General features: G+C 38.3%; 1 protein-coding gene across 5 annotated transcripts in view; it reads left to right on the forward strand.

Annotated features, from left to right (window-relative positions):
- znf536 (zinc finger protein 536) overlaps positions 1–1,609 on the forward strand; it is a 181,342-nt gene extending 179,733 nt beyond the window's left edge. For all 5 annotated transcript variants that reach the window (XM_047819988.1, XM_047819994.1, XM_047819991.1 and 2 more), the window contains one exon: positions 1–1,609. This exon is cut by the window's left edge and continues 1,582 nt beyond it. The gene's annotated coding sequence lies outside the window, so the exon portion shown is untranslated.
- Positions 1,610–72,089: the final 70,480 nt, after the last annotated feature.

Below are 72,089 nucleotides of genomic sequence, written 5' to 3' on the forward strand. Positions count from 1 at the left end.
AACTCATTTTCTTCATACTTTTTATGCAGTTCTGTTTTGAATGTTCTTCTATTTAAAAAAAAAAAAAAAAAAAAAAAAAAACAAGATTAATGACACATGGACAAAATCAAGCCTCTTAGAGAGTAAAATAAAGTGGATCAACTTTCATCCTACTTCCTTTTGTTAAAGCCGAGCAGGGGTAAAGGAGTTAAATAGAACGTGGGGCTTTTTTATTGCTTGGGCACAAACTGGAGGGATAGAAGGGAGGGATATTAATGTTTTGTGATAAAGAGAAATGATCCCGACTTTAAGAAAGTCGATATCTTCCCGCTCTACGAGGGAACTCTCGACACTTAAACCCCTGGGCCTTAAGACTGCCTCACATCTGCCGAAAGGAGTTTACTAAAGTCGCAAATACAACACACTCTGTGGTAATCAGCAGACAAAACCGAAACCCAGACCAGGCGCCAGAGGAGTTTCATCTTTGGCTAAGATGAAAAAAAGAGAGAGAGAGAAAAAGAGGGACAGTAAAGAAAAGGAAGAGTAAGCGTTTCTGTAATGACGGAGTAGAGATTGAGTAAATCTATCTGTAACTGTTCCCTACAGACATTCTCTAATTAACATCTTTTGGCCATTAAGAAACAAACATACTTTCTAGGATAGTTCTCACTGCTTTACTTATATCAAGTTGATCATTTAAAAGCGACTGTTTATATAAGCTCTATCCAGGGCAATGTGTTTTCCATAAAATAAATACTTTATCAACATAGTGAGCTTTAGAAGTTTTAGTGCACTACTGTTTTTTTTTTTTTTTTCCTTTGGTGATCGTGTCAGTCGCTCGTTCTTGTTCTCTCTCTCTTTTTTGTTTTTGGTGTGCATGTGTGTCTGTGTTTACATGTGTGCGCTCGCCATATAATTGCAATACATAAAACATAAACTTTACAAAAGCAGGGGGGAACAAATAGCAGAAACGTAAAAAAAAAAAAAAAAACATTAAAAAACATTACATTCCTAGTCCCCCCCCTTTTTTTTCTCTGTTTCGTGTCTTTTGGATTAGAGACAGGCAATAATATTGTATGTGACACTGGAAGATCATTTTCTCTCTATAGTGTTTGTCCACTCTGTATAGTCAGGTGCTAACCTTTCCTCCATCCCCTCAGACACATGATCATTCTTTCCCATCTTCCCTCAGACTATATAACTGGTTTTCAACAAGTCCAACCAACACAGCCACATATTTAAAATCTATTAAAAAAATAATTAAATAAAAGATTATGTGCTTCTTGGGACATCATTTTCTTTCCTCTTTACTGTTCTATAGTATCTGGTCATTATTCTGTCCAACATTCCTAAATGAAGAATATTTCTATATCCAAGGAGGACATGAAGAGTGTAGAGGATTTTGTTGCTGTTATTTACTCATAATACGTAGATGAGTTCGTATTTAAGGATTACTCTCGGTTACTATTTATTATCACGGATCGGAAAGAAGTCAAGCTACGATGAAGTATTGGGTTTTTATTTCAGCTATGACTGTTTTCTGTCTGCTGTTCTTTAGAGGTTTTAATGTCTTTGAAGCAGTATAGTTTTATCCAGTGTTTTACGCAATAAAACCTCTACCTCTGTAAAATTACAGCCTTGCTTGATTTTTATATCTTGTCTTATTGGCTCTTTATGAGAAAACACACACACACACACACACACACACACACACACACACACACACACACACACACACACACACACACACACACACACACACACACACACACACACCACCACTATCACCAACACCACCATGTAAGCATCCACGCAATATAGTGCTTACAGTGGAGAAAGTGAATGAGTGTTGCTGCTATATGCAACCATTATTTGTGCCAAAACCTTTAATTATCATTCCATCCTCGTACCGTGCAATTACAAAAGAACATGTGCCGAGTATAAACACGTGGCCGCACACTTTATGAGAATAATCCTCATTCTCCTGAGTAAATTAAACATTACCTATGCACAGGAGCGCACTCACTTATTACCTTTGCTCAAATTCCGTCAATGCCACAGAAGTTCTTCGGTAGCTGCCGTCGACATAACCCCATAAGGTTTGCAGGCACTGAAACTGAAAAATAGTCTGGTGACGTGTGGCACCAAAGTGGGCCGTGAACACGACTAAATGAAATCAAATGGCTTTCATAAACAGTAACGAGCGCCACCTGTAACACTAAGCCCTGCAAAGTCATCAGCGCACGGCCGCATGCAAAATTATGATCGTTAAAGTTTAAAGCTCATATACAGCTAATGCATAACCCCCCATCCCCACACACACCTCACACAAACACACACACACACCCGGAAAGAGACAAGAACATCCTGCCTGCTCATTTCTGTATTCTACGCTTGCTGAAATCTGTAGGACAAAGAAAGGGAGAGAACTGATGAAAAAGGAGAAATGAAATGATCCGAAAGTCTACAGTGCAAGCTCTTTCTACTACTGATGGAGAAATACAGTGTGTGGCATCTTTAATGGCCTTTATTTCTATTATACAACGCTGAATAATTAACTCAGAGGCAGAGTGTCACCTAGATTTATCTTTTAATTAAAATAGTACGGTTCACACATATTTGAGTGGTGGTCCAAATAAACGCAATATCCAAATTTATGTTTTGTTTATCTTCCTGTTAATTATCGAGAGATTGTTCGCTGAATAACCCTTCATATTTTTCTCCACTCCCTTTCCAAACTTGGGAGGTCTGTATCAGAGATAATAAAGCCATGTAGTCAGATTTTATTAATTTATGGGCAATTATGATAACAGGGGGAAAATAAGATCCCTATTGTGATCTCAATTTCTTGATAAACATTGAAGCATATACATTAATCATCGCATTTCCACAGGTGATGGTTTCCTTCTGTCTTTATGAATCTTTATAAAACAATTTCTTCCTGAATTCTAATTGCGTGGATCAAACCAATAATAAAAAATAAAACAGCCGTTTACAAGCTGCTATGTGAAGAGGATTTAACAGTACAGTACTTTTTTATTCAGATATTCAACTTGTGGAACTGAAAAGATGTTGAAGGTCACTTGTGAAGAGAATTTAAAGAAAAATGTAAACATGATTACAATCATTAATGCAGCATAAAATAACTGACGTGAACATCTACTTTTTATTACAATTTCTTTGCGTTTTTTTGTAATTCTAAACATTTTATTATTTATTATTAATTCACTGTTCAATGTATAAGATAGAAGTTAGTTTGTACTATTAATACTTTAAACAGCTCAACCTCAACCCCTTAGTTTTAATTAAAGCACTTACAATTGTCCTACATGTACAGTATGTGCTGGATAATAAGACAAACTCCACATATTTATAAATGGGATCATTCTGAATTAAAATGGGTTTGTGCTATTTATAGTACCGATAGTACGTATGAGGTTAAAAAAGTATTTAAAATCATTGAAAGGTGTCATTCCTACTGTACTTTTTTATTGTTGTAGCACATTATTTTGTGATAGACACTGATAATATAATTAGAATTACACACTGCCAACCTTTCTGTTTAGTTAACTTAGTTTCTCTGGGAAAAATCTGAATTTGATTCACGTTACTTGACTGCTCTGATCCGGTACGGATGTTCAGACAACAGTTCGCCGTCGTCTCCTGCAGAGGCCACACGCTACTAATTACGCCTATTTTGTCACGACTTGGCAAAGGCCATCATTTGAGCCTGCGGTTGCCCAATTATAATCTTTTTTTTTCCTAAATCACAAACGTAGACGGCCATTTTCTGAAGCCGTATTTCCTCGTCATTATTGAAAGTCCCTCGGCAGGAGAGGGTTCTGTTACCACAGTGTTTAATTACCGCTAGCATTCATTAAAAACCCTTAGACTTAAAGGTAGATTTTCAGCAGCACAGCCTTAATTAGTGCCAGTGTGGCTGTGAGTGTTATGAGGGGTTTGTTTTAGTAACAGTAGCACACATCACATATACAGTAAGCCTGCTGCTGGTGTAATGCTGGAGTTTGTCAAATCACGCTAAAGTCATTTTGACATTCATTAACTGCAGGATTTTGAGAAAAGTGTCTGTTGGTGCATTCCAAAATCAGTGTGTGTGTGTGTGTGTGTGTGTGTGTGTTGAGACGGATGCTCTGCTACTGTCATCTGGACCGTTTGACAGATTCAAATATTTCCACAACAGCAGGATAAAGAGGCCTGTTACTGTTTTATTCTCACATATAACACCTGTATGTGTTTTAGAGAAATCCACTGAGACACAGGGCTGGAGTTTGTGTATGCTGAAGAAAGGAGATAAAATGCTGATAGCTAAAACATTCAGCAATATAAACATGCACTCATGACTGCAGATCTGTGTGTGTGTGTGTGTGTGTGTGTGTGTGTGTGTGTGTGTGTGTGTGTGTGTGTGTGTGTGTGTGTGTGTGTGTGTGTGTGTGTGTGTGTGTGTGTGTGTGTGTGTGTGTGTGTGTGTGTGTGTTTAAATGAATGGTTTGTAGGTTGCAAGGCTCGGTTTAAAGAGGGATATAAGAGGATGCCATACTATTATATCTCATTACTCATGTAGTTAAAACAATGTTAACATCTCTGCCATTGCAAAGTTCTCTTTGCATTAATGGTTATGCTGTGTACAAGGAGTTTGTAGTGGTGTTGGGATCAAATCAATCAATTCATAAAATATACAATCATTCACAGTAAATATCAATGACTGTAACGTGACATTCAGCTGTTAAAATGTCACTCCAATTAAATGTAAGCAGTGCAGTTCAATGTAAATGTATTTCTGAATAAAACTTTATTTTTAATGAGTCATTTTTTTTACTTAAAATGCAGTCATGTAGTATTAATGTAGAGCTTGCTGTTTTGGGGGCTTAAGGACATGTATATACCTTTGTTAATTTTTAGAAGTAACAAATCTTGAAAACAAACAAACAAACAAACAAACAAACAAACAAACAAACAAACAAATAAATAAATAAATAAATAAATAAATAAATAAATAAATAAATAAATGTGTAAATTAATATCTAGAACAATAAGATGCGCTTAGACGTTTTGTTTGTGATATATTCCCTAACCTTTTTTTTTTTTTGGATGCTTTGGATTCTTGTCTTTTAGTGCTTTTCACCGACATTTGAATTTCAACCTCAATTTTTTTTTTTAAGATTTTTTTTTCCACCCACAAACACAAGGTGCAAAAAAATGGTGGGTGCAAAACCTTTGCACTGAACCTTAGCTTTGCAGCATTTAAAACAAATGACCATATAGTCTAATATAGTCTTATAGTACCTGTACACATCTTTATTACTCCTGCCCAAGTGCTAAAGCAGCAATAAAACATCAGGAGTCACTGAAGTGACAAATCTGAAGTAGGAAGTCTTTTTCTCTTCCACAGCCCATTGGCTGGTGCATATAGAGTTAAATCTGCCAGATGAAATATCAGATCCGTTTGGCCCGCAGATATCCATTAAAGTGCAGAATGCTGCTTTCTCTCACAGCTTAGATGCCAGATGTTCCTCCCCCCATCTCTAATCATTGCAGATGTAATGGGGTAGAATGCTGCAGTTTGTGACTTTGCTGGCATGCACACTGTATATTGCACAGGGGAACAGCACAGTCTGAGCTATATAATTATACTCCATTAATACGCCAGCATTCCACGCTAGCTGAAGAAACAAAGCTCAATAAAGACAGCATCCATCCAATCCCATGTGCCTGACTGTCCCAGCGCCGGTGACAAGCATGCATCAGGGTGGATGTTTGGATTAAGAAGTAACTATTGTTGTCAGAATATCCAGCAGAAAGTGAAGGAAGTATGCTGATAGTGTTGCTGTATTGTTAACACCCTGCTCTTTTTTCTTTTCCTCCATCGACCAGCGTGCCTGAGACTGTGCAGGTGTCCATCGTTAAGGCTCTGCTCAGTGTGTGTGTGGACAATGCTGAAGGGCTGCAATCACTTTAAGAGTCAACAGACAATTCCACCTGTCATCTGTCTGATGGGATATTGACCAGAGAGCGAGCGCGAGAGGCAGAAAGAGAGAGAGAATTGGAGAGATGAAGGTATTTTTCAGCCATTTGACAAACACTGGCTGATGGTTTGTATAAAGATCAATTACTCCTGTTCTGTCACGTAAGTTTGATTTCCTTTTATGTATGAATATGGAGTATGTGTTTGCATTTCTTTAACCAGATGTGAACTTAGAACTAACTTCTAATATTAATAAATACATTTTATATAACCTCTAAATCTCAGACCTTGGGATACACACACACATTGATTTGTTATCTTTGTAAAAAGCATCCACTGACTCTCTCTCTCTCTCTCTCTCTCTCTCTCTCTCTCTCTCTCTCTCTCTCTCTCTCTCTCTCTCTCTCTCTTTCTCTCTCTCTAGCTCTCTCTCCCCTTCTTTGTCTCTTTGTATATATAAGGCTAAATTCTAAGGAGAAAACTGCACGACATGCTGCTATAAGAAAACGTTCAGCGACGTTGAAATGTGATGAACCCCAACACAAAACAGAACAAGCCTTACTAAACCCGAAGACGTTTATTTTGTCCATGAGTACAATTTTTAATTAATAATTGAATGTCTTTCTTTTTACCCATTTACCAGACAATAAATGATAGCTCAGATCAGTTGGACTACTGATTGGAAGGTCGTGAGTTCGAATCTCCAGGCCACCAAGCTGCCACTCCTGGGCCCCTGAGTAAGGCTCTTAACCCTTAATTGCTCAGCTGTATAAATGAGATAAATGTAATTCGCTCTGGATAAAATTGTCTTCCAAATGTTATAAATGTAGACAAGTCGGTTCCTCATCACTTACAAACCAGTGGTACACAGATGTTCTCTATTGTAAAGTTATAGATATCAAATCAACCAATATGTAAAATGTAGCTTGTCAGGTTACAGAAAAACCAGAAAGAGCAAAATCCTTTGACTGAAAGTTTTTCTGAGGTCAAAAACGTACAGAATTCGGAAGTACCGTCACTGGAAATGTCTTCCATAAATATTCTTACACAATGTTTTTGTGAAGACCTGTATTTATTTATTTATTTATTTATTTATTTGTTTGTTTGTTTATTTATTTATTTATTTTTATCAGACTTGGATGATGTCAAGAATTCACTATACAATCACTGTGAACAAGTTGTTACTACAGAAACAATAACGTATTAGAACGATGACATAAACCTGATTTTAATTACAGTGAAAATTAACTGTCAGAGTTTTTAGCTGGTCAATAAAACGAATCACGCTTCTGACCAATCACTTTTGAGAATGTGACAAAGCCGAGTTGTAATAACCAGCAAATATGAAATGAAGTTACGAGCATGGATTGATTGAACGTTTAAAAAATGTGTTCAAGGTGCTCTAGCACTCACCCAGACCTTTTACTGGGCCTGTGGGTAAACAAGCCGCGGTGCTGATTTATACAAGGCTGACTTTAACAGTGCAGGGTCCTGACTTTCTCCAGCGAGTCTCCACACTGCTAAGAATTTCAAATGTGCTTTTAGTACATCCTCTTTTTATTGATGTGTAGCTGCAAAGCTGTCTTTTAACTGTGCATATGGGTGTAAATGCTGGACCGATTTTTTTTTTTTTTTTTTGGTTTGACGTGAATTTTCTCATCATTTATCCAGTCAGGGATGTCATAGGAAACGATGGTAGTTTTTTCACGTTCTGGTGAATTGTGAGTAAGCTTTGGTGGTGGTTAGATTGATCTGAGCCCTGCTATAGATTGTGCTAAGGGCCCGCTCTTGTCCTCGCACACTAATATGGAATTTGATTAATGTCACAAATGTGTAAATAAAACTATCCAAACAGCCTCTTTGAGAAAGTAGGAGATGGAATCTCAGTTTGTACAGTATGAGTAATGAGTTCCAAATTCTTACAAATTTTTTCTCTAAATGTTAAATGCTTCAAAGATGACATGAGATCTCCATTTTAATTCGTACCGAGAGGGGACAAGACCATTTTATATCATCATTTCATATTTTTTTTTTGTTTTAGAAAAATAGAATATAATAGGCTAATCTTGAAATCTAATTAAATTTCAAACGTGATTCTTTTTTTCTCAGGTGCTTTGTGAACACAGTCTTTTCACAGGTATTTCTTAAATCACATGATTCATGCTTTCACAAGATTTTTTTTTACATGATTTATTTTCTTATCATTTTTACACATGATTCATTTGTTCTGCATATGATTTTTTCTCCGTGATTCACGTGATTTTTCACACGATTCATTCATTTTCACATATGATTCTCACAGATGATTCATATTTTCACATACATTCATTCATTCATTCATTTTCTACCGCTTATCCGAACTTCTCAGGTCAAGGGGAGCCTGTACCTATCTCAGGCGTCATCGAGCATCGAGGCAGGATACACCCTGGACAGAGTGCCAACCGATCGCAGTGCACACACACACTCTCATTCACTCACGCAATCACACGCTACGGACAATTTTCCAGAGATGCCAATCAACCTACCATGCATGTCTTTGGACCGGGGGAGGAAACCGGAGTACCCGGAGGAAACCCCTGAGGCACGGGGAGAGCATGCAAACTCCACACACACAAGGATGGAGGCGGGAATCGAACCCCCAACCCTTGAGGTGTGAGGCAAACGTGCTAACCACTAAGCCCCCTTATTCTCAGATACATTTTTACATTATTTATATTGTCCTACATGTAATCCTGGAATTTCTCACTGTTTCTACACAGTTCATTTAAACATGATTTTTTTTTCAGATGTCACGATTCATTTGTTTTCACATGACACTTTATGACACTTGATTTCTTTTCATGTGATTATTATATTTTTATTTATTTTCACAGCATTTCTACAAGATTAATTAGTCTTCACATGTCATTTTTGTACACAATACATGTCATTCGTGATGTCATTTTCATGTGTTCACGTGTCATTTCAGGTCATAAAGTTCAGTGATGTCATTACATATTACTTACACATTAAGAATCATCTGTAAGAAGGATGCACAACAGGTGGAAAACCTTATATGTGAAATATGTTTGTTTTTTCTTGAGTTTGTGTTACTGTGATAGTGACAAAGCACTATAGAGCATTTACTGAGCTCCAAGTGTGGGAGATAAAAATTTGCCATGAACAGAGCAACTTCCTATAAGAAGAGCAGGCCTCTTATTGACATGACATTTCACTGCATGTGATCGGTAAAACTAGAAATAGTAGACTGATCGGAAAATGAACAGAACGCGCAGAAAAACTAAAGAAAAAAATTCAGACAACCTTTATCATGTTATGAATTTAACCATTTTGGAATTACAGTTCTCTCACTCACGAAAATATAAGAAAAGTCAATAAACAAAAATGCACCAGTTTTTTGCGGATTTAAAGATTTTACTTTTGGATCTTGGGAGGCAGCTTGCTTTATTTTTCTGCCATAAGATTATCTTATAATGTTGAAAAAAACATATTGCCTGTGCTTGATATTAGCTAGAAGCAAAGCGCTCTGGAATGAGCTTTCTTGTGAATTTCAGTTATCACAGACTTCATTTAGCTTCACATTAAACACTCACTTTAAAAAAAAAAAAAAAAAAAAAAAAAAAGAAGAGAAAAGCTCTGGTTTCCAATTTGCATACAGTGTGAAGCAAGTGCGCTATCATGTGATTACCCAGGGTAATTAAAACAGATGTAACATGAACACTTCCTTAAGTACCAATAATTAATATGTAATTATGCACACATTTATACACAAGTTAACACATCTAGTAGAAGCAGACGTTTCCGGTTCAAATTACTGTCATTAACAGAAAAAACACTTCTCAATTGAGGTATCAAAACAAAGATTCTCAGAAAGGATGAAAAAAAAAAAAATCCAGTTGTTGTTTGGTTAGAGTTTAATGAATCTTTAAGCTAAAGCATGCCAGAAGAACAGTTAAATAGTGCAATTTCTTTCTCAAAGGACTGATTCAATTCCCTTCCTTCCTTTCTTCTTTACTCTCATCATCCTGATTTGGTGTAATCTATGCAGGGAGGTTGCACATGTCATGATGCAAGAGTGAGAGTAGAGGTTTACCTTGGTTTGATTTGAACCATTCATCACTCTTTCATTAGAATGTGGTATCAGGAAGGCAATTAAACCTCAGGAAGATAATAAGCATCCAATAACTCAATTAACAAACCCTAAGTAGTGATACTCATCTTCCTGCCGATATGACAAGAGGCTGACCTTCATTCTCAATACACTCCACTTCCTCCTGCTCATTCTGACAATACAGTCTGATTTTGCGTGGCATAACAAGATCACCTGAGTAACCGTCTCCTTTCTCAAGAGCCAAACAACTCTCCATGTGCTCCTGCTCTCCCTTTCTTTCTCTCTTCATTGGCCTCATATCGGAATGGCATTGTTAGCCCAAACCCCCACAGTGCAGCTGGATACACAGAGGCTCTGGTGCTAGCGCCTCAGCGGGCGTCTTTCACTCATAAAACAAGAGATCACCTTGGGTAGCCGCATCAGCGTGCTCGTTCATCGTTAGCGTCGACGTGAGTGTGATCAGCAGCTGAGCTGACGTCTCTATTCAGCTGCCACCTGCTAGCTGTCAATCAAAGCCAGGCAGCTGGGCGTCCTGGGGCTATTGACAAAACTGTCGGCACAGAGCTGAACCGTGCCCATCACATCGCTGACTTGTTTCCTTTCCCCTTCTTTTCTTTCACACTCTTTGCTGCTTTTCTGGGCTTGTGCCATCCCTCCATCATCATAGTCACCTGCCAGGGAACAAACTTGTTCAGAGTCATAGTGGCAGCTGGGAACATTTCTTTTATTTATTCATTATGACTAGTTTTTGTGTGCACAGGTTGTTGTTTTTTTTTTAGAAGGCCTTATGGTTTGTGTATCAACATCCATCAATATGGCTGCATGCATGCTCCTTGTCACTCAAACAGTACAATGTGAGTGAATGTTGATGACAGGTTTCCCATGAGGCAGCACTGAATAAAGGAACCAAATGTTCGAGGAACCAAATGTTTACTGGATATCAGTAGTTACTGAAAAACTCAATCCAGCCGGTCTGGTGAAAAATCACATCTGTTCACTTTGATATCATGTTCCTTTAAAGTACATAAATAGACCATAAGTAGTTTCTAGGCTAAAGATGTAGTGGTACTCCTTGCCCCTCTCAACATGCTACTGTACTCTCTAAAGAAAAATACATACTAAAGATACAAAAGGCATGCTCTTGATGGTATCAATTCAGTGGAAAAAATATAGGGTACTACTGTACACATTGTTTCTGAGAGTGTTTATAAAAGTGAATAATCAAAAACACCATGTCTGTAAAAAGAGCGGTCACTTTTGCTCATCCAGCAAGTTAAAAGCCACTGCTGACCTAAAAGAACAAAAGCTCATCTCATATTTGCCTAAAACATCCCAGATTAATCCCAGGACTTTTGGACTGATCCCAGCGGACTGATGAAACAAAAGTTTAACTTTTAAGAAGGAATATTTGGAAGATATATAATATACATCTGGCATAAAACTAACACAGCATTTCATAAAAAAACATCATACCAACAGTCAAACATAGTTGTGGTATTGTGACCTTCTGGTGCTTGCCATAACTGATGGAATCATGAATTCTCTGCTCTACCAAAATATCCTGAAGTAGAATCTCCAGCCTTCAGTTTATGACCTCAAGCTTAAGTGTACTTGGGTTTTGCAGCAGTACAATGATGCCTAACACACCACTTCTGAATGGTTCACAACAACATCAAGGCTTTGGAGTGGCCTAGTCAAAGACCAGACTTTAATCTGATTGAGGTGCTGAGGCATTAAACAGGCCGTTCATGCTCAAAAAACCCTCCAATGAATTAAAATATGTGAAATACTGTATGTTTCTGCAAAGAGTGATGTGCCAAAATCTCCCCACAGTGATGTCAATAACTCATTGGCACAACTAGGTTAGTTTTAGGGGCAATTACTTTTTCACAAAGGGCCAGGTATTTTATTATTTATTTATTTTTTGGTCACAAACAAATATGGCAAAAAGAAAGTGGGCAAATCTGTTTATTATTACATTATGTGGAGTGTCTGTGATGCAATATACAAATTATTTTTTAGGTTTGTTCCTATAATTCATTCATTCGTTCATTTTCTACCGCTTATCCGAACTACCTCGGGTCACAGGGAGCCTGTGCCTATCTCAGGCGTCATCGGGCACCAAGGCAGGATATTCCCTGAACGGAGTGCCAACCCATCGCAGGGCACACACACACTTTCATTCACTCACACACTACGGACAATTTTCCAAAGATGCCAATCAACCTACCATGCATGTCTTTGGACCGGGGGAGGAAACCGAAGTACCTGGAGGAAACCCCTGAGGCACGGGGAGAACATGCAAACTCCACACACACAAGGCGGAGGCGGGACTCGTACCGCCAACCGTGGAGGTGTGAGGCGAACGTGCTAACCACTAAGCCACCGTGCCCCCCCCTAATAATGATTATATATTAGAATGAGTATATAAAATGAATGCTGATTTGTGGAAAAAAATAAGATATGTGAATTGTGGTATAAAACAATGTTGTGGTATACATAATTTAAAAAAAAAACACACACACATTATAAATGACTACATTTTGTCATTATTTGATATTGTTATAAATTACTACATTGTGTAGTTATATCAAAAGATAATGAGTTATGATGTTACCACTATTTTTGTTTCTCTGTTAGACCACTGGGGTGAAGCTAAAGAAACAAAGCTGTTTTTTTTTTTTTTAAATAGAGCTTTTCTTCCTTTCGCCATTATGATTTGACACACAAGCAGAGACACGGCCACCTTAATCACCCACTGTTTTAATAGCTCTTTAATAATGCAGGGGCTCAAAACAGAACACCTGTTGCTAAGATGTGCTGATGCAAATATCAAGGGGATTAATTAAAAGTCAATTATATTAATTTGGCTTTTGAAGGGTGATGGTGCGCGATAACGTGTGATTCTGTGAACACTGATACCCGAGCTCTCGATTTTTAATGTGGTTTTATCAGAGTCCATTAAAACGGCTCACCCGCACACCCCACGCTGTTTGGATGCCATTCTATGTAAATTTAATGAGCATTTGAGTTTCATCTTTTTAATGTGCATATCTGTGTCTTATGCATAATTGAAAAAATGCAAATAACTAAATTGTTTGTGTTCCCTGGCTCCTGTTCATGACAGGATATTGTATAAACCTGATACACAATTTTGTGTGTTAAAAGTCTGGTTGTTTTTTTAGTTTTGAGTGTAAAGATGTTGGATCACTGGATATATCTTTAAGTGCTTGTTTTCTTGAACATGGATTTAAGTGAACGCATAAATAAGTAAGAACAGTTTTCATTACATAAGGGTTCATGACTCTCAGCGTTAAGTATTTAACCTTTAAGCAATTTTTCTTCTACTGAACGCAGTATGAGAATTAGATGAGAAAAACAGGACAGTTATAATGAAAATGATCAAGATCATAATGGAAAAATCTGAGCAATGTAGCTACATGTACTGTACACTCAATGAGACTTAGTTTTAATGTTAATTCTATTCTATCCACCTTGATTTTGTAGTTCTGCTCAGCATGGCTGTCTAATACTATTTGCACATTTGACTGACAGATCCTAAAAAGCTATTTTCTATTTAGCATTACTACATATTTGTCCTTTAAATAGTCTGCTCTAATTACAGGAGCTTTTAGCAAAAATCCTGCTTGACTAAGTGAGGTGAAATTATCTATAATCTTGGAATAAATGGACATCGGAGGAGTATTTAGTCATTTCAAAGATATAATTTGCATTCAGGGACCCAATTTGCTGTTCACCACGATTTTTTTTGAGCAGTACATTTGCTCAGCTGGTGCACTGCTAGAGACAGGCACTACTCCAGGTTATCAAAAATGTCAAAGAAACATTCAGATTAAATTAGCATCTGCACTGCTTTACATGTAATCTCAAACTGTCTCACATAGAAATGTGACGCTTATCCCCCAGTCCCTAGAATATACTCTATAATGTGGTGTCTTACTATGGCTAGTTAGCTAAACTACAAAATAACTGTACCTTTCCTGAAGCTACATCCAGAAGTGATGTTACATCTGCTTATTATTCATAATCTGGGATTAAATGAAGCTGTCTGGAAAACAATTTGCTCTTCTAAACCTCAGTAACCTCCTCCTGCAACTCACTTATTGGTAATTAAACTAGATAGCTACCAGCTTGGCTAGTGATTCCCCTGCCTAAAAGTGTACACATTTAGAATTCTAAAGTCTTCTTTGGCTTGTCCCTCTGGGGACAGGTGGAAATAAAGTGTTCCAGGAAGAACCGTTTTTAAAAGCTAGACAACTTGGCTAAATTTTGTCTGCTGTCTACTTATTTTTAAATGAGCAGTTATAGATACATGAAGTTCATCCTGTGTGATTCAGTTTAAACAGAGAGATCGTAGATGTGTACGTGGTGCTGCGTAGTAAATGTTAGGGTGGATTGGGGTGGAGTTGGAGGTAGCACAGTTTGGCTGTGAAACAGTATTTAAGGAGAACTTTGCCCTCTGTGAAACAGCCGCAGTGGGATGTTTGACCTCAGAACTGCCAACGGAGAGCTGGCACATTTGCTGTTCAATCCCACAAGGCTCTGCAGTAAGCTTTCCACTGCCAGCTCAATCCTCCATGGACCTGGAGTCCTTCTCAGCTCTCTCTCTCTCTCTCTCTCTCTCTCTCTCTCTCTCTCTCTCTCTCTCTCTCTCTCTCTCTCTCTCTCTCTCTCTGTCCTCTTTCCTAAACTGACCTGCTTCTGTTTCTGTTTGACCTGCTCTCTGTAGAAGTAGTAAATCTAATATAGTACACACATCTGCTTGGAGGACACTAACACATTCACACACATACAATAACACATCAAAGCAAACAGATATTATTGATATAATATCAAAGCAAAAGAATGATGATAACATGGGAAAATTAATACATAAACCCACATACACATGCTCATGTAGTCAAAACATTCATTCATTCATTTTCTACCGCTTATCCAAACTACCTCGGGTAACGGGGAGCCTGTGCCTATCTCAGGTGTCATCCCGCATCAAGGCAGGATACACCCTGGACGGAGTGCCAACTCATCGCAGGGCACACACACACACACACACACACACACACACACACACACACACACACACACACACACACACACACACACACACACTGTCATTCACTCATGCAATCACATAGTATGGACAATTTTCCAGAGATGCCAATCAACCTGGACCCCCAACCCCGGAGGTGTGAGGCAAACGTGTTAACCACTAAGCCACCGTGCCCCTGTAGTCAAAACAATCATGTGTAAAATAAATGCCCATGTACTGCCAAATCACATGTAAAAAAATATTTTTGTAAATATCCTGTGAAAAGATTTAGATAATGCAAAAAATAACACTTGGAAATGAATTGTGCAACAAGACCAAAAAAAATCACATGAATACAAGTCCATGTGTGAAGTGTCTAAAAAATTACATGCTGATCATGTGATCGTTCACTTTTCAGAATTTTCGGTAAGCGTAGACTGGAAAACTGCAGGCTATTTAGCGAACTAAAGAAGAAAAAATCAGGCCGGCTTCAAATAAAATTGCCTAATCAACTACTTTCTTTTCATTTTGCTCTATGGCATTTGTGGTGTAGACTGATAGGCTTTAATGCCGGATACACCTGGATATTAACATCTGTGGAAGCCGGTTGTACAGCTGTGAAGCTTGTTGATTAGCATGCTGCTCCTTGCCAAACACCTTCTGTAACCTTTTGTTTGTTAGATGATAGATGATCAGATTACTGACAAAACTTCTGGTAGTAATTTCATTTCATTGTGATGTCTGATTGTTGTGTGCTGTGTTGTGCTACCAGCGTTACGGGTTAAAACTCAATTATTCCTCAAAGGAAGTCCAACATATAATCACAAAAATCTGACTATTCACCATTAATTAATAGTTTAGTACAGCAGGAACTTAACTCTGTCAGCTACCTTATTATTTATTAAACATTACACCTACGATGCTGTATGAGGTTATATTCTTTAAGTGCTTATTTTTCTCAGAAGGCCTGAAGGCCCTTAGAGTGGCACAGAGCAGTAATAAATGTGTCCAAGTACTATGTTACATGTTCTACTTTATATATAAATGTGCGTACGTGTGTATATATATATATATATATATATATATATATATATATATATATATATATATATATATATATATTAATATATACTATAAATATATACTATAAACTATGCTTTCTATAGTAATTGCTTAATCACATGGACTTGTATGACGAACAAGTCATATAATCTAAGACATTAATGTCTTAAAGACAAATATGTCCTTATTTAACGTAATTATATATGGTGAAGTTTTCTGTAGGGAGGAATGTAAGTTTATCTTATGTTTAAGGAGTCAGTGATATGTAAACATTTGTAAGTTTTTTTTATTAGGGCAAAGTCTTTAGGACTTCAGTTCTTTCTGACAAACTTTATTTGTGTGTCTTGATAACTTGATGAGAGAGACAGAAAAGAAGACTGGTGAAAGAATAATTCTTTATAGCTGCAGTAAAGAAAACAGGAACCGTTGTTTTATTAGTAAATGATGTGCAATTCATTAGTATGTTTAAATGTATAGTTGTTGGCAAACTGCTGTGGTGTAAGAGAAATAAAACACTGAGATGTGCGATACGAACATAATCACTTCCACACCTGATGTGTTGCATTCCTTATAATTCCTTCCTATATATAAAACTCCATTACAGACTGTCACCTGATTCATCACATGACCCATATCCTGTTCACAGTAAATAATCATTACTAAATTACTAATCATAAACATCTGTTTCCAATCACACTAATCCCTTTAAATAACCCAGACATTGTTCTGTTCAATACGGAATCTCCCATTGCCATCTGCCATCAATCTGGCACTGATGATGTCAGGACTTTAGTGGTTTTTTGTATTTTTGTTTTGCCATAGTCTAGTGTATGATCATTCCTGACTGCCTGACCATCCCCTCTTTTTACTTTAAGTTTGGTGAAGCATCTGCCTCCAAAACCCTTCTGGACATAAAGTATGTGTTGTATGTGTTATATGCTGTTAATAATCGCAGTTGATAATATTTACTACTTCTGCTACTTAATCAGTTTTACTTTACATCACAAAGCCTAATATTGTGTAATTCCCTTTTGTTCTGCCAAAACAGTTCTGACCCGTCAAGACAACGACTCTACAAGACGGTGTAAAAGAAGAAGACGGTGTGCTGTGGTATCTGGCACCAAGATGTTTGCAGCAGATCCTTTAAGTCCTCTAAGTTGTGAGGTGATGGCTCCATGGATCAGACTTGTTTGTACATCACATCCCACAGATGCTTGATAGGATTGAATTTGGAATTCAATTTGAAGACCAAGTCAACACCTTAAAGTCTTTGTCATGTTGGGTGTTCATGAACTTGTCACTGGTTCACAGTTTATTCTTCCTTGGAGCACTTTTGACCTAACCTTTTTTAAATACTCTGTCATCTAGCCATCACAATTTGACCATGGTCAAAGTCACTCAGATCCTTATGCTTGCCCATTTTATCTGCTTCTAACACATTAACATTAAGAACTGATTGTTTACTTGCTATGTAATATATATCACCCCTTGACAGGTGTCATTATAACAGGATAATCACTGTTATTCACTTCACCTGTCAGTGGTTTTAATGTTATAGCTTATTGGTGCATAATAAAATGAAAATTATATCTATGCCTGATGTGCTAAATAGCATGGGTTGCTCTGATCTCTCCAGCAGTGGTGGTGAGATAATGGGCTGAAGGAGGGCTGTGATTATGACAGGGGAGTGGCCAGGAAAACACTTCCTCCAGCAGAGACATTATTTTTATTATCACCGCCCATCAGAGGTCCTTGAGAAACATGTACTCTCTGCCCAGGCAATCACTCATCTGGAGTCCCTACTCATGGATACAGAGAGAGAGAGAGAGAGAGAGAGAGAGAGAGAGAGAGAGAGAGAGAGAGAGAGAGAGAGAGAGAGAGAGAGAGAGAGATGGAATAGAATATCAACTGATACCCTTCAGCAGTAAGAAGAAGTGGAGTAGGGAATAAGGCTCATGAATGGAGGCTAACACACATGCTGCGGTATAGGAAAAAATATTATCTAAGATAGTTCCACAACCTTTGACAACACCTTCTTCTTTAAAACCAGCCAATCCCCATTTTCACACCAAACAAATCCGTTTATTAAAATCTTTGAAAATCCACCACATGCATTTGCAAAAGAAAATGCATAAGATTTTAACATAAAAAAAGCTACATGAAACAGATGGCCGACATGATGGCTGCTTGTCTTCGTCTCAGTCATCTTAGAGACCATCTGAGAGCACTCAAGCCTCTCTCTCTTCTCTGGCTCGCTCCGTCACTCCCAGCGCTTAATGAACACATTGTGGTAAAGCTCATAGCTCTCGTTTTCTCGCAGGTGATCATCAGCTCAGCACTGAATCGTCACAGCAACAGACAGTCTGATTGAGAGTGTTGCTATTAGCGCCACTGATTTAACAGATGTGCAAGTGGACAGGTGAAGAACAAGGGGGGGGAAAAAGAAATAGAACAGTATTGCGTTCGCTTGACATTAGGTTTAAGTGATATTTTTAGGATATACAAAGGCTTTTTTTTCACACATTGCACTGCAGTGGAAAGCTTAAAATGGAGCTCTAAACTGTAATGACATAATTAACATAAAATGAGGCCTGAAGATGTGTCATTATTGCTAAGGGCCTGATGTGAACCGTGCTCTATATAATGATGTGGGTTCTCAGTGTGATGGGTATCAGCGAGCTCAGTGCCAGTTGAAGCCCTGCTGGAGGTCAGTGTGATTGTTAATCTGATCCTGATCCCAGACCTGCCTGTCTCTTTCACACCAGACAGCTTATTGTCATGATCTTGATGGCCATGACAACCCTTAACCTCCCTTTTTCTTCTCTCTCTCTCTCTCTCTCTCTCTCTCTCTCTCTCTCTCTCTCTCTCTCTCTCTCTCTCTCTCTCTCTCTCTCTCTAACTCAGGATAGTCTCAACACTCTAAGGGGAGAGTCTTTCACACACACCTGATGGCCGACAGGCCTTCACTTCCTGTGGGTCTGATAATCAACGTGCTGTCAAGGCTGTCAATACCCAACAGACAGAGATGGGACCATGGATATCATACACACATACAGACACACACAGACACACAAAGACAGAGACATATGCCGATGGATACACACTCAGATACAAAATTAACCAACCGATGGACCTCAGATCACATCATATCACATCGGTCTGTCCAGACACAGGTTTGAATCTGTCATGTATGTCAAGATGGGTAAGATCAGGCCCTTCGCTGGTTTTGTTCTTAATGAGTGCTGTAGGTTTTATTAATTAGGTTTAATGTTGATGAATGCAGGGTCTGTCATCTCCTCCAGTATACTGAAGCTGTATCAATGAGCAAAGGCAGCTTTAAACAGGAAGCTCAGCAATACCACTCTAGCCATCTACTTTTCATACACACAGAGCACATCACAGCTCATCAGTCATTAATGGCTGAGTTTCATGAGTTAAGCCAACAAAGAAAGAATCTCAGACACTTGCCTACAGACAGTCTAAAAAATATTATGCACTTATAGTGGTACTACACAATGCTGACTTTTGTTTACATTTCCATTATTATTCCAAAGTACTTGTGCTAGCTGTAGTTACCAATTTTGTTAAAAGATTACTTTTCATTTTAGCTTGATTTGCTTAAAAATGCATTACAAGCTATTCATGTAAATTCTTGGAGTACCTGAAGTCCAAATCGTGAATTGCATTCTATTCCCAATACGGTATAACATACTGGGTTATTAGTACCTTTTAAGTGCACTACATATCATGCATATTCAAGCATTTCTTTGTGTATAATAATTCTTAAATTCTCAAAAGAAGACATAAGTCAGATAGTTTTGCATTTTTTCCTCACATTTTTTTGTTCCACACAAAATAATTTGTTTGGGTTACTGACTGTCTGTAGTTTTACATGTCCACTCAGGTTTCCGACCAGTTCTAGATTGCCTACATAGAGTATGTTAGTGTGTGTGAATATGTCTGTACTGTATGTCCCCCAAAGGGCAATGGGGTGCATTCATAATGCTCTTATGATAGTCCCTGCTTCCAGTATAGTCCTGGTTGGATTGAATCCTACAACAAAAGCATTATTTCATATTATGGAAACTATAAGACTAGTTTCCAATCACCCAGACACGTCTGTACCAGATGTGAGCTCATCAAAATTTCAATCCTCATGTTCCAGTACTGTTGTTCACATGCTTGGTTCTCTGTTCTTCAGTCTTTCAACTCTTATTGGTCATGTCATGTTTCTGATTCACTATGTATCTAATAATCTATGCTCACTTTGCCCAGTATATCTGGAGGCTCTGTTGTGCCACAGAACAAAAATAATGCCACTGCTCCCTGATCAGGGTCACAGTGGACCCTGATTCTATCCCAAAAACATTAAGAACAAGGTAGGGCTTCATTCCAAAATAGGATTCCAAACCATGGCAGACTATATCACCATGTAGCCACACATTCACAAACTCATTCACAAATATCAGAAAACTTACTAGGAGGAGGAATCAACTCACGTACTGTGCAGTACTCACAGGTTTTCGGAAGGTAGGGGAAGACTGGAGAACCAGAAGGAATTCTAAACAGACACGAAAGCAGTAACCTGATGCAGCTGCAGCTGCCAAAAGGATTTCCAACTACAGTATGTATAAATAAATATTTTTAGACCAATATTATTACTGTATTCTATTTTTATTATTTTTTTTTACAATCAAACAGAAGTTTGAGTTTGTACAAGTTCTCTAATAGGAAAATTTGGTTTGGCAGACACGCATTTGGATAAAAGTTGAGCTTATGATCAGATTAAACGCATGCATCCATCCCTGGAGATTATGACGTTAAGTAATGACTGAAATTTTGCCATCTTCATATCTTCTAGGAAAAGCTTTTCCACTTTCTTTGATCCCTTTATTTCTCTCTTTTTTTTTATTTGTGCAGCATGTAGTCCAACTTCATCTCATTACCTCTACTCAGGATTATACATCTTTAATGATAGAGGAATATTGAGTATTTGTGCGTGTGTGTGTGTGTGTGTGTGTGTGTGTGTGTGTGTGTGTGTGTGTGTGTGTGTGTGTGTGTGTGTGTGTGTAAGAGACAGAGAAGCTGAGCCTGTTCAGCCACTGACCCTGAATCCGTTAAGGAAACAAACTGACAGCGACTATAATGAGAATAAATGAAATAATTGGGAATCATCAACCAATACATACCTCTCTCTCTCTCTCTCTCTCTCTCTCTCTCTCTCTCTCTCTCTCTCTCTCTCTCTCTCTCTCTCTCTCTCTCTCTCTCTTCTCGTCACATGCTCACGCAGCCCCATCAATGAAAAATTAGGTATAATTAGAGCTATAGTTGAAGGGACCCAGTGTGGAGAGCTTTATGTGTAGTACTAGCTTATAAGAATTACATATTTATGAAAATACTCCAGGAAAAGCAGTTGAAATAATTGGCTATCAGGTGGGTTTTATAAAAGGTGGAAAGACTGCTGATATGTGACAGACGATTCACAAATTCCCACAAATAATGAGGGTTTTCATCTCTCTCTCTCTCTCTCTCTCTCTCTCTCTCTCTCTCTCTCTCTCTCTCTCTCTCTCTCTCTCTCTCTCTCTCTCTCTCTTTCGTGAAAGTATATTCAATCATATAATGTAATATTAAATACTTTAACAGTAAAACAATGATTCAGTACCTGATAAATCCTTTCTGTTTGGGACACGTTCTCTTTACCTTTGGGACACCTCCTGTGTTTATCATGCTTGTGTGTGCTTAGTTCCTCTTTGAAATGAAATGAGCAGTGGTTTCCTCAACTAAGAGAAGAAACTTGTCATAAATCGCCTCAATCAAACTGTGACTTTCCAACACCCACAAATGCAAATGCATATAACCCTGACATGCTATGACTAAAGACTAAACTGATGAAGAGTGTAATTAACCATGCATCTACAAACACAAACGATTCTAGAGTGATTACATTAACAAAATAACATTATGCTTTAAATAACATTATCAAATCTTAGATGTGAAAATGTTATTACATTCTTAGATTAATTACAGGTCACACCATGTTCCTTATTCAATGTTAAACGTATGTCTCCTTTATATATGATATGGCCACATGATCGATTACACCCATCTGCACTTTTTGAACATCTCAATCTAGATTAATTCCCATTTGCTGTTATAATAACAAACTCTTCTGGGAAGGCTTTCCACTAAGTTGGTAGGTACTGATGTTGGGCGCCTGGGGTGCAGTCAGTGTTTAATTCATCCCAAAACTGTTCAGTGGGGTTGCAATCAGAGATCAAAGCAGGACACTTGAAGTTCTTCCACACCAACCTTGGAAAAGCATGTCTTAATAAACTTCTATGTCTGCACAGGAGCATTGTTATACAGAAAGAACTTTGGACTACAGTACTTGGTCCTGGTGAATGGACTCTGCAGCTTACAAAGACATTCTTGATAATTCCAACTTTAAGGAAGAATCACATGTGTGGAAGTCAGGTGTCCACTTGATCTTATAGCCTAAGTGTCTCATGCACCATAAACAAACACCAACAACCTTTAGGAATAGCATCACTTTGTCAGCATGTGTTTTCCCTCAGCAATGTCACGGTCACTGTTTAACATGTGTTGTATTTTTAAAAGAATCTTCATGACAAACTTACTGGAGCCTTTAGGCAAAGGTAAAGATCATACTCACATTTAAGTACCGATGCTGCTTACACAGTCTGGGACAATAAATGTTATGTTAACATTGTAATTACTTCTGCACCTGTATTCAAGCTTCAAGTTGTGGAGTACTGATCAGAAACTTTATAAGATAAGAAACAAACTACAGTAAACTATTATAAGGAAAACAAGGCATATTATGGGCACTAAGCAAGGACAGGATGAAGGAGGAGAACAAAACAGAAACCACATCAGGTTGCTTGTAATCATTGTCGAAAACAATTTCTTGGTGCTGTGTGTCGACAATGAAACATTGAAATTTAAACTCATGAAAACCTTTTGCAAGTTATTATATTCATGCAATTCAGTACTCGTTCTGTACATCTGACTGCGTAATGGTTTAGCTCTTCAAGCACAAGAATCAATTCTTTTAAAACTTTACTGTATGGGGACAGACACAGATTCAAGTTGATACAAATTTAATTTCAATGACCAACAAACTCAAGACTAGTAATAATGATCATTGTGTAATGGTAAGCATGAATGTCTTAGGAAGCTGGGCAAATTACTTTTTATAAAACATGAATGAATACTTTTCCATTTTCATGAAGAGTTTGAATGATAGTGTAAATGATAATGAGGGATTCATATACAGCTCACAAGCGCAAGGACAAATACACTACATTTGACCTCACTGTTGTTCTGGGGACTAATGTGGTCCATGGGAAGCAGATGCATAAACAGTGTACGCTCTCTCTCAGTCTCTCTGAGGGCCTCTTATCTTTGGGATACATCCTGTCTAGGCCTGCAGAATTTGTGTTGTTTAGGAGAGCAAAATGAGCATTTTTTTTATTGTACACCCCCCTTCCATCCACACACACCCACACACACCCCATCAGTGTTAATTAAAGCGGGAGCACGCGTGCGACTCCACTTCAGTCTGGGAGTGCAGCAGGCTAATTAACCTCGCCTGTCCCTCAGCCCCACAACTGCCATTATGGCTTTAATATGCCAAATTAGAAACTGATTTTGAACTGCCTCTGCCCTGAAGAGAGATATTGATCCCTCCTCTCTCTCTTTCGTTCTCTCTATCTCTCTTTTCCTTCGTATGGCCGAGCCGATCCTGGTCTGCCTACTTCCCACTGGGTCTTGTGGTCGAGTTCTATTGCTGGAATTAGTTATCCGATTGGTCCCTTTGATTAATGATAGGACCCCCTGCTTCATTACACATGACAACATGGTCGGAATAATCAGAGGGCGAGACGGCCACAATCATCTGAACTCACACCCACACAAACACCCACACTCACAGCAATTCGGATACACACAATTCCTCAGCCAGTGGCCCCTGAAGTTCATTTATAAAATTATTTAATATATAGTTGGTCATAATTTATGTGGATGACACGGTTCTCGATCATGAGCAGTTGTAGGGTGCCACAAACGGATAGCAAAACAAGGTAGACTAGATGTGTGGATCAATGGGTGAAACCCCAGGGAGTATCAACAGTGTAATCAAGATGCAGGACTTGACCCTGTACACATACACACTTTTCAATGAAGGCAGGAAAAAAGTGGTGATGCCTTCTTTGGAGGAGAAGAGCAATGTAACTGTGCACATGCTCACACACACAAACAGAATACACCCTGTTTTTCCCTGTATGTTCACACATATATGCACAGGGGGAACACAGAGGCTTATTGGTTAGTACATTCGCCTTGCACCGCTAGGGTTAGAAGTTTCAGTCTCTCCATTGTCTTCTGTGCATGGAGTTTGAGATATCCATGTAGTTTGGTTTCCTGCTCAACTACAAAGACATGTGTCAATATTGTGTGTGTGTGTGTGTGTGTGTGTGTGTGTGTGTGTGTGTGTGTGTGTGTGTGTGTGTGTGTGTGTGTGTGTGTGTGTGTGTGTGTGTGTGTGTGTGTGTGTGTGTGTGTGTGTGTGTGTGTGTGTGTGTCCTGCAATGTGTGACGTGACATACAGCTAAGTATGGTGAACCATACTCAGAATTCGTTCTCTGCATTTGACCCATCCAAAGTGCACACACACAGCAGTGAACACACACCCACACCGTGTGTTGGCACTTAGATGGTAAATATTCACCCCATCTGTAGTGAAACCCCTAAATTACAGTAGGTCTTTTGATTACAGCATAAGATTTGTATCTTGCTAAAAAATAAGCACATTACTGTAGCCCAGGTTCTGGCTCTAAGTATGTGTATTTCACCTCCAGGTGGACAAACACAGACTCATTTTTTTTCCAATTCAAATGTCGTTTAAATTACACTACACAAGACCATTTTAATTCAGAACAAAGATTCAAATAACAAAAATGTAGACATTAATGTGCATAGCTTATAGGTCGTGCTGTAGGTTTAAATGTTGTGTTGATGTAAGCATTATTAGAACTGATGACTATATTTTTACGCTGTTGGACAACTTGAATATAAATATAGAGATATCAAGTTAGAGTAGACCTGAACTTAATGCTCGTGCACATTTGTGTAGTGTGTTCTCCCATTCATGGTGTTGTACTAGTTATACCAGCTTCAGACTACAGGGGCGCTAATGAGCACACATGACACACAGCTGAAAACACCCCCCATGTGTATGTGCATGTATACGGTGGGTGCAAGAATTTTACAACACAAATATCAGCATCATAAAAGGAGAAGAAACAAAAGGAGCTGCTAAATGCATCAGATATCAGAATCGTCTTCTGAGCACAAAATAGCAAACACATTGGGGTGAAAAATAATTTCAGTCCCTACTGATGGCACTACAGTGTGTAATAAGCACACATATACACATATACATACTGTACATACATACATACAGTACATACATACACACACTCTCTCGCTCTCTCTCTCTCTCTTCCACACACACACACATAATATATTTCTCTTTTCCCTGATCACACCTCCTCCCCTGTTTAGATTTTTTTATATTTATGGACAGGTGGCCTTCATATCATTTGGCAGCATCTTTTAGCAGCTCCTTCTGCTTCTTCTCCTTTTATGACTTTTTTCTATATATAATTATCTGACCACATGGGCAAAGCTACTTTGTTATTTGAATAGACATGCTTTGTGTTTGTGTGTGTGCATGAGGTAATAATGCAATTAATTAAAACACAGCTAATTCAATCTGTACTTATTGAGTATTAAGACAGAGGTTAATTTTTATCTCTCACCATGGTGTTTCAAATTACAGACAATTAGCCGTGAGAAGTTTTATTGTGTAATTTTAAGAGCTTGATTTTCTTCCTCAATACTCTGACACTACCAGAAGCATAACAGATACATTTAAGAACATAATCAGTTCATTTTTAAGTTGGTAATCAGTAATTGATGTCAGATCGTTTACATCGTTGTATTCCAATACAAGATCTGAAGCGGTAGAAGCAGGTACTGAAACTATCAGTCAGTGTTGTGACTGTTGTGTTTCTGCACAGTTATTGTGGCCTGATGGCCCGAGAAAGGCCATTTTGTAATGCATCAATAAATAAAAAGTTAACAATTTGGAATCAAAATGAAACACAGGTTAATATTTGTCTAAGAGGAATAAAATCGAGACATAACAGTATTGATCCATTTAGGTTTAATGGCCTTTTATGTCTATTTATTGGGTCAAAGCGAAAAAAATCCCCCTTTTTTCCCTTTGAATGTATGTGTTATTCAGTGAAGTCAGAGTTCTTCGTTCCCTGTAGTGACCAGTTGTTTTCCTTGAGAATCAATAAACAACATCTATCATAGATGAAGTTTTAGCTTAGGGACTTGTAACTCAATCGGACTTGAACTTGATTGTTTTGTGACTGAAGACTTGGATATAAATGTGAACAAATGTACATGTACTGCTTTTCTGTCAAGACTGTGACCGTCATGTCTACTAAATTATTACAGAACTATTCACGTGATGCATGCAGGGATAAATTTGTCACATTTTGTTGTCAGAAAAGGTGAATTTGAAAAGAGGTATACATTTGAAGTCAAACATTAACGGAGCTATGGATGTGCTGGTTATCATCACACATTTGGTCAGATTATTCACCATCGTTTTGGCTACACACATGACAAGCTGGAACTACTGCTGTTCCATCTCCTCCTGAGACACAGACACATGCAGATGTGCCGAGATCGAAATGAGTAAGCTCATAATAAGTAAGATTATTAAGATTACATGAAATGTTTGATATATTTTTTAGACATATATATATATATATATATATATATATATATATATATATATATATATATATATATATATATATATATATATATACACACACGTGGAGTTTGCATGTTCTCCCCGTGCCTCGGGGGTTTCCTCCGGGTACTCCGGTTTCCTCCCCCGGTCCAAAGACATGCATGGTAGGTTGATTGGCATCTCTGGAAAATTGTCCGTAGTGTGTGTGTGTGTGTGTGTGTGTGTGTGTGTGTGTGTGTGTGTGTGTGTGTGTGTGTGTGTGTGTGTGTGTGTGTGTGAGTGAATGAGAGTGTGTGTGTGCCCTGTGATGGGTTGGCACTCCGTTCAGGGTGTATCCTGCCTCGATGCCCGATGACGCCTGAGATAGGCATAAGCTCCCCGTGACCCGAGAAGTTTGGATAAAGTGGATAGAAAATGAATGAATGAATGAATGAATATATACACACATTATTAAAAAAAAAATAGAAAATATCTATGATATTATGATAGATAATGAAGAACATTAGATTTAAAGAGAAATGTCTAAAATATAGAGGGACATTGGAGTTTATTATTATGGTTAAATCCAACCTGCTGAAACAGGAGACATTTTTTTCTGCCATATAGTGTGTTTATTGTGCACATTGTACCCCTACAATAGGATTGAAAATGAACTGCATAGAAATCAAATAGATGCTTTTATTGCACTTATGTAAAACACCAAATAGTCTTTTTTTTTCAAAAATTCTCATTAAATAGCAGAATAATTCTTAATTGAAGAGAAAAAAAAGTAATAATTGGAAGCAAATTATTATTCAGATCACATTTTACATTAGCTTCATTGCTCCAGTATAAAAATGAAGAAGCAAACACATGACATGTTTTGGCTGATCATTCAGAGCAAGGGGGAATTATGTAAATTTGAATATTTAAGCAAAGTATCGCTTTATGGCTAAAATAGTTTACTTCAGGTGGATTAGCGAATCATGAAATTTACTTAAAAGTATCATTATTTCCCAAAATGTTAGCACATTTAAAACTTTGGACCAAGTTTAGCAAATATGCAACACGTATTTAACATGATAATGAAACAGCATGAATACAGGTCCTGGGTGTATATAAATATACCAAAATGAGAAGTTATATTGATAGAGGAAAAAAAAGGTTAAAGTAAAGCAAAGCTAAGTGACACTGCCAAGTCTAAGAGAGGAAGGATTAAGATATTATTTTTAATAATGTTTACAAGTGTCTCCAGGCCTTTTGGAGTGAGTGAATAATGGCAGCCTTGGCTGCGTGTGGCAGCACTACTTTTCACCGGTGACGCTCTCCTCATCCTCTCTCTGATAGCAATCATTAGTTTTGGTTTTTAACCCTCTGCTCAAATGAAGACGGATGATGGAGCACAACCTTTAAATGCATACGGTGGATAGGACTAGGTTGGGAAAAAATTGTGGATGAGGGTTAAATGTACATGTGTTTTATATAGAAAAATAGACCATATATAAAGTGACATAATTAAGCTGGAGTTGTATTGTGGTTAGGTGTGTGACAGTTCATCATTATGATACTATTGCATGATATGTTATTCTGCAATGATGCCATTCATGTTGGGTCTGCTGTTGGATATGTCTGTCTTTCCTTTTCCACAAAACATGCTTTAGATAACTGGCTGAATGGTAAGTCCACTTATAGCATTCATTTCTATAAACAGTGATGTTAACAAATATACATTTAATCATTAATGTGTGTTTACTCATTATGTTCATGTTATTATCAATCATGTTCCTTTCATGACACTGGTCACCTTTGGTCCTTAATAAGTACCAGGATTGAGTTTGAGACTTTCTCTTACTTTATTTCTTTCATTTAAAATTAGCCAATACACACAACGTTAACTAGCATCCAGGCAAAAGCAAATGTTAAGCACATGCTAATTCAAAATTGCTGAACTTTCAAATCGTCTTCACCAATTGATATCACCATCACTGAAAAGAACAATTGATCAAGAAATTCCGGTGACAAAGCCCCTGTTGAACACACTGTGATTTGTGTATCGTTCTAGATATTTTGTAGGGTTGAATGTGTTCAGTTAACGAGGTTGAGTATGTATTTTCATTAACCTCATAACCTTGTCTGTTTTTATTCCCAATTTGTACTGGTCATGAGACATATTTATCAGTGTACAAGCTTGCATGATCATCAGTGACAATCACTGGAGTGGGATTTGTAAGAAGGAGAAAAAGGAAGGATTAGCATTATTAACATTTAGACTGAACAAACTGATGCTTTTGTTCATTTGGAAACAAGTAAATTACTGCAAAACTACCAACATCCCAGGATAGCAGTACTATAAAACTAACTAGACTATTTATTATTGAACAGTAGCTAGGTTAAACAATATTATACTGTAAGAAACATGCAGTCATGCTTAGGTGTGACATTCAATATATCTTGCCCTTCTAGAATAACCAAAAATGGGATGCTGTAGCCTTGTGATTAAGTTGTTGGACTTCCAATCTGAAGGTTGCGAGATTGAATCCCAGGTCCACAAATCTGCTGCTGCTGGGCCCCTAAACAAGGCCCTTAGCCTTCAATGTAAGCTCTGAAACAGTTAGGGGACAGCTGAGTCAGCCGGTTGGTCAGTGGTCTATCTATGTGAGTTTCTTTTTAGCATCATATATACTGACAAAAACAAAAACAAAAACAACACATTTGTTTGAAGGTTTCATCCCAGCTGTTATTGTATCACAAACACGTTCTCTCCAACACGGTGAACTTCACCACTCACTAACAGACAGCTGACAGTGTTGTTAAAAAACTAATAATAATAAAAAAAGTGCATTCCTGTGGGCAGTGAGAAAGTTGGATTTTGATGAGGAAATAATCTCCATGAGAGACAGTTGGTAAATTACAAATTGGTTGCAGGTTAGAGTATCAGAGAGGTATTTGGAATGCTTGCGTCTCTCATCAAACCATAAGCGTGTGCATCTGGAGTTTGCTAAACATTGTTGGACCTTTGACGGTCATGAAAGTAACTAATCCCCACTGTGAAGTATGATGGGGTTACATGATGTGAGAGAGTTTTCCTTCCAAAAGCTATGAAAGCTTCATTATGAAAAATGGCTGACACAGTCTGTCAACTGCAGTGATGTTTTCAAAATCTGTCTCTGTTAGGAGGGTGTCACAGGGTAAATTAATAGGAAACGAATCCAAGATATTCCTCTAAATCCATATAAAATGATTGCATGATCACCGAATAAAGCTCCTACTTCCTGATCAAGGTTATGATGTAAGCTAAAGAGAAAAATAATGGTAAGAATGAAGTTTCAGATCCTGCTTGGATGACGATGCTCAACATGGAAAATAATCTTGTAAATTGTCAGGAACATGTTTCTAGACGTATGGTATTATCTTGTATGGCAGATAGCTACAGAATAAGATCTAACAGGATGTGCTGAGACAAGCAAAGCGGTAAGCCATTACCAAACCCAAGTTGATTGTTTTCCAATAACAGCACATCCCGAAGTGTTTAATTTCCCTTATACACCATCGATTTCCAAACAACTTTTTTAAAGGATGTAACAGTTTTTTTCCAGTTACATATATTTTTGGGGATTGTCCACAAAAGTTCTGTGAAGTCATTCCAAAAAAAAAAGAAAATACAGAAATGAATGTCCTTTGTGTGAAACATAGTTTGACCTGTAAGTATTAAATAAATGTCTCCTCACACGGCTTTGAATCATTTGAATCATTTTATGAGGATCATCCACCACATTTCATTCGAATTAACGATCAGGCATGATAACATAATATACTGTGATTTGACTTGCAGATTGAATTATCATCACAGCTGCAGTTATAGTAAATGACCAATCAGATTTGTGAATTGATCAATTAGTGATCTAAATTACAAGAAGAACCAAAACCTTCACCGCCAACTATTTGTCATTTACGATTCTTGCTATCAAACAAGAAATTGTACTTCAAAAATTGTAGAGAAAATAAAATGTAAAAGAACAGGCAGAATGTTTGTCCTTCCAAAGTAGGTGGAATTAATCAGAAAATCAACAATAAAACTTCATCATGACAGAACGCTTAAGCCGTCATTAAGACTGACTTGATTAAGAGTTAGAGAGGTTGGAAGCAACTGATATTTTAATAGCACACTTTTAAAGGAAGGGGGGCAAATCAAATTGTGGAAAATCTGAGACTATAGGACATTAAAAAAAAAAAAAAAACAAGGAACACACACACAACGAGACTGGAGGAAATCTGAAAGAGCCTGAAGGGCAGGATGGTGGAGACACGGTGTCTACACCCTAAAGACGGCTTAATAAAGTAGGAAATGTTTAACCGATGTGAGCGCTCCGTGAAAGGCCAGGTGCAGGAGCTCTAGCAGGACCTTTCTCCCCTTCTCATTATTTTGAGAGGCTCTCAACATTCAAAATTATTTGTAAACTTATTATTCTGATAAATCTCTTTTGGAACTCATGAAAAAAAATGGGGAACATGGATAAAAACTGGATCATATCCTATGTGAGAATTAAAGCAGAAGGAGACCACCAGAAACGTGTTCAGATGCTTCCTGTATCGCACCAAAGCATAATAATCTGGAAATGCCCTCGTGCCAATGAGCTAGTGCCAGCAGTCTGACCTCTTGCTCTCTAGTCATGTTGCCTGTGTAGCACACAATCTCTCAATATGTGCATTTCCCTCTACATAGCCCATCCATGAGTAATAGAGATCACTGGCTGAAGGTTGAACTGAAAGCAATGAGAGTGTGTGCGTGTGTGTGTCTGTTTGCCTTCAGGCTTTGAGCAGCCATTGCAGCAGGAAAGGAAGGCTGCCAACAAAACAAATCCGAGAGCAATAGTACCATGTCCTGATTATCTATTCAATCATTCGTAACCTATTTCCTGGGAAAACTGGAAGTGTCACCACTCAAGCTTAAATCATCCGCTCCTCTAATCAACGCCAGTGTTCTGATGCCCCTGCGCTCTGCTTTCTGTCTCCTCCATCACGCTCACTCTCTCTCTCTCTCTCTCTCTCTCTCTCTCTCTCTCTCTCTCTCTCTCTCTCTCTCTCTCTCACTCTCCCTCTCTCTGTCTCTCAGTTGATTGGAGAACCGGTTGATTCCGTGGTGAGCCATGCCAGATGTTGTCATGGCCAGAGTTCTCAGATTTACAGCTGTGTTCTAACAGACATAATTAAAGTGAACCGTTAAGCTGAAATCGGGGCAGAGACATAGTTGTTTTTCTGCTTTTCAAAATCCTGCTCCAAAGAAAGGCAAAATATGTGCCCTCACTCAGCTGCTAACATCATCTTTCATGATGTACGTTACTTTTGACAACTTGTTTTCCACAACTTCCATCTGAGTGCTAATTTTAGATTCTTTAAATCTTAGTTATTCCTCAGTACCAAACAACTGTCTTAACGCACTTTCATTTTAGACAAGATCACACTGAGAAATATGGTGGTCTGATATGGATGTTGTGAAAACATCTGAAAACGCATTAGTGCACTTACTGCAAGCATCAGCAGCACTTTTATAAGATTGGCAACTGGCTTAATATCTACATATATCCATCCATCTCTCTCTCTCTCTCTCTCTCTCTCTCTCTCTCTCTCTCTCTCTCTCTCTCTCTCTCATACTGTATTTATATATTTGTTAGTTTATTAGTGTTAAAAAGTAAACAAAATAAAATCATACACTGACACAAAACAATGATGTACTTGATAATGTCTCTTATTTATAGCCAGACATAAATAACGTATGAAAAGAAGTATAATAATTGCATAATAAGATTAAATGAAAAAGTTTTCTAGTAATATTCATTCATTCATTTATTCATTTTCTACCACATATCCGAACTTCTCGGGTCACGGGGAGGATATCGAAGCAGGATACACCCTGGACGGAGTGCCAACCCATCGCAGGGCACATACACACGAACCCCACACCCTGGAGGTGTGAGGCAAACGTGCTAACCTTTCTAGTAATAATTGTTTATTATTTAATTATTATTATTAGATTATTTATATCCATCTTTTTCTACAGTGTAGTGATTTGAGTGTCTTCATACCTGAATGAATTTTGTTTCTGATAGTAGTTATAACATAACAGTATCATACAGAACTGTTAGGAAAAACCCAAAGCCAGGTTTCCATCCACTTTATGAGCATCATGCGAACAATTAAACAAAAAAAATTTTTTTTTTTTTTTTTAAGATGTGAACATTTCTGTCATTAGGTTGATTCAAATAAATTCAAATCGCATCCAGGTGTTGATTTATCAGTAAAAAGTTTCACTTTTCCAATGCAACTCTCCTTTATGATATAGACAGTTTGGGGGGACTGAATACGTTTTTCAGACCTTTATACATGTAACTTATTGTAGGTCTTCAAGACATAATATTTTTTGGTAAAGTAATTTAGTAATACATTATTAGGTTAAACATATCAGCTAATTCTTACAGTTTACTGTTGTTGGTATATAGATAATCTAAAGATTCTGTGCTTGTTTCTTTTGTACTCACTTTTTCTACTGCTCTTCCATGCTTGATTGCAGGCTGTGAGTAGTCTACAGAACAGCTGGTTGAATGCAGATGCGGGTGGAGGGTGAGATGCTAACACGCTAACACCTGTCTGTCGGACCTCCTGCCAGCTCAGCCTGACAGCTCTGTCTGCTTTGACTAATGATGTGATTGATGGACAGAATAAGAGACAGTCCATGAGGGTGCACACACACACACACACACACACACACACACACACACACACACACACACACACACACACACACACACACACACACACACACACACACACAAGATATGCTCACACTCACCTCACACTCTGATATGTGATCATGTGCTACTGTAGCTGTATGAGTGTGGGAGTGCACACTCTCATCCTGGTGTCTGGTAAAGGGTAGAGTCAGTAAAGGTGTCAGTAAGGTCTTATCATGTAGCAGCTGAAGGTATATCCTACTGCATGGCTCATTAGTCTGTAATGACAGAGAAGCCCCTTCAGTATAACCCCAAATGAGAGAGAAGCAGGCATGATGGACATGATTCATGACACTGGACAGCAGGGTGGCATACGGCTTCACATCACATCACAACCAGTCTATTTCTCGACAAGTGTGAGTGAGCATTTATCCACTGACCAGTTCTCACTGCTCTTCATCTTAAAGTTTTCTGTAACTTTGGCCAAATCCTAGGCTCAATAACTGACCAAAGTCTAATACACAACATATTAGTTTATTGATTGCCAAATTGTTTCAAGGCCAACAATTGTCCTTTGTTTTTAAAGGCTTGATGACTTCAAATCAATTCATAGTAAAACTAAAATGGTTGAAGAAGAGCGATTAGTTTTCATACTTGGAAACCTGGAAGGAACATTTAGAAAGGCTTAACTGATTTTCACAACAGCTAATAGCAAGTGAAACATGGCATAAGTCTCACCAGTACTATGAATGATTGTGTAAAATTTATCTGAAATTTTCCTCTCATTTTTTCCAGGTTTGGTGTTTCAGACCGGAGGCTTCCATCCCCTGCCTCTCGGATTCATACCAGGCCGTGGGTCATTTGTTATCGGCCTGCAGCAGTGCGGCAGTGAGGGCACAAGGCAAGGGAAAAGACTGGCATTTAACATGAGGCAGTGAAATAAAACTGAGAAACGAGCATCTTGAACAACCTAAACAGACAGTCTCAGTATCACCAAGTACTCACTTGCTCGGTCGTAAACAAACATTAGCTGTATAATAACTGCATGCCATCAGCTTAGAGCATGACAACCAATGAAAGTTAAGATTTAATTTTTAAGTGTGACATATCTGAGCCAAGATCATTCAACAGCTTTGGAGAGGGAATGAGCATACACGCCAGCTATGATTTCAACACAAAAGAAATGGAATAAACAAGCAGTAGGCTGGATGACCAAATGGCACCAAAAAGATATGCTTGTTAAATAGGTGCTACCACAGAGGAATACCCTTAGGTTGTTTTAGGGGCAGGACATGAGTTCTAAAAAGCATTTGATTGGAAAGAAATGTAGGTACTGTCAGGACCACTTTGTCAAATGAGAATTTATTAGATGATAGCATACAGTTAGTGTTGGCAGTATGGTTCTGTTCTGGGCAGGAATCCACACGCCCGTCCGTGCGCATGCATGGACCGAGCGGGGAGAGCAGCAACTAGAAAATTGAATAGACCGCCCCGATAACAGAACCATTACTCATACATAGAGTTTTTTCTTTTTCTTTTTTTTTGGCAAATAATAAATGAATAAATTGATAAATAAATAATTAAATAATTACAGAGAGAGGGAGTGAGAGAGAAAAATATGTGGAGATTTAAGACGTAAACTGATACAAGGAACAGGTTCCGGCATGGTGGAGTCGGGGTCGGAGGAGGGAGTTTAAATCTCAGCGGCAGCAACGCACTAGAAAGCGGCTCAATGAATGGGAATTTAAATGGTCGGGTAATATGGATGTCGTAAACAGATTGGTGCGTGTCGTGGACAGCTGATTAACAGCTGATGCACGCTTGACGACGTGGCCTGCCAGAACTAACGCGATGCTTGATTTCTTGAAGTACAGTACAGGATGAGTCATATGATCAAATCAAAAATAGTCCACCATTTCTTTCCCTAAAAATTGTATGAAGCATACATGTACATAAGGGAAACAAATCTAAAGGCTGAAGAATGGGTTGATCAGACATACAGTATGCTATTTACACCATCATCAAGAGATTGTTTAGATCCAAACACAATGATGCCACAGCTATCTGAAAATCCAAGACACCAAAACTGGTTGTGTTCTGTGGGTGGGAGGGATGATTACTCTTTCCCTTGTCAGTCAGAGTGACACGAACCAATCATGGATGTCTGTGAGCTTATGTACAGTATATGGAATAGGGGAGTGGACATGAGCAGCAGGTTTTGAAATGATCTATTGGTGGGCTTTGTGTGTTCGAGAGGAACGTTTTTTTGTGTGATGGCAACAGCTAGCTAGTAGGCGCGAATTAGCAAATGTCTACATTTGAACGTGATAATGAAGCACAATATTTTATTAAATCAATATAGGAATAGTACTACTCATGTAACATGATATATTGAGTTTTTATCAACATTGTCACCATGAAAATGTAAATAAATTGTATTGTATCAAATACTAGAATCAAGTAAATATCAGAATAGTTTTCTGCCACATAACCTAAAGCTGAGAAATGGCCAAACTGTTTTGATTATCAAAACACAGCAGTAAGCAATTGCCATGCATAAAGGAACAGATTTTACAATTTTTAAATGATACCATTTCTTCATAAAGCAGCATGAAATTATATTACATCGAACCATTATTATTATCATCATCATCCTGCAACACTATGATTTACATTTCCATGAATCTGTAGCTCTACAGTTTAGCCCTGTGTGCAGTTTATGCAGTTTACCTTTAATCCAAAGGTGCCAGACGGCATGATTTACTGTTTGCTTTTCTATAAAAAATGCACAAAGTAAAGTAGTCTTTCTGTCTTACAGATCAAGCGTATGATTACGACTATCCTGTTACATAATGACGGATCAAGGGTCAAATATCCACAACACAACCTATAACTAAATACTTGTATACAGCAAATTGCAAAGAAATAAAGAGTGATTATGGCCCTGGAGTCATGTTTGAGTGCTGTGATGACCGATATTAATGCTCAGGATGAACAGTACCACTAGTGTTCACTTTGAGAACCCAGTGGAAGGTATAAATAACAAGAAAAAAAACTGTGCTTTTTGTTTTTTTTAATGGTAAATTTTTAAAATAGGAAATTGGCATTTCTGAGCTAGCAAGATATCCATGAAGTAAAAATGACTTCAGTTTTAAATTGAATGGAAATGTGTGGAATTAGTCAAATCTGATTATTCAGCTAAAAGTCTCTAAATAGTTGTACTGTATATACTGTATATACACAAACACACAGGATGCAGAACATCTGGAAATTCATTTTAAGCTGTCAGACTAAATCACATTATTAAAGGTGATGTGTAATTTGACATTGTACAGTCAAAATATTATTTTTTCTTTAAGAGATAGTCTGCACCTTTCCCATGTCTTTGAGGAAAAAGCACACCAGATTAATATCATGGGCCTCATTTTCCATAAAAATCAAAGAAGCATGTCTCACTGATGACAAACGAAGGAGGAGGAGGTTGAAGGAGAGGATAGCACATCCTTGTAAGCAGCCCTGATGAAGACCAACAGCACTATCATTAAGAAATCCCCAGCAGAGGAGGGGAAAAGACAAAAAAAAAATGGTGGAGCCATATTTTGATTAAGGAGTTGTCTCTCAAAAATCTTTGGCGCAGAGCGAAAACAAGATGTTTTTCATTTGAGCTTGAGATTTATGCCTTTGAAAAATGTGGAAGTGGAAGTTGAATAATGGCTTATTGGCATGCTTTGCTTTCTTAATAGCTGTAATTGCTCATTTTTTCCTTTCTTTTTTCCTGCAAAGGCCTTGCTGCTGTTTCCTTCCAGTACGATGAAGGATACGTCTGCTGCGTGTTAATACATGATTTAACAGAAAAGCTTCCCCCCAAGATAGCAGTACACTCTGGAGAGCACATATTTTATTTTGACTGAACAAAAATGTGGTAACTTACTGTTGAGAAAGTTGGACATAAGTCTTATCTACCTGTAACTGTAGATAAGCTCCATCTCAGCTCAGCCCAGAGTGCTTTAGACAAGCAGGTAGTCCTAGCAGAAACAGTGCTAGATATAATATTGCTTAGATTATCTTCAGAGATAACTGAAAAATTTCATGAGGATTTAATGCAAGTGTGTATGCATTTACCCTAAAGCACTTTGACCATAAATGAGCCTTATGTATGTTAATTACGATTATGTGTGATGATTACAGGATTAATACGTGATTACGTTTGGAAAACATAGGGATGGCTTTGTATGCCTTAAAATTGCACATTACACACAATTTAACTATCTCCATTCCACATTTACATGAAACTGAACCATATGTAAACATATGCATAAAAAAAATAAATCAAAAACAATCAAAAAATCAAATAAATAAAAAAAAATGAAAGAGATCATGTTAATCATGTGGGACAGTCGTGGCCTAATGGTTAGAGAGTCTGACTCGTAACCCGAAGGTTGTGGGTTCGAGTCTCGGGCCGGCGCAACTGAGGTGCCCTTGAGCAAGGCACTGAACCCCCCAACTGCTCCCCGGGCGCCGCAGCATAAATGGCTGCCCACTGCTCCGGGTGTGTGTTCACGGTGTGTGTGTTCACTGCTGTGTGTGTGCACTTTGGATGGGTTAAATGCAGAGAACGAATTCTGAGTATGGGTCACCGTACTTAGCCGTATGTCACATCACTAAAATAAAAAGGAAGGCAGACACAAGTGCAGATAATTTATTGATGTGAATTACAAATAAATAAATAAATAAATAAATAAATAAATAAATAAATAAATAAATAAATTTGATTGGTAGTGTAGTTTTGTCAGTTGTCACAATTACCATGTGAAAGAAAATGAATCGTGTAAAAAAAAATCACATATAAAAGAATGATATAAAGAATATGTGAAAATAAATAAAATATATTAAACAAAATAACACATGAAAATAAAAGAATCTTTGGAAAATCACATTTGAAAACCTATTACTCACATGTAAATAAAAATGAATCATATCAACGAATCATATCTAAAATCATATCTAAATGTGAAAGAATCATGTAAATAAATTGTATATGAAAATAAATGAATAATTTCTAAAGTCAAATATAAAAATATATGAATTATTATTATTATTATTATTATTATTATTATTATTATTATTATTATATTAACATGATTTTAGACTTATAAATATGTATAAATAATTTTACATAAATGTGAAAATGAATTCATAAGTAAAATAAGAGAATGTAAATGAATAAAAATGGCAATTGAAAACAAATGAATTTTGTGAAAATAACTAAATTTTAAATAAAAATAAACAAAGTATATCTAAAATAATAACATGAATACAAATAAATCATGTAAAAATCAGTGAATCATTTAAATAATCATGCACTATGTGTAAAAAATCTGCAGGGTAATATGTGTGAAAAAAGATCATGATTTCTTATCATGAAATGCTGTATGTGTAACTTCAAGGCAAAAAAACAGGGACTAAAACATAAAACATATCTTTGATTTTTGATTTTTACATTCTGTGATCCTTCAAGCACAGTCTCTGTTTACTCTGTGTGCTTGTGTTACTCCCATGTCCACCCTTCGCAGGACCTCTGGCTATACAGACAGTGGTGATCTGAGATCTCACCCTGAGGCAGAAAGTTTGCCTGGCCTGCTGATCCAGCTCTGACAGCCTGCCTCCACACAGCACTCCCTCAGCGCCTGATTTAAGACGTAGCCCAGAACATGTTCTGCCACTGTCAACCCTCTCCTTCTCCTATTCCCAACAGACTCAATGTCCCTACCACTGCCAATCCTAAAGCAGACTAAAGCAAACCCAATTCCTGGCCCTTTCCTTTGAAATCTCAATCATCTCTTCCTAACATAAATACAGCATATAATAAAGTAAGATGGAGGTACAACACACGAGTGGAAGAGTGAACAGAAAAAGAGGAGAGACAGATGGGATGATGCTCCACATGGCAACACCATCATCGTCCTCATCAGCGCTCCAAATCCATCCAGCACCACGGGGGAATGTTCACCGAGTATCGCTCCACCGAGAACTAGGCGACTGGGACTCTCTTCCCCGCCTCAGTGCTCCAATCTGCTGCCCATAAACATCTCCATTTAGCACGCATCTGGATTTGCAGCTAATACAGAGTGCTTCATATTTTATCCATGCAGAATTTTTCCCCAAGCAACCAGATGATGTGTGTGTGTCTTATACATGTTTTTTTTATTCATTAACGTACAAGACATCACAAATTAGTAAAATAATTTATTTAATGCTCACACTGACACTTGTCTGTGTTTACTAGGGTAAACACATTACCATCTCAGTGTATAAATAAGGATGGCCTTACAATAAAAGACAATAAAAACGATTTGATCTTCTTCTTGACTTGTGTGCAATAGGAGCATTTTTTTGTGAATACACAAAATAAGTTATTACAGTATCTACGATCCAAGTTTAAATGAAAAGCTAAAGAAGTGTCTTCCCTGTCAGAAACTATGGCTGATATTTGTCATAGATCTTTCCTGTTACCTCTCTTTTATTTCACTGATCTCAAAGGGACATTTTCTGATCCGGTAGCAGAATAAAATGAAATAATAAAATTAACGATCACCCCGGAAGCGTAAAGCCACCGGATGGAAATCATAAAATTGGTGCAGCTGGGAAACTCTGGGAATGTTTTGCAGCATTAAACAGACTTTTGTATTTAACAGCATAACAGCATTACTCTATGCAGTAGCAGTGTGTACCAGTACTATGCTAAGACAACAAAGTTCTATCTATCTATCAGTGTACATACAGTAGATGCTTTAGTATTACAATTTCCCTTAACTGGAATTCAGCATGGAAGCATCAACCCTGTTTCAGCAATGACAATACATTTCCAGCTTTTGGCAGACACCCTTATCCAGGGGCCTGGGATCAAACTCACAATCTTCCGGTTGGTAGCCCAACACCTTAACCACAACGCTACCATATGCCATTACCCCTGTGCACAAAGCGAGCTCAATGAAGACTTGGTTTTCCAAGCATGGATTCGAAGAACTTTGTACAGCAGCTGGAACAAAGCCCTGACTTCACCTCCTTTGACCAGATTTGGGATAATTTGGAACACAGACTGCATCCCAGGCCTCTTAATCTGACAACTGTACCAGGTGGTACCAGGAAGAACCAAAAAGGATTTATGCAGTGATGTGATAGAAGAACCATTTTTGGTTTCATTAAGAACCTTTTACTAAATGTTTCATAAAATAATCAATTTTCTCTTAGTGCTATAAAGAACCTTTTTCTTGTCTAAAGAAGAGTTTTGTCACTACAAAGCAACTTTGGTTCCATAGAGGTTAAAGATTCTTCACAGATCGAACCATTAAAGAACTTTTATTTTTAAGTTAGTAGGGACAGAGCAATTCCAGCATGCTTTGGGTGGCAGGAGGAAACTTTCTTAAAAATCTGAAAAAAAAAAAAACAACAACTGAAAAACAAACAAAACAAAAAACAAAGATGAAAAATTTTGGAAGATATTTGGCTAAAAAAGTGTTTCATCTATGTTTGGAACACCCAGTTTCTTCAAATAAGGGAGAATTCAAACAAAACTGAAACTCATTATCACCATCTCACAAACTATCAGGATGCTGAGTGGATTAAGTTAGTTGAACCTGCCATGATCTGATACATCAGTCTTTAATTGTGTGAACTAAAAGCATGATCATTCAGTTACAAGTGATTGAATATATAACAAATACACTACTAAGAAAAGAACTATCTCTTTTTCTTACTTTTTCATATTTGAACACTGTTAAAAAAAATAAATAAACCCAGCTTACCCCAACCAGCTACTAGCTGCCAAAGCCCAGTCTGAGCTGGTCGAGCTGGCAGAAAGAAAACAGCTTTTCATTCCAAAACTGGCATCATCATAGACAAGTTGTTTTAAAGAAAACAGTAATTAAAGTATTTTTTTAATAGAATTATTGAATAATTAAGTAATAAAGAAGCCGGAATATAATTTACTACCTGCCAAACTATCTGTCTACCAATTTGACAAGCTGATGACTTGGTAACTGATAGCTCGTCCGACCAAATACATTTTTTTTAGAAGGGAAATATATATATATATATATATATATATATATATATATATATATATATTGTATTGTATTTTTGCTTTATATTGTGGGTCAGGTTATATATATATTGTATTGTATTTTTGCTTTATATTGTGGGTCAGGTTATATATATATATATATATATATATATATATATATATATATATATATATATATATATATATATATATATATATATACGTATATATATATATATATATATATACATATATATATATACGTATATATAATACACACACACATATATATATATTGTATTGTATTTTTGCTTTATATTGTGGGTCAGGTTAATGTAGAAAAGCCGCTTGGTTGAGTAGTTGTGTGAACAAAATTCTGAGCATAATTTGTGAGCACTGTACTTAGTGAAATCTTTAACCAAGATAACTAGTTAGTTAAATGCTAGTTATGTTGTTCTATGTTTGTTAATAACTTTATGTATTTGGTTATATATATTGGTTGTCTGTGTGTATTTAAATGCCTGGTAGTTTTTTAGTTTACATGATGTAACTTCATTTAGAAAAAAGAATGAAATATTATTAGTGTTGAGCTTGTATTAGCTAATACGTAACATGTAATGAAGTAATCCTCACTTACCAGGTTGCATGTGGATTATGACCAACCGTTAAATAGTTGAGTAAACTTTTATTGGCTGCCTTATTGTTCGCTCATGTTCATGGAATCGGTTCAATTTGTATTCCTTTGTACTCGCTTACTCGTGAATGGTTAATAAAATAAATACATAAATAAATAAAAACAAGACAATTCTAAGATTACCTTATTAACTTGCATCTGCTTTCCAGAAAGAGCTTTTTTCCATTATTTGTATAAATAAATTGGTTAAATCATCCTTAAATTCAGGCTTAATTGAAAGAGTAAACAGTATTTAAAGCTGTTTGTATGCAAACTGATGACAAATGGCAACCAGACAACTGCTGTTTGAAAGAATCTCTGTTAGTAAACTACTGTTCAATGGGTCACACCACATTTTGGCTATTTCTGACAGGAGCTTTAAACAGTATGTAAACATTTTAACACATCCTTTTCGTAACTGCCTCGGTCTGTGTTTGGCATAAACACCTAAAATGAGATTTCATTGTGGTCTGCATTGCCGATGCAGTGCTGTGCTGTACTTGCTGTTTTTCAATATGCAAAGCTGATGTCAAACAAGCCTGGATTGCGAGGCTACCAATTACAGCGACAGGACAAGAGAGATACTTATCTGTCTTCCAGACTTAGTTCATCGCCACAGCCATGGAAGTGTTTTATTGATTGACCATCAGGAAGCTAATAACATGGGTTATCTACATGCAGCATGAGACAAGGCCTTGTTCCAGTGGTCTGGCTGACTTGCGTGGGGAATGAGGTTGCCAAACCAGGACAGGGCAGTTACCAAGGTTGAATGTTCAAAACTAGGCACAACTCAGGCTTAGAAAAAAGCTCAGATACTAAGATCTAATACCACATGATTACACTATTGCAGTTTAGATTTCACCATCTTTGAATTCTGCTAACCAGACAATTGTTTTTCCCCCAGACACACATTTGTTTACTATGTAGCATTTAGCATTGTGTTAGCACTGCACTCTGAGAAAACACTACCAAACAAGGAAGTACCTTTCTTTGTTGCTGGGGTCATAACATCAAGAGTACATCTTTTCTGAGTGTTAGACAATTGGTTCGCAATATCATTATAGATTTTCATGGCACATTTATTATATAATGTTAATATTTTACAAAAACACCCCCACCCCCACCCCCACCACGGTATAACACAAGCTGTATAACACAAGCTGTATATTAACACAATCTGTATATTAACACAGCTTTGGCCCTGATTGTCTATAAACCCATGCCTTTGATTCTAAATATTTATACATAATGCTAAATTTTCTACTTACCTCGGGACTGTATAGTCTGTAAACTGTATATACTGTAAATGTTTTGACCATGAGTTCAAAATATTGTACCTTCTTGGTCACCTACTGTATCCCCTGTAACTTGGCCCTAAATTCCTCTTGAATCTTTTCCTGTCTTTGCTTTGGACATTACAGAATCATGAAGCTGAGAAGCTAAGAATGTTTTTAAGCTACTGGCAGAATATCATTTTAACTCAACACAATTTTCGGATCTAGATTTGAGCAGTTGTTGGTTGACAAAATTTTTATTGGCAAAAATGCTTATTGAAGCACATTGATATTGAACACCATGTACAAGTCCTATGTGTTGACTATTTGTGCCACGGACGGTCATGAACATGTCAAGTACATGTATGCCAGTGTGTGAGTGTGTGAAGCCTGTCTGTAGGGTGAATGGGTCTGTGGCGTCCACACATTAATCACTGTGACAGAACAACTCATGTCCTCTACCAAGCTGCAGTCTCCTGAGAAATCTCTGAACCCTAATGCACACCAACATACATTCTTATACTCTTGGCCCCATGAACATATTGCTCCACTAAATTTCTCAGCCTCATTTTTTCTCCTTTTACAAAGAGTATTTCCTAATCAGTGGACGCCTGATGATGGACCATTGGTGTTAGGCTACAAATCCTTAGCTGGTCATTCTTTTCAGGCAAAAATGGGCGTGGGTGATAAAAAAAAGAAGATTACTGAACCGAAGTCCAAGGTTTCTGCAATACTCTTGGGAAGAACCAAGATTACATTTCAGTCCAGGCTCACGTCAAACTGCGCCAGACGGGACAGGAAATTGTGTCCCTGTCACTGGGACGCTAGAGAAAAATGTAAATACTCTTCTCCGGAAAGGACACCTCATATGCACCCTGGGGTCTCCAGCATAGCCCCCCAGCCCAGCATGTCCATCTTGTCAGATCTGCCTTTTTAATACCACATTCATATTGTCTTTTTTTTTTCATGGCAGCCATCATGTTCACTTAGCTAGAGGGATCTGCTGCTGCCTGACTAGTGCAGTTTAGAGAGGCACAGCAAAAGGGAAGGAAAGAGAGAGACACTGAGATAGAAAGAGATGTGGAGTGGAGAGCAAGCAGTGTCATGAAGGTATGTGTTTAAAACCTGGGGAGAGTAAATACACAGAGCAATTACCATGTTAAAACAGTAAAAAAAAGCAGGAGCTGCCTATGAGTGGGCTGCACTAAGGAAATGTCACTTTCTTAACGTGCCTCTCTTTGTCAGCTGCATTTAAACGATTGGCAGAATCTAAAATAAACAACATGGCCTGTAAAGGAAACTCTGTCTGCTGTGAATTTCCCTGAACGTGGCCTGAAACTCCAAACCTAAAAAAACAAGCGTCTACCTGTCCTCCTGAGAAATTGCAAAACAGAATAACTAGATATTAGATACTACAAACAAAGTCACTGAACCAAATACTTATTTCTAAAGACTGTTGATTGATGGGTTGCCAAAATGCCTTGGTTCTTAGGCCAAGCAGATTTGTGTGTGTGTGAGTGTGTGTGTTTGTGTGTGTGTGTGTGTGTGTGTGTGTGTGTGTGTGTGTGTGTGTGTGTGTGTGTGTGTGTGTGTGTGTGTGTGTGTGTGTGTGTCAGCCTAAAGGACACAGAAGAACACAATTCTTTCCCTTGCCATTCTTTACACTAGTTAAAGTACAAAGTCCTAAATGTACTTCTAAATGTAAGTATAAAAGTAAAACTATAAGAAATGCAAAAGACATCTGCACTTCAAATTCACACAACAAGCTTGATACTGGTATTAAATTAGTTACCAAGCATTAACCAAAGCTTACTAGCAAGATCTACAAACTATCCAAATCTTACCACCTCTGAGAAGTCCGTCTTAAAAATAATCAACTATGCAGATTTATTTTTGGTCTGCTGCTGTATGTAGCATGCATTTTATCTTGTGATGGTGATTGCTGTGTGGACACATGGGTCCATATCAGGAGTGACAAATGCTTCCATCTTTGCTAAAACTTCTTTATAGCTCCAAATCCATTCGCCCTTATCAGCATCAGCACAAATGGCTGCCATGTAAGAAAGATAAAAAAGCAAGAGAGTGTGAGAATGAGCTTCCACAACTGATTTTGCCATCCCAGTCAGCAAGTCCCCAGGTGTGTCCTGTCTCATGTCCTCCTCTTTTGGCTGTGGGGTTTACAATGTTGGAATGGGGTGTGATTTATCAATGCAAACTTAAAAACATCTATTTGAATCTAACTAAAAATCAATATTTCATTACCAAATTGTTAGAAGGAATGAAGAAGGATGGCGGAAGTCAGGGCGGGCGAGTTGGGAAGGAGGTGTCAGGAGGTTCGATGGGAAGACGGGATGATTCATGGGACCATCAGAAGAGTAAGAAAGGGGGAGGGAGAGAGGTACCGAGGGAGGGGTGGCTGGGTTGTGGGTGTGTGGGTGAGAAGAGTGCTGTGGTGGTGGTAAAGGAAGGTGGTGCTAGTGGTGGGGGTGCTTAGAGAGGCCCTACTCCCCTATGACCTTGGCAAGGAGGGGAAAAATATATATAAGAAAATGAAAGCAACTGTCAACTCCCTCCAGGCCATGATCAGCCCATAAATCATACCCAGAGAGACAGAAGGAGGAGGGGGAGTTAACTCTCACACCTACACACTTTCCTATAAAGTACATGCACGACCTGCAGGCCGTCTAGAGACCAGTCATAAGCTGCTCCCTAGATAGTGAAGTTTGGGGTTTAAAGGAAAAGGTTGTTTAGGTGTTTGAGATAGTGTATAGGGCAGAGATGTGTTGAAGTGTATTTGTATCCATGTGAAAGTTCATCAGTTTCTGCTCACATTTTTCTGGTGATATGCGATACGGCAACTGAAGTTTGTATGAAAGACCTTTTGCTGAATTCCGGCCTTGCTGTTAATATATCTTCACTATTAAGAAGATAAAGTGAATAGCAAAGAAGGAAAGGAAAAAACTTTCAGCATAATTTATGCAACTGCAGCAAATAGTGTTTCTTGGGTTTATACTCTGGTAGGAATGCTTCACTTCCAGAAAATACAAAAAATCTGAAATTCAAGGTCTTGTTTTATATTTGATTATTTATGGGACATTTAAAGTTCTCTGCAGAACCCAACAGTATGTTTTTTTTTGTAGAGATATTTTCAAACTAAGAAACCTTATCTATCCAAAAAAAAAAAAAAACCCAAACATGAACCTTGAAAGAAGGAATGAAGGAAAAAGTGACACTGGTATTCATGACATGAGTGATATAAGTAATATAAGTTTTTTTTTTTTAACTTTGCAATGATTTATTTTTTATTTTAGGCCAATGTGGATGGATATCAGGTAGTAATTATTGATTATTTCTTTAGGTTTTTTTGTCCACAGCTCCAGGGTCCATGGTTTGATCCTGAGCTGAATGTCTGTATGGGTTTGCTCTTGGTTCTCTAGTTTCCTCCCAAACCAGTTCAACCATACTCAAACCAGCCCATCTGCTACCATCAACCATCCCACGATCAAAGTCATAAAGATCACATTTTTCACCCATCTGTTGTTTGAACATTAACTTGACCTGTATCTGCATGTTTTATCGTATTCTGCTGTAGCTACATGATTGAATGATTAGATAACTGCATGAATGTACAGGTTTACAAGTGTTCCTAATAAAGTCGATGTCGAGTCTATGTCATAATTCAAAAGTGACAGAAAAAGTCTTACTAAAACGTCTAACTGCCAGCTAATCATCATCCAAGATGAACATATGATGAATCTAACATATGTGATCATGTCCAAACAATATCCAGGGTTATTTACACTCTCTTACTTTTAATGCTTCGTGAGCGTAATAAAAAGTTAATGTATAAAACATGTACAGTACAGATCTGTTTTACTGGCTGGTTTTACAATATATAAACATTCTGCTACATTAAAAATCACTTAGTTCTGCAGAAAGAAAACACCGGACTACATTAGTATTAAATATTACTAATATGAGCAAAGTATATGCAATGTTTTACACAACATTTATTGTGTAACTGATTGAAGGTCACTAGTAAGAGATGTTTGGGTGGTTGCCATTTTTAGTATTGTCGTGCCAATGTATATCGTTATACTTAATAGCATTATCATATACACATTATGTATATATTTTATATTGAATAAAATAAAAATACAAGGTATAATATTTTGTTTAAAAAAGTGAAATTTGAAATGTAATTTAAATCTTAGAAGATATTTTTGCAACAGTAAATATTGAAATACATATATGATTATATTGTGCTTATAATAGGCTCAATAATAATCTTTTCTGCTGGGTTCATTACCATTTATTAGTTTTTTAACACGATTAAGAGCTCGCCTAATAGGAAAGGGCCTGAGAGAACCTTATAAAGCCAATCAGTATTTGATTTTACAGAATAATATGGTTTTGCATTTGGCTGCTGCTCAAAATGTTACTTTCTAATTGTCTCCGAATTATGATTTTCTAACACTGAAGTAACACCAAGTCAAAGGCAATCTTCATAACAATTAAATGAATCATTGGTGAGCTGTAAATGTACATTATAGAGTTATTCTAGCTGGAATGCCCAAATTTGTCCCATGTACCATATCTCTAAACAGCTCTTAATGTCGTTCCAGTGGCCTTCCTTTATAGTGCCTTGCCTTCACCTCCATCCTTTTCTTAACTCCTTTGCTTCCGTTTTGTATCCTCAAATTATACAGCACAAATTATACAGCACAAATTATACACATTAAATCGGACCATTTCTGAACTTAAATTCTTTCTTTACGTGTACGAACAAACTGGTGTGCATTGTCATGCTGTATGTGTGTGTGTGTGTGTGTGTGTGTGTGTGTGTGTGTGTGTGTGTGTGTGTGTGTGTGTGTGTGTGTGTGTGTGTGTGTGTGTGTAAGATCATTAACCTATAGGCCATTGGACTGAGAGAGACAGGATCGAGGATTGTGGAGTACAGACACAGTGAGATCACTTCTCTGCTGCCTAATCAATGGGTCATTGAGAACATTGATTCCAGCCTGCAAATGTACTCAAAGCTGTATATGGACTGTGTTGCAGAAACTTGCATCACATTCTCTTCCAATTTCCCCTAATCTTCTAAGATTACACTTTAGAGAGATGGATTTGAGAGCTTAAGCCATTGTGTCCGACGTGTTCCATTTGTGTTGTGGCCGTCTCCATAACCATTTTAGATAAGGCTATGAGCTAATAGGCATTTTCCAAATCCAATGAGAGTGTTTAGGAGAACAAATGGTATTGTTGCACCTCCATTTTATTTGAATTACTCTTAGAAGATGGAGTGGCTTAAATATTTCATTGCAGGGATAGATTTTGACTGGAATATTTGTTTTTCTACATCTTGAGCCTGTAGAAAGCTGAATGTTTGAGTCATGTAAAGGCTTTAAAACAATTAAATAGAGCATTTCCCAAGTAAACAATTACATAAATCATTCACTGCCTCACACTTACACAACTTCCGTGCATGGATGAAATGGTTACGATTAAGCGATTGGATTAGGATTAATTCCTTTTCCTTTGGACCACCTTCATATGAAATGTAACCAAAAACAATCACAATCAACATTGAGTTTATCATGAGGTCATGTTCTATACTTCTGTAACTGTAAAGGATTTGTGCTAGTCACTGTGAAGGATCTGAACTCAAATCCTGGTTCTGCTAGCAAAACTATTAACCATCAAATTCTTAGTTACATATTTGGACTAAATTCTGGCATAGTTGCTAAAACCGGATTAAAATAATCTGAATAATTATACCGAAATCCATTGGTAATGTAGCAGTCAACTGTAAGGGAAAGACGGGTGAATAAGTAAGAGAAATTATTCTGTATGTGCTACTGAAAATGAAATCTTTGGTACTGAGGTAAATTCTTGTTTCTTCTATTTCCTGTCAATCGATGAGACCTATCTAAATCAAACACCAATCTGGTCTAAACCTCGGAGCGGTTTCAGAGCTAAGCATCCAATTTAGACTTCTTTGACTTACGCACACATTTCATCTGATGATGTCCAATAAGCTGAAAACTAAAGCGTAATATATCTGATCTCCATGCCTGCAGCCCCCACACAGTCTCCCACTCACACATGTTGGAAAGCTGATCCACTTTTTCGACAGGGCTCCAGATTGTGAGCGCATCAGGTGACAATTAAGACGTAACAAAATAAATTGTTTGCTGTCACTTTTGTTTACCCCTGCCGTCTCACAGCTCTCCCGCAGTCCCACAACAAAGCAATGGCATCAAATGTGCTAGCAGTGAAAGTGGAACACAAATAAATGCGTATTTATGGTTGTGTTTATTTATTCAAAAAAAAGGGAATGTGTATTTAAAGGTGAAGTCCATGCACGGAAGTTACTTGACTTGTTTTCGTTCTTTTCAAACGAGATCGTAACTTTCCTCGCCCTCTTATCATTTCTTGTTTCATACAGCACAAATATGGCATGCACACACTAAATAATTCATCGGCTGCTAACATTAAACAACTGTTAACACGCTCAAATAATTAGTTATGCTTGCTTGACATGTTTGCATCTTTAATAATTAATGCATTTGTCTTAATTACCAACAACAGTATTTTGGCCTTGTTATTCCTTTTCTGGAAAAAAAAAGAAAAAGGCAATTATACCATAAATATTAATTAGATACCCTTATTATGGTCTAGACAGAAAGGCAGAGAGAGTTTTAACTATTTTCTTTGGGTTTAAACAGAGTTATAAATCTTTCTTTTCCCCATTCCGGACAGGTATCTACAGAGAGACATCTTTATCGGTAGCTTTGAATAAAATATCGTTGCACTTTAATATCTGCATAAGCATGATCACATTTGGAGAAACATTAATGCTGTCAATGGTCTGTGATGATTAATGTAATAATTATAGTAATGTTATTAAGCAGAATTATAAATGCAATGGCATTAATCATGGATCTTCTTCTTTCAGCAGCTGCATATGTATTCTCTCTCAACTCAACGAGTCAGTCGAGACAAAGAGCACAAAGAAGCAGAAGACAATTAGCATGAGGAGAACATTCCGAACTGTACAATTTATTACTGCCAATCAAAATAGTCCCAAACTTCAGACTAACAAACACTTGTAGGCCTCGAATGGCATCAATTTAGTTTTCTCAAGGATACCTGAGTATAAGCAATGGTAAATATGTGTTTGCGATGTTACATGAGAACATCCGGAGTCATGTTTGTGTTTGCTTTGCGGGCGTGTTTAGACTCTATGCCTGGCTAACCAGGATTGACATGTAAGTCCATTTTCTTTAAGATGCCCTATAGTACAGCTGTCAATGAGAAAGTGAATGACTTTGGGAGGTCTTTGAGAGAGTGGGCGAGTGAGCCGTTTTCATTTTTCTGCCAGTAGATTAAAAGGCAAATGAACGACGCTCCTCAACACCCCAAATCGCCCCATGCCATTAATATTTCACACTGATGGCAGCTGTTTATCACAACAGGGCAGAATTAAAGATGGAGAGGAAGCGAGGGAGGAGAAAAAAACGAAGGATGTTATGGCCCGGGGTAGTCATGAAATATGCTAACAATCTGAAAACCACGAAATCCAGCACTGATTCAGTTCTCTGAAAAGTTATGATGCAAATGGAGAAGATTTGAAGCGGAGAAACAACCTCCATATTTTTCTAAATAATATACATTTGCGTGAAAGAGGTCTTCATTATGCCACGCATTATGCATAGATGTATAAGTGATTAACAGCAGCCGCATCAAGGGCTATAATGCAGATCAGAATTAAATTAAAAATGATTTGGAGTCGAAGCAACTGAAGCTTAAGGTCAGGAATTAACTTCATTGCTCTTATCTGTGTATTGTGCAGTATAATAGCCATGAAACATGTGGGCTATCAGTGACACCCTCGAATGAAAATGTCCATATTAGGCAGTATGCAAATGCAGCTGATGGGGTATAAATTCCAGGATGCGACAGTGAGCCAACATGGGGCAATGATTAAAACACGTACGCTGAAGACGAAGGGGCGGCAAATAGGAAGAGGAGAGAAAGCCGGTTAGGCCTGATATTATAATGGCTGAATATAGTAAGTGATAACCATCGACTGAACCGAAACCAGTCAATGGGGAAGAAACAAGTGCATCTTTCCTGAGGACGTGTTAACGGTGCTCTGCAGCTCCTTAGACGAGCAAGCACCATCGATAGCTGTCAGTCTCAAATGACTCCCTCTGTTAGTATGTGCTCACCGCAGCACATTCTAGAAATAGGATGCATTGACTTTTCAATCTCCTAATGTTCCAAATCACCTATCACAGTGTGCTATCACTACATTGTTATAAACTCTCAAAATGCAGCCTGTGGCTATATCTGGAAGAGATTTTATTATTATTTCTTTTGCTGGCTGCAAGTTGTTACCAAGCAGATAGGTGATTGGTGATAAATAAAAGTAAATAAAAATGTGAGACTTTTGAAGGGAGCTAACCACACACGCATCATGTGTCAGGTTTTGAAATGGCAAAAAAAAAAAAAAAAAAAAAAAAAAAAGCAGATTTATAGCCTGCTTTCGAAAGACATTATTTGAGCTTGACAGTCTTAATCATTCACGCTTTTCCCCTCCGTCTTCCCTCTCTTTTCCCACTGCCCGTCATGGATTATTGAAATAGAAAAATAACAAATGGGGGAAAAGGGCCCAGGAGCGGTATCAAAATGTCAGGTTTGTACTTACAGCTGTATGCAGCAAGACAGGGTCAAGGGCTTCAATTATTTGTATACGGTGCAGGCGGGCTCTACAAGAAAGGTTATGTCACCCACTAGCTATTTACCCCCCGATTTGAATGGGTCTGATATTCAACCACAGGCCCAGTGGCACTGATACGGAACAGATCTAGCATTTGAGTGGAATGGAAAGAGCAGCAGGGAGAGGAGAGATTGACAGAGAGAGCAAGGGGAGAGGGAAGGCAGGGGGGGCTTTGAGAGAGTATCACCAGGCTTTGTGTCAGCGCTCCCGCATGTGAACAAGATGATAGCACGGTAATGTGCAGCTGATCCGTGCAAGATTGCGCCATGTTTTGAGATCCTATGGGATGCAGCTCTGGCAATTCAGACCAAGCATGCTTGTCACAGAAGGGACAGGTTAAAACCTGAGCACTACAGCTCTTATATGGTCAAGCTCAAAGACCAACATGGCCTTACAAAGTTGTAAAAAAATTCCACAGACCATTTCATATAAAGAAAGATAAAAAAAAATCTGTAAGTTTATGATGGAAGACAAGGGTAACGCTGGAAACTTTTTTCCAATTTAATTTGCACTGAATACTAATATCGCAGTAGAGATTTCTCTAATATTTATATATATTTACTGCATTATGTTTTATGGTACGCTTCAAAGCTTTTAGACCCAAAACAAGCATTCCTTTATTTCTTGTCACAAAAATTCTGTTTTTTTTTTACAACTCAAATGAAATGTTAACATAATGGACGATATGATTTAAATTGGAAAACTGATGATGAGGAATTTATCACCCTATGGCAATCAAGATGATCAGTTAGATTTAATGCCGACCCAGGTCTGAAATGATTGCACGGCAGAGGGTGACATTAATGGCTCCCATCTTACCTCATGAAAGTTGCTCTGCCCTGAACGAGCACCCAGCCCACCCCTTTAAAAATTGTAGAGTTATTGAAAGTAATATGAAATTTCTAAATGTCATTAATTGACACCTTTTCCTCTCTGAGGTGTCAGCTAGGAGACAGAAAGGTCACAGCTCGGAGGTGGAATATTTATATATATATTTCCCAGTCGTGTGAATTATGGCTGTCATTAACGAGAGGGAATAGATGGCGAGGCTGACTGAAAGCCTCCATCGATCCAGCTAAGCCAGGCTAGAACAGGGTCACCAAAACACCCCTACAGAGGTGAAGAGTGCTGAGTTAAAGAGGGGAGAGTGCCGGACATGTACTGAGGTAAGCTTTCATTACGCACAAAGGTTATAAAGGAATGCTGTTAATCACAATTACAAATCAGGATCATTACATGCTATCATATCATGTGACATCTTTAACTACAGTATACAAAGACAAACCCTCGGAACATTCGATAGCACCCAGATGCTCCAAACTGTAAATAAAGAAGTACTGCTCTAACCAGTGGAACTCTATGATCTTCTCATGATAATTATCCTGTAAGCATTCTCGGACGATTTAAGAGCACAGACTAGAACTGCGAACCAGGTTTAGCAACATTGGCTACGCTCGATGACCCCACATTCTCATGGCCTCTTTGTTGTTTGACAGCAATGGGGTGAGTGGCGCTTCATTTTCAAGCGAATTGCGTACTACATAGCCACATGGCATTTAACTTGAGAAATGGTTTTCTGCTTCAGCCGTCACCATTTGTGTGTTCATCTCCAGGGCGATGGGGAGGGGAGGAAAGGGATGGGGGTCTGGTGAGGGTTGGTGAAGGGAGAGGAAATGGCTTGTTTTTTTGCCTTCCTGACGCTATTAGACATCAGCATGGAGCTGGCGCATGCGTTTTTTATTGGTATGCATGTAGTGTGTGAGAAAGCATGTTGTCTCTGCCACATCAGGACAGAGTGAGAGAGAGTTGGGTTAGCTGAGATTTTTATCTGTGGATGAGATAAGTGTTTAATTAAGCAAGGTGATCATTGAAAGCCCTGCCTATTTACTAAACCTACTTCTAACGTCAACACATGAAACACAATGATGAGGTAAACATGTTAGAATGTTAGGATCTAGTTTGATTCTTCCTTTTTAAAAATAAAAAATAAAAACACTTAATTGGCTGAAAAAATGTCCTTGACTTAATGCATTTAACATCAGCCATTTAACATCAGCCATTCAACATCAGCTACAGATATCCTTTTCCATAAAACGTTTAACAGTTCAACAGAAAATGTGTTCATGCATCGACTGACAAGGTCACTTTAAAGGTTGTACTCTTATACATTGAAAGTAAAATATTAAGTTTAGAGTTATTGTAACTCATTAGCATTTGTTAAACACAGCTGTGTGTATCTGCTAACCCTATGTCTGTTAAGTCTGTTACTGAAATACAGTAAGAGTGAAACACAGCCTCAGCAATGCATGTTTATTAGATTTAATGTCGAAAATGATTTCAACAACAATCTTTCATTTTTACAATGGCTAAAGCACCACAATAGTAAAATTGCCCTTGAGGTACTGGATAACATGACTTCCATTTGCTTTCAGCTACCATTAACCATTCCTGTACACTGTATTTAATTTTTTATTAAAAAAAACCTAGAAGGTAGTCCTCCTTCAAAAAGCTCTCATAACAACAATTCTTTAAAATAAAGCTGCTCTGGTTTATGTCAATAATTTATGCCATTTTATATAAAATGGAATTAAAATTTGACAAAAAGCAGCCACATTGTACAAATCCCCAAGAGCAGTGCAATGGAAGACGTCTCGATGTTTAGAGCTGCTGATGTCCCATAGGCAGATAGCTAATAGGTTCATGATGTGGAGAAATAACTAATTACAGGCCTACATTAGACATACGGTGGGGTCGCCGAAAGAGTCGGTCATCTTTTTTTTTCTCTTCCCACTCTTTCAAAGCCTCGCCAAATGGAGGGAAACCAATCTAAACAACAGTTTATATAAAGCCCTAAATCTCATTAGGGGTAGGCAGAAGGAGGAAGAAAAAGTTTGACAAGGGAAAATATTAAATCACTTCCTGTACAGAAACAAAGTGACTTTCATGTGGTGCAGAGCCTAATTAAGGGGAACATTTTTGGAGGGTTAGCAGCAGCATTAAAATGCCCAGACACACTATAAGTCATAGGGCAGGATCTGAGGCATTAGGCAGTAAAGCGGCCTCGGCAGTGCGCCCACCATTGGGACAGCAGCAGAACATAGCCGACATTGCCCTACATTTGCCATGACAGAAATATAGCCTAGAACATGCACCCCATCACTAAGATTTAGGAGTCTTGTTTATTGGTGGCAGCTTTTGAGCCGCTTCCAAACCGACATGTTTTCAATGAGTTTTAGCATACCTGTTCCACTGCTTTTAAAACAACTCATTCTACCCAGCATACTGTATATCCATTATACTGTATGCTGTAGATCTGATCCTTTTTAAATTCAGCTGAACATTATGACACTTGAATTGTTAATATATAGAAGTCAGAGTACTACATGCCCAGCTATATATTTATTAATAAAGGATGTTGTGATATCCAATGACAAGTAATTATTGTTCCTTTTTAATGCCAGATACCACACCCAGATAAGCCCTGGGGCTTCTCTTACTTTAGTCATATTCTAATGAGACTTACAGATGTATAGAATATATTTCTCTTACTTTTTTCTTCTGCTCTTTACTTTATTTGCTTTATAAAAATATGCTAATTAATAACACCTTTTGCATACACTATGCAATGGATAGACTTCCACCTAAGGATACTATATTTTCAGGGAAAAGATAAGCTTGTAAGGTTTGGTGTGTTAAGATATTTATTTGATTTGATTTGATGATTATATATGTGTTATGTTGTACATGCAGTATTGGAAATAACATACTATGAAAATAACATACTGTGTTGACATAACATTGACATATACACGCATGAAAACGTTAACATTTATAGTATATACACGTATGAAAACGTTGACATATACAGTATCTACACATGAAAATGTTGACATATACAGTATCTACACATATAAAAATGTTGACATATACAGTATACAGATATGTAGGTGTACAGGTATTGGTGTCACCAGTGTTTATTTTGTAACTTCTGTGGAAATATTAATGGCATAAATGGAAAAATCTGAAAATTGGTACCAAATCGAAAGAAGCCCAGCCTTAAGGACACATTTACACTTTCACCAAGGATGCATTTACACTTTTAAGTCATTACTGTTGTCAATCTCACACCTGGTTTAAAAATGTCATCGAATGTCATAAATATACAGTACATGACTATTTGATTAATATATCCGCTTTCGTTTATAAACAAGGTCCAAAAATCCCCAATGAGTTATTTGGGATATTCTCTTTATCTGACGATCCATGCTGTAATGTTAAACCTGCTAGTGCTGTTCAGTAACAAATGCCTTCTTGCTTCAAACAGTCTCCTGCCAAAGGAATAACACTTCCCCAATCACCTGCCAATGTCTGATAAACAGCATCATCAAATCCGCGAAACCCGATCTGGCTTTGAGAAATAACCATGTCCGTTTGCAGGTGATAAATGAGACTGAGTGTGTCGTTAGGTCACTGGGTTTGGCCTGCTTCAGACTCGAGCTCATGTGTGATGAGGTTGTTTAGGCTTTGGCAAATAGCTGAGCACAAAATTAGTAGAGTAATTCCTGAGCAAGTCCTGCGCTGTGAATGTGCTAATCAATTGAGTGCCCTTGTTACACAGGAAGATTTGGACTGCTTGACCACTGATGAGGAAAGGGTTTTGTGTGTGTGTGTGTGTGTGTGTGTCTGTTTTGGGGTGGTTGAGCATGGTTGGTAAATGGTGAAAGGGTCAGTAGGGTGGGTTTTCAGAGAGTGACAGTTTTAACTCTTTTCAAACGTACAGAGTGATTAATGAGGGTCTTTTATGGCAAGCGGGTGCGGTGGTATGGGTGAGTCACGGGCCTGAGAGTATTGACATCTCCATTATTTACAGAGTGATCGGAGCGGCCGAAGGGCCCCTGATTAGAAAACAATAAATGCTGTTATTGGTGATCCGACCCTAAGCAGAACACTGCAAATGTATGTCCGAGCTTTTCTAATTACTGTGGCCAACTGCACACTGGACAGTGATAAACCAAGAGCAATAGAGCAATCCCATGGGTGTGTGTGTGTGTGTGTGTGTGTGTGTGTGTGTGTGTGTGTGTGTGTGTGTGTGTGTGTGTGTGTGTGTGTGTGTGTGTGTGTTAATAAATATGCAGTCTGAGATCTTGAAACACTTAAAATGCTATCAATATCATTGGCGCTTTATTTGACGTATTAATGAAATGACTTCAACTTCAACTGACGTCAGTACGGATGTTGCCTTCCCTGCGTTACTGTTCTACCTCTATAAATAAAAAGTATAATAAAGACTGCATATGATCACATATCCTCCATGAAGTATACACTGCATTAACAATCTTTCCATTTATAAATTGCCTATGTGACAGACTGTTAGATGCTCGGCTGTGGCGTGTATAGAAACTGTGGAATAGTTCTAGAGCAAACACAAGCGCATTCACACTTTTCTGCAGCTGACATTTGGAGCCTGAGAAAAAGCCCACGGTGTTTAATGAGAATAAACTTTCCAATGCGATGAAATATTAAAGTCTAATTTTAAACATTATGATGGCAGCCTCTCTGTCTGAATACAATGAAACATTTTGGCACTTACAAGAGGCAATTTTATCCATATTATAGCTAAACGGGTTACATTATTTACATGTACTATTTATATGACACCTTTTATAATACTGTCAGGTTTAATTTATTGTTTTTGAGACAATTAAGTCTTTCGCATTTTTCTCCTTTTATTTTACAAATCATTACTGTTTGTTCTTGGTTTGGAAATTCCAAAAGGACGAAAATATATGATTGGTATTATGTTCTCATTTTGGCTTTATTTTATTAAAACAGCTTGATTAACATTTGTATATTGATTATAGGTTGGGGCCGGGCTTGATTGCTGGGTATGTTTCAGGGAATTGAATAATTTCCTCTCTGTTGAAGTTAATATGACCAAAAGAAAAGAAAAAAACAGAAGAAATATAAAAGAAAAGAAAAGTAAAGTAAAGAAAATGCAGTTTGTCATGTTACAAAGAACGCACAACAAGAGCAGAGCTTACAGCGCTCTCAAATCTTTAGACTTTCCCATGATGGATAACCTACTAACTTGCACAAAGCTCTGAAACGCGAGGCTCCATCCATAAATGCTAAAGCTCCACCACAAAGAATCACCAGATCAACAATTAAACATTTAAATTATTACTAAATAATTATATATAATTATCTATTCATTATTTGCCTTAGCTTTTGTAAAGTGCCAACCTTACAAGTGTTTTTGTATGAACTGTTACTATAGCAACAATAACGTACTGTATTTAATATAAACCCATGAGTTCAATTACACCCACCACTATTGTCAGATCTCTTGTTCTGGAAAATTAAGCAACACCTTCTGACCAGTCAGGCTTAAGGATTCAGCAGTGCTGTGTAATAAAATTACTGAAACAAGCTTACTGTAAATAGAGAAGGAAAGAAACAGTGGGTTGCTTGTAGGGTTGGGTGTGTTAAGAATGCTCGAAAACACAAGAATGTCAGTGAATATTGTAGGTGACATCACAGATGGTGAGACACAGAATTCTCGCATCACCGTCTCGTGATGTGGTGCTCCAAAGTGACGGCTAAGTCGGGAATTCTCCACAGTCTATTCAAGTGAAAACCCCAATCGAAGCACGCAACTTTCAGCATATGGTGATTGTGTATCTACAGTACAGATGAGTTTAAGGAGTAATGACATATATAATAATGCTATTTGTCATACATTAAAGTGGGAAATTTATAGCCAGAAGGGATACAGGAGTATTTTTAGGTTTTAGATGGTAAGAGTCTTAAAGAAATTCAGTACATTCTAACAACTTTTAATACTTTTACCGCATTTAGCAGACACCCTTATCCAGAGCAGCTTACATTTTTATACAACTGAGCAATTGATGGTTAAGGGCCTTGCTCAGGGGCCCAGCAGTGGCAGCTTGGTGGACATAGGAATCGAACTCACAACCTTCCCATTGGTAGCCCAACACCTTAACCACTAAGCTACCACTTAACACATAATACATGTCCTTGCACCTACAACGGTACAATACATGATTTTTGGCTAAAGCTTGATATTAATACATAAACTCTAGTAAGACTTTCTCTCATGTCTGTTGTATACCAAAACCTTGCTAGAGCTTGTTGTAGTTTTCTCTATGATACTCACCCAAGCTACAAATGTGTGTAATGAAGAATATGTTAAAAATGCTGGAGTATCCCTTTAAGAAATATCACCCATTATTTCTATTATTTTTTGGTGTCCTTGTAGGCGAATGAATTCCTGGTTTATCAGTGACACATTTACCATGCACGCTGTGTGGCCTGCTCTTTGAGTCAGGCATCATAGTGGATCTGTGCTTGACGGGAAGGAAGGCAGAAGATGGAGGCTTTTCCACACAGGATTTATGTCAGGCCCTAGCCCTCCGAAATAGCAGTTCTCCACCCGCCCAGGATTTACGTGTCACTTAATGGGAAGAGACATGCGCGTCCTTGACAAGTACACCTGTCAGTGGGCCGTGAACGACAGGGCCGAACCAGCATCCCGTTCTCAAATCTCTACTCGTCAAAAAAAAAAAAAAAAGTCAGGCAAATCAAACCTGAGCACTGAAAGCAGGCACTAATCAACTCTTGTACATCACTCACACACAGCCATGAGCGAGAGACAGAGCGAGAGACGTAGGTGAAAGTTATTTCATCACTACGTAGGCGTATTTATATTTAGTAACGACTCTGTATGCGGAAGAAAAGGAAAGTGTTAATTTGTTTCTGTAGCAGATAAATTGTTGATAAAAAAAAATAAGAATAGTTTAAGCTGTAGTATATAGCTTCAGAACTTTGCTGATAGAATAATATATCTAATAATATATATAGAATGTAATCAACAGCTGATATCATTGTTGTGTTAAAAAAAAAAAAATAAATAATTAGTTGGCAGCTTACTGGCACGTCTTCCTTTAGTTCATAAAAAACCCAGTCCACTCGGTAAAATCTGTCTCTGTGGCACACACCAAACTTATCACATCCTGACAGCAACATCCCGGACTGTCTTCTCTCTTTTGACTCCTTAAACAAAATATTGCTCTGCTCTAAAATTGATGACCGTCTTGTGTACGCTTTCTTCTAATATCTTCAAAGGAGATCCACTTCAGAGAACAGGGCATGGGGAAATGGCTCGGTGTCTGTTTGTGTGTGTGTGTGTGTGTGTGTGGCTGTACATGTAAGCCATAGAAAAAACAAACTAATTGCTTTCTAAAAGATGATTAAATAAAGGTATAAATCAGACGCCAGGGACGTGTGCGGCAGATGAACTTTCTCCAACTGATTATAAAGGAAGTCTGGACCGGAGACTGATGGCGCTCACGCTGTCATAAAGCAGCATCTCTCATTGAGGAGATTTATTCCAGATTTCAGAGTGAGATCGGTGGCAGATAGGAGTTAGCCTCCACCGCTCCCCATCAGATACTTCCCCGCTACACTCGCATCAGAAGTACACTCGCTATCAGCTCAACGTGGTGAATCCATCACTGCCCTGCTCCTATCTCTTCCCTTCAGCATCCTTGATGTCAGCATGAAGCATCCTTATGGCCTGCCCATTAGAACAACAGGCTAGGAAGAAATAGACAGCGCAACCCACAGGTTAGACGAAATGAGCACGTGAGTAAGAGAAAGTGACGCAGGAATAAAGGAAGGCAGGAGAGTGTGCCTGTCATGGAGAGTGTGTTTGTGCTGGCGTGTGACATCCTCTCTGAGGCTGACACACTGATTTGGCCCAGGGACTGCAGCCTGTGTGTGACACCCGGCACTCTATAAAAAGCCTGCATATGCTCCTCTCTGAGAGAGCGTGTATGTGTGAGAGAACGTGTGTGAAAGACGGGAGGGAGAGTGTGAGTGAGGCCATGTATCTAACAGCCCCGGCTTCGGCAGTCCCTCCATATGGACGGGCGGAGTCTCGTGCGGCTGACGGACAGGCGGGCTGAGATGGCCCATCTGCGCCTTTTGCAGGTGTTTCGAATGATTATATTATTAGCTCTATCCGCTCATCTTTGAGTTTTATGGGCTTTTTAGTATCCCCGGCCTCAATCTGGTGGGGGAGAGGAGAGGTAAAATATATCCGTGCACAACACCATCTGTCTGAGAGAAGATACACACCCCATCTCCAGGGCAGGAGGGGGGTTTATCCCACTTTTACGAGGGCATAGCTTTAGGTTTCATTTCTCCTTGCTCTGTCTATGTGTGTGTGTGTGTGTGTGTGTGTGTGTGTGTGTGTGTGTGTGTGTGTGTGTGTCCATGTGAGCGTATGTTGAACAGAGATGTGGGGATGTGTTGAGGAGTTGTTTTGACTACGCATTGAAAGCATTTGCATAATGCTCAAAATAATCACAAAATAATTAGCGCGGTTCTGCTAGGGCTCTTTTGAAGTAGGCTGGTCTCGGTGTCAGAAAGCAGCGCGAAGAGAGAAGGAGTGCTTTCGCAAGCACTTCGCTCTGTGCCAGTCACCTGACATTCAGATGGCATCTCAAATGTTCCTTTTTTTGGTTCCTTAGTAAAATCATTTTTAGAATGGCCATTACAGGGATTATGCCACACCGTCACTGTGTGAGCCTGACAAACAGATTTGCGACATTGCTTCTGATTTGTGCTAAATATGGATGGGTCAGGGATTGTCTCATTCTCCAACCCACACCATATTTATGAAGTTCTTCATGGGAACGTATGTTGGTTTTTTTATACGTGTTAATGTGTTCTTTTGTTGCAGTTGCCTTTCTCTAGCTTGTACAGAGCAGCTGTTTATTTTGTATTCCTCTTTGTCACGCTTGCTTCTCCATGCCGCAGTGGCGGATGTTTGGTAATGGCCATTTAGAGTAATCAATCGAGGCTTTGAAGTTGGAAGATGAAAGAAGAGTTTGACAGCTAATGTGTGTCTGTCCTGTGCCGTGAACTGCATGCCAATGCCAGTGCTTTGAAGGCAAAAGGACGGGCACATCAGGTTGAATTTATCCCCCTTAGAAAATCCCAACCTCTGCTCAGTACTGCCGCAATAACAAGTGGCATATCTCTCACTCTCTTTCTCATTCTCTCTCTCTCTCTCTCTCTCTCTCTCTCTCTCTCTCTCTCTCTCTCTCTCTCTCTCTCTCTCTCTCTTCCTTCTCACTTATTCTGCTTTGCACACTTGCACTCTCTCTCTCTCTCTCTCTCTCTCTCTCTCTCTCTCTCTCTCTCTCTCTCTCTCTCTCTCTCTTCCTTCTCACTCTCTGTTTTATATATCTGTCACATACCTATACCTCCAATGCAGCCCGTGCCATCTCCGATTCCACGCTCACCCTCAGAAATGTGTTCAAGTAAACATTTCACGCTTGCTTATGCTAAGGAGAAGTGGCAGATGCAGGTAAGTGACAGCTTGAGATCTGAAGCAGGTTTACACAGATATTGGTGAAGAAAGTAGACTCTCTCTCTCTCTCTCTCTCTCTCTCTCTCTCTCTCTCTCTCTCTCTCTCTCTCTCTCTCTTTCTTACCCCTCTGCAGTTCCTGCACATCAAAAGGCATCTGTGGTTAAACAGATGCTAACCGACTCTTTTATACTCTTTTCTGAAATTTGTTGTCACTCTAAATGCTTATGAAGGAAATTAGTAAACATATTAATTCCCAGCATGTGCAAGATATGCAGCTGATACAGTGGATATGCAATATATACTGATAGAGCATAGAGACAAACCAATTTTCTATGATACAATATGTATTTATTTTTTGTATAGATGTGCTAAAACAGTAAAGCTTATATACGTTAATATAACAGGAAACACTACTAGACACTGCTGCCAAAAAGGACACGTCACTGAGACATGGAAACACAAAGCCATGCGTCTTTCATGAGCGTCCAAGGCTACTCCAGCTATAACAACCAGCTGGCTGTGAAAAAAAAACAAGAAAAATATTCACACAGAAACACAAGCTTAATGGAATATGAAAAAACAGAAGCATTACAAATGGAAATATTCCAAAAGTAAGACTATTTATCTATTTGTCCTTTTAATGTGTATAATAATGCAAAAAATCTATTTTTAAGGCACAGAAGATTGCATTGCAACGTCGCAGCTTCAGGGTCAGAGGACTGATCCTGACTGCTGTGGATGTTTCCCATGTTCTCCCTGTATCTGCATGGGTTTCCTCTGGGTTCACTGGTTTTCTCTCACCTCCACAAACACAGCAGGTGGATTTCTTGAACAAATTCCCACTAAGTATAAATAAATATGTGTCCAAAACTGGGATATTTGAAAAAAATCATCAAATCAAATATACTTATCCAGAGTATATTTGTTTGCCGTGTTTGCCCTGTCCTTGTCTGCCCTGCCCTGTTTCCACGCCTGCTCCTAATTGTATCTGATTGTCTTGTGTATAAATGCCTACTGTTGTCTTTGTCCTGTCTCGTGTTCCCCTTTATTAAACCCTGTTTTGTTTTACTATCCTGTGTTTGGGTCCGCTTCCTGCCCCGCGTCATGACAGAAGATTCCGCCACACCAGGACCCAGCAGGATAGCAGCATGGACCGGCTTATCGTGGGAGCATTTTTTTTTTATTTTTTTTTATTCTTTCCCCTTCTGGACTTCGCGGGTTTGGTGACATTGGTCCGCATTTTTTCGCTGAGGGACGCCGCTCCGTATCCGGTTTCTCCGCGGGGGGCGCCGCCTCACTTCCGGTTGCGGGCCATGTCGCCAGCCCGAGTGTTTTGTTTTTTCTGTGCCCTGTCACATCGCCCCGCATTTGTCCGGTGGGGGGCGTCGCTTCACATTTTGTTTCCGTGGAGGACGTCGCCCCACTTCCTGTTCGTGGGGGGGTGTTGCAGGCCCGTATTTTTTGGATTTTCTGTTCTGTGGAGGATATATATATTTTTTTTTTTCCCTGCCCTCCCTCCCCTTGTCCTGGTTCCCGAGAGTGGGGTCTGGCCGCAGTGCTTCGGGGTAGCGCTCGGCCCTCCAGCTCGGCTGTGGACGTCGCTCGGCCCTCCAGCTCGGCTGTGGACGTCGCTCGGCCCTCCAGCACGTATGTGGACGTCGCTCGGCCCTCCAGCTCGGCTGTGGACGTCGCTCGGCCCTCTCTGGCTGCGCCGCCGTGTGCCTTGCTCCCCCCCACCTCCCTCGCCGTGTGCCTTGCTCCCCCCCACCTGCCTCGCCGTGTGCCTTGCCCCCCCCACCTGCCTCGCCGTGTGCCTTGCTCCCCCCCCCACCTGCCTCGCCGTGTGCCTTGCTCCCCCGCACCTGCCTCGCCGTGTGCCTTGCTCCCCCCTCTCCCGGACTTTGTCAGGATTAGGCGCTTCGGGAGCCGCGCCTCAGAGGGGGGGTACTGTTATGATTCAGCCCGGACTTTGGCCACGTGCATGTTTGTTATTGTTCCTCGTCACGTGTTTGCCCTGTCCTTGTCTGCCCTGCCCTGTTTCCACGCCTGCTCCTAATTGTATACGATTGTCTTGTGTATAAATGTGAGCCGCATTGCAGATGGCAGCGCGGAATCTACTGTTGTCTTTGTCCTGTCTCGTGTTCCCCTTTATTAAACCCTGTTTTGTTTTACTATCCTGCGTTTGGGTCCGCTTCCTGCCCCGCGTCATGACAATATTCCTGCCTCAATTCAATTTATTTGTATAGCGCTTTTAACAATTCACATTGTCTCAAAGCAGCTTAACAGAAGTATACAACAAAATAAAAAAATAAATTAAAAATTACTCTCACTTTAGGGGGCACAGTGGCTTAGTGGTTAACATGTTTGCTTCACACCTCCAGAGTTGGGGGTTCGATTCCCACCTCCGCCTTGTGTGTGTGGAGTTTGCATGTTCTCCCCGTGCCTCGGGGGTTTCCTCCGGGTACTCTGGTTTCTTCCCCCGGTCCACAGACATGCATGGTAGGTTGATTGGCATCTCTGGAAAATTGTCCATAGTGTGTGATTGCGTGAGTGAATGAGAGCGTGTGTGTGCACTGCGATGGGTTGACACTCCGTCCAGGGTGTATCCTGTCTCGATGCCCGATGACGCCTGAGATAGGCACAGGCTCCCCGTGACCCGAGAAGTTCAGATAAGCGGTAGAAAATGAATGAATGAATGATTGAAATTACATTCACTTTAGCCTTGCTCAAATTTGGTCTCACATCCAATGTTCCCAGCCCAGATTTTACCAGCCCTGACCAGAATAAAGTGCTTCCTGAAGATGATATAATAAATAAAATATCTATTTTATCCTGAATTGTATCCTTCTCAGAATTATGGGGTACGTGGATTTAACTCAGTAAAGCTTTGACATGTTTTTTAATTAATTTTCATATATAGAACTGTACATCAAGGTTCCATTAACTAGGATTACAAACAATGTACGAAGCATGAACGCACTATACAAAGCATAGTAACTAGCACTCAGTAACACACAAGCTATTATTATTATTATTAGTAGTAGTAGTAATAGTAATAGTGGTAGTAGTATTAATAGTATTATTGTGTAATTAATCAAATAAACCAATGTGCAATGCCAAAGAAGTAGGACTATGTTGTTATTTCATTATACGGACTTATATTTATGTTGCATACTTCCTCCACATCATTTACAGTGGTAAAGAACATGCACTTAACAAGGTCTGAGCTCACACACATGCTTGTACACATGTTCACATATGCACATGTTTTGTAACACACCATGGTGGTCCCTGACCCTGGAGTAAGAATTTTGGGAAAGCAGGCCTTGGAATTCCCCACCCACAGAGAAAAGCGAGTGCTAAAGTGCGTTAAAGGAAGTGATCAGCAGCTCTCCTACATAAGCTGCCCAGCTGGGAGCCTGCAAAAGTTTTTACTCAAGGACTAACTTAGAATGCTTTCTCTCTCTCTCTCTCTCTCTCTCTCTCTCTCTCTCTCTCTCTCTCTCTCTCTCTCTCTCTGTCTCTCTCTCCACCAGACCCACCAGTCTGTTTCATTCAGTCGCTCATTTTCGACACAGAGAGCTGGTTAACAACATCTTCCAGCCACAGTAAAACAACATGCTTACATAACACAAACCACATGTGCTGCTCAGAGCGAGCGAGAGAGAGAGAGAGAGAGAGAGAGAGAGAGAGAGAGAGAGAGAGAGAGAGAGAGAAAGAGTGTGTGTGTGTGTGTGTGTGAGAGAGAGAGAGAGAAAGAAAGAGTGCATGAATAGAAGCCTTTAGCACCAAGTTTTAATCTAATCTACCTTCCTTTATACAAATGTCAGTAAGCTTTACATCTCTGTGAGTTTTTATGTTTTCCTGAGGATGCCATAAATGATGTAATTCTGTCAATGTTGTCCATCTGGAAAAATTTTAATAAAAAAAAAATAAATAAAAATCCATTCTTTTCTCATTGATAACAACGGAATGATGTCAGACAGCACTAATCAAGCCTGAATGTTAGGGCTGTGACTACAGTCTAGCACATAAGGTTAAAGTAGCAAAGTACAATTCCCTTATATATATACAGCTAAGTATGGTGACCCATACTCAGAATTTGTTCTCTGCATTTAACCCATCCAAAGTGCACACACACAGCAGTGAACACACACACACACAGACCGTGAACACACACCCGGAGCAGTGGACAGCCATTTATGCTGCAGCGCCCGGGGAGCAGTTGGGGGGTTCGGTGCCTTGCTGAAGGGCACCTCAGTCGTGTATATATATATATATATATATATATATATATATATATATATATATATATATATATATATATATATATTAGGTCTGATTTAACTGGTAATATCTTAACTATTAGTATTCAACAAAAAATAAACTTTAAAACTAATGTTATGACACATTATATCTCAGTGTAATATACCTGTTGCTTTGTATACTTTGTATTTATTATATTGTGACAGATACTTATTAGGTATTAATCATGTTAGCTGCTATTTGGGTGATTAGGTTTAAAGCTATTGTTAGATTTAGCTAATGTCTTCCTATGTTCTGTGGTGAAAAAGGCTTTTTTAATTTGCCTTTGTTACTTTAACACCATGTATAATTTTGAAGTTTATACTTTTCGACTGCAAACAAGTTTTAGTTTAAAAGTGGTGTATTCAAAGACATTTTTTGGAGTTTGACAGTCGAATTATTTACATTGTTAAAGTCATGAGCAATTAAAAAAAAACAACAAAAAAAACAAACTTCACAACATTTAAATTTCTTCAGTATGTGTAATTCTTACATAAAAAAGTGAAATTATGATATTATCACCATAAAATAGTAAAACTGTAAAAACGCTAGAAAACATGGATGCCAAGCATAAGCTAGCTAAAAACCAAGGCTGCTAATTTATTTATGTACAATTTATGTAGAAGCTTTTATGTGTTTAGTGGAAGCAAGACAAAATTTGATTAATTAAAAAAGAATGATTCAAATATATAATATTCACTAAAATTACACCGTAATAATAATTAGAATTTTGGACAAACCAAACATTAACATCCATACGGTATGCTTTCAACATACTAAGAAAGGTCAACATTCAAGGTTTAAACAAAATGTAAATGTGGGATACAATCGCTATTCAGTCATTCATTTTGTGAGAACAATGTTGCTAGGCAACCGCAAAATATGGATGGCCATATTTAAGCTAGCTAATCATTGCTAAATGAGTAGAATTCAGCTGTGAAGTACATTACATAAACAGTGGAGTTAGCGGATGTGAGAAAATCACAAAAACTACTCAGGATTATCAACATTTAAGTCAGATGTAAGGGGGAAAAAAAACAAAAACAACAACAAACAAACAAATCAAATAGCATTATATTCACACTGACCACTAACTAAACTTTCCACCATACTGAGAAAGGCAAACTTATTTAAAAGTCTGTAGTCACCAGTAAGTAATGTGTTTGCAGCAGGTCAGGAGCTCGCCAGAAAGTAACAAAGTAAATTTATGGACTTCTGCTGCATGTGGGAATGTTACTGCAAGTGCCATAAAATATAAAAACGACAACGTTCATGCTGCCGTGCCTAGTATTCAATAACAATACTTAATATTTAATGAACAATTAGGATTATTTCTGTTTTGTCAGAGTTAACATAGCACCCTGTTTTCCATAGACTGTTTGGAAAAGAAAGGAAACTACAAAACTCTTTTATTTTATTTATTTATTAATTTTATTATAGCAATGCCACTCTGGATACGGCTTATATTTTAACAGTGTGTGGATGTGAAGTGAATAAACACCAGTCCCAGATTTAACTGTGGTCACCAGTGTATCTGTATAACTTTCCATCAAGACTTACACTCCTTGGTTCCTATCCTTCTGCACCAGACCTTGGGTAGTATAGTCATGACCCGGATGTTTAATATCTAAAGCTTATTGGGCACAAAAAGGACCAAGAACCATGTGAATTTCAAAGCTAAATATTTACTCATGGATCTTCCATTTGCTAGTAGATTAAAAAAACAAAAGTAAAGAAGAGTAGATTTTCACCTTCAGCTTGACTTTTGAGTCCTTGTCAGGTACAACCAGCACAATACATAGCACTCGACACATGTTAATCCGTGAAAATTGTTAATACTCTTATAAAACAGGCTTTGTTGTTGTAGAAATCACAGCCAGTTGTGCTTCTTGCTTCCTTAAATCTACACAAAAGATTCCTGATGGAGGAGGAGGATGCTAAGGTTTAGCACTATCCTTCTCAATTTATATTAAGAGCTTTCTCTCTTTCTTTCCTTCTGCTCTCTCACCCTTTCCCATAATCCCAACTGAAAATATTTCTGTAACATAATAAAGGCTTACTTATCTCCATGTTACCTATTAAAGGTCTAAACTCCTGCGTCTTTGATAAACACTCCCAATAAGGGTTTATCTCTGAGCCCTTATCGCACTTTTGAAGGTCCCTCTCGACTCGCCACTGTAATTTCTTTAATTAAAGTGTCATTTTGGGAAGGAAATATGGGCTTCATCATTCAAGAGAGATGCAAATAAGTTTACAAGACTGTGGATATGTTTATTTTTTTTCTCTTGACTATTATTATTGTTATTTTTGCATGGCTTAGGGTAAGCCCTCTTGGGGTTTTTTTTGGCTGGTGGGTTTGGAAAAGCGCAGGGACATTTTGGAGATCCCTCTAAGGAGACAGGAAGAGAGGAGGGGTGCTGAGATGAAGAGAGCAATAAATAAAATGGCTGCTTTCTAAACAAGGCCCATGGAGGATTGGCTTTTAACGCCCCAAGCCTCCGTCAGCACTTTGGGCGATTTGTGCATGATTTCATTAGGGGCAAGAATAACAGCTTGATGAAGATGAAACTAGAGCAAAGTACAAAAAAGATAAAAGGCAAGCGTAGAGTTGGGGAAGAAATTCAAATCTTGTGTGTCGTAGCAGAAAAAAGTGAACAATATTTTGCATTACAGTGTGTATGTATGCATGTGTGTGTGTATGTGTGCGTTAAGAATGGAGTGAAAAATTGTACAATTTTGAAAAATGTTGCTACAAAAATAAAATGGTTCTATTTTTGACTAAATTGTTTCCATGTATCTCTGACAAACTTTAGATAAAAAACCTAGCCGCTTGATATTTTTTACCTCACACCTGATTCTACTTCTCTGACCTCAGGCCACTTTCTTTACTTTTCTATTGGCTCTCTTTCTTCTCTTTGTTTTCCTTTTGAATGGAAATAATGCGCAGCTCCGTGCCTTGTTCATCTTTTGGCTCTGTGACACGGTGCGAGACGGAGTGATTTATGCATGCGGGAGCCCAGATGCAGGGGCAGAAAGATACGCAAGATCCAATGGAGGAGCATGATAACACATGAAATACGGCTCCTGGGCCTAGTAATTTAATGGCAGAGAGAAGGTTGTCATTATCCGAGCTGCCTTGAAGAGCTAGGTATGGAGCCCAGATGGTAGGGGCGAGATAGCCCGGCTGAAGTTTTGAGTAATTGATGACTTAAAAATAAACCCGAGGACTCATCTTGGGAGGGAAAGAAGAAGAATTACCCAACCTGACAAACATGTAGCATTCGGGTCAAGAGCATCGCTGTGGCTCCTGATCCTCCTTTTCTTTCTCTCTTACTCTCGCTCTGTGTTGAAGCAGGCACAAAAGATTTAAAAGGGGACATAGGAAATACAGTTTAGAAAGTCTGGAAACTTTCTGTGGCATGATGCAATCTTTCTTTAAAGCACAGTATTGTTTTAGGAAGTTTATTCTTTTTGCCTAGATTAGGCCCTCCTATTTGGAACCCAAACACTGTAGAAAAGTCACTTTACTAACATCATGATTGTAAATGCTGGACTAATATAGCATGTACTTAGAGAAGGATTAATATAGTGTGTTTTGTAAGACGATAAAGACATCCCAGCTACAAACTGTTTGAAAGACTTATTCGGTTTTAATCAACAGTTTAGTTTGTTACAACTTTGTTACAAATGTAATCATAAGCACGCATCCAAGTGGTCCTGTGCCTCCGTGGCCTCAGATTCCTGCTCTCCGCAGCCAGGTGTGGAAAGTTCTGCTGCTAAAAACCATCTGCCTTGAGGTTCAACGTGTCTGAGATGCTTTGCTGCTTGCTACGGTTTTGAAAAGTGCTTACCCAAGATACCGTAGCCTTCTTGTCAGCTCATAAAAGTCTGGCCATTCTCCTCTGACATCTTTCATCAAAAAGGCATTTCCACTGCATAACTTCTGCTCAGATTTTTTTTTTTTTTTTTTTTTTTTGTTTTGTTTGCTTTTTGTTTTATACCATTCTGAGATATTTAAACAAGCCTGTCTGCCCAACAAACATGCCACATTCAAAGTCTTTGAAATATATATATATATAATTTTTAATTCTGTTGATATTAGGATTAAATGAAGTTGTTCATTTTGTGACATTTCAGGATGATACGTGTCTAAAATATGTGTACTGATTATTTTATATAGTTTATTCAATTCCCTGTCAAAGCCAGATGTTTGTTTCTATTCCGTGTCATGTGTCTTTGTTTATGTTTTGTGCCCACGTGTGTTTTTCCCGCCCGATCCTTAGTCCCTTCCCACTTCTGCAAGCTTCCCTATGTTTTACTAATCACCTCTCCTATTTATACCTGTTGTGTTGTGTTAGTCCTTAATGTAGTTGGGTGTCTCTTGTTAACTGTGTTTTTGTTCTCTGTTTTATGTTCCTGTTTACTCCATACATACATACAAAAACACACACAGGTACACACACACGCACGCACACACACACACACACACACACACACACACACACACACACACACACACACACACACACACACACACACACACACACACACACACACACACACACACACACACACACACACACACACACATATTTACATTTAGCAGACACCATTATCCAGAGAGACTTACTTTCTTTATTTATTTATTTATTTATTTATTTATTTATTTGTTTGTTTGTTTGTTTGTTTGTTTGTTTGTTTGTTTGTTTATTTATTTATTTATTTGTTTGTTTGTTTATTTGTTTATTTGTTTATTTGTTTGTTTGTTTGTTTGTTATCTATCTATCTATCTATCTATCTATCTATCTATCTATCTATCTATCTATCTATCTATCTATCTATC

This window comes from Tachysurus fulvidraco, chromosome 1 (genome assembly GCF_022655615.1).
Source record: "Tachysurus fulvidraco isolate hzauxx_2018 chromosome 1, HZAU_PFXX_2.0, whole genome shotgun sequence".
NCBI lineage: Eukaryota > Metazoa > Chordata > Actinopteri > Siluriformes > Bagridae > Tachysurus > Tachysurus fulvidraco.